The 51,725-nt window shown below is 39.1% G+C and overlaps 3 protein-coding genes across 3 annotated transcripts; 1 reads left to right on the forward strand and 2 right to left on the reverse strand.

The window, feature by feature from the left end:
* Positions 1–7,413: 7,413 nt before the first annotated feature.
* On the forward strand, positions 7,414–10,508 carry emc9 (ER membrane protein complex subunit 9). Its single transcript, XM_079259857.1, has 6 exons — positions 7,414–7,583; positions 7,795–7,997; positions 8,334–8,410; positions 8,551–8,620; positions 8,811–8,905; positions 10,310–10,508. The coding sequence occupies exons 2-6, from the start codon at positions 7,803–7,805 to the stop codon at positions 10,488–10,490; spliced, it is 618 nt and encodes a 205-aa protein (XP_079115983.1). The 5' UTR covers positions 7,414–7,583; positions 7,795–7,802; the 3' UTR covers positions 10,491–10,508.
* Positions 10,509–12,025: 1,517 nt separating this feature from the next.
* irf9 (interferon regulatory factor 9) lies at positions 12,026–24,380 on the reverse strand. Its single transcript, XM_079259856.1, has 10 exons — positions 24,337–24,380; positions 23,845–23,926; positions 21,113–21,235; positions 20,849–21,029; positions 17,893–18,023; positions 17,521–17,602; positions 15,900–15,959; positions 15,410–15,799; positions 14,535–14,650; positions 12,026–12,170 (listed from the first exon to the last, which is right to left on the reverse strand). Exons 2-10 carry the CDS (start codon positions 23,899–23,901, stop codon positions 12,036–12,038), a joined length of 1,275 nt encoding a protein of 424 aa, XP_079115982.1. The 5' UTR covers positions 23,902–23,926; positions 24,337–24,380; the 3' UTR covers positions 12,026–12,035.
* Positions 24,381–25,875: 1,495 nt separating this feature from the next.
* On the reverse strand, positions 25,876–50,202 carry LOC306771083 (E3 ubiquitin-protein ligase RNF31-like). Its single transcript, XM_079260139.1, has 24 exons — positions 50,065–50,202; positions 48,974–49,179; positions 47,697–47,843; positions 47,417–47,572; positions 47,266–47,322; positions 44,974–45,106; positions 43,738–43,875; positions 43,485–43,635; positions 43,213–43,364; positions 42,882–43,024; positions 40,714–40,956; positions 39,428–39,760; positions 35,518–35,703; positions 35,193–35,399; positions 33,901–34,074; positions 33,463–33,561; positions 32,613–32,702; positions 32,392–32,506; positions 31,542–31,654; positions 31,101–31,214; positions 29,752–29,800; positions 29,519–29,615; positions 27,516–27,681; positions 25,876–26,333 (listed from the first exon to the last, which is right to left on the reverse strand). Exons 2-24 carry the CDS (start codon positions 49,175–49,177, stop codon positions 26,286–26,288), a joined length of 3,315 nt encoding a protein of 1,104 aa, XP_079116265.1. The 5' UTR covers positions 49,178–49,179; positions 50,065–50,202; the 3' UTR covers positions 25,876–26,285.
* Positions 50,203–51,725: the final 1,523 nt, after the last annotated feature.

The following is a 51,725-nucleotide window of genomic DNA, read 5'->3' on the forward strand; positions in this document are numbered from 1 at the left end:
ATGTCCAATACGTCACAGGAGGGTCTCTCTGGACTTATCAGCATCAATCATACAATGAAGATACAAATATATTTATATCTGGAAGCAGTAGTGTGTGTGGAATAATAGTTCAGTCTACCCCCCCATCACCCTCCTCGCTTTTCCTCCGTGGGTGTGACGAACCTGCTAACAACATCTGCAGTTGCGAGTTTATCCCCCCCCTCCCGTCTCCCCCCTGCCTTTCCTTCTGACACACAACCTGTACCGGCCTACATGACTCTCAGCGACAAGTTGACATGATAGTAGCTTTTTAACTTGATGTGGAAATGCGCGGTATTAGTCTGGAGAACTGCTGATTTTTTCTTCTTTTTTTTTTTTGTTGGACGCTCGTGCGCCCCTCAAAAGGTTGCGCCCTGGGCGGTTGCCCACATTGCCCATAGCAAAGACTGTCCCTGCCAACAGGCTATCAACTTACCTGCAAGCAGGACAGCAAGAGAGAAATGGGTGAAACGCAGAAGGCGTAGCTGGTGCCAGAGCAAGGTGAAACCAATCAATAGAAACTCTGCTCTCATTCACCAGCGCAAGCCCCACCCATCAAATGCAGTGAAATTTGCAAACAAATTGAAAATGACAACAATTAAAAGATACAAAAAAAAAACAATGACAAATTAAAAAACACAACAATTTTAATTAACACTACACAAAAATTCTAAAAACACAAATTTTAAAAAAAAAAAAACACAAAAAAATGATAAACACAATGACAAAAAACGACAACGAACTCAGAAAAAGCACAACTACAGTAACATACTGGAAGAGGTAGGTACCAGCAGGCAACAAGAGAAATCGCTGATTGGACGATGGTGCCAGACGGCTTTTGACCCGGAAGTTGTACTTTTGTACCTCGTTCAGTTTGGAGTAGAGGAAAGGATGAAGTAGTACTAAATTTGTTGTGTTAAATACTACAGAAGTGTTCGAAGTAGTTTTAGTGTGCTGATTGAGACACATTTTGTGTAAAGTGTGTAATGATTAAAATATTCATGGATAGCAGCAGCTATGTTTGGGCTACGGGTTACGTTCATGTTTTGAAAACTACGCTACATACACAACAACTTCTGGTTCAAAAGCCGTCTGGCACCATTGTCCAATCAGCGATTTCTCTTGTTGCCCGCTGATACCTACCTCTTCCTGGTACTTGTGTTGCGTTTTTTTGATTTTTAATTGTGGTTTGCACTTCAGGGCCACCGTAAAGAGGCAAACAAAACTTTATAACTTGTAACCAACTGTTTTTAACTGTAAAGAGAAAATGACTTATTTTTATGCACAATGGTTGTAGTTTTTGACTAACAGTTTTGATTGAAGACAACAGTAGCTTTGATTAAAAACAGTTTTGATTGAAGTTGGAGAAGTATGCTTTCTCAATTATACATATTTTTTAAATTGGAACCTAATTTGTTTTTTGTTGTTTTTTTGTTTTTTTGCTCTCAAAAAAATCATTTTTGGTTTCAAATCCAACTTATTTGACTGGATAATAAGGAAACAAATTTCTCTCCATACCCCTTACAAACACTAACAAATAACCCTTCTATACAAATAGAAACCCAAACAAAGACTGAAGTGATAAACATTTAAACACTCCATTGTTTCACTACATCGTCTTAAAGTGACTTATTTGGCTGCCAGATGGTGTTGTAATGACATGTTTCCAACATTCCAAAAGATCAATTTTTCTACACATCTACAATTATTTCAGTTTCTGTAAATAAAGCAATACTTGACAGTGCAAAATCAGCTTGATTTATAATTTAAATCATATCGCCATTCTCTGTGGTAAACTGTTAACTGTTAAAGGTGCTATATAAACCACAGTTTATATAGTACCTCAACCTAAAGGCAGTTCTTCAAGCCTTGTTGGGTATTTATGCACACCTGTCTTTAATTTGACACACTTGTGTCTACTTAATTAATGAGGTAACCAACAAAGCTTATAAAAAGCTCTCAAGCTCATTCATTGTGCTCTGACTATTGCAGTTGTCTCATTTGATAGCAGTTAATAAAAGTGATTAAAGTTGCTGATGGCTATGCACAACATTATGGAGACACTCTTAAGGTAAATTTAACTGTACTTTTATTGACTCAATTGTTATGAAAAACATGCTCAAATAAATCCTCATGAGTGTCTTGTCTAGATTGCTGCTGTTGTCTCTTCTAACTGTTGAAAGATGCCAAGTAAATGGTAAGTTTGTTCAAATGTCTTATTTAATTGAATATACATGAACTAAAAACATGCTTATTCACCAGCCTACAGTGTTGCTGAGAATCACGAAGATAAACACCTGATGATTGCAAGTGATCAGCCAGGTTACAGAGGGTATAATTTTAAAGATAATCCTCCTTGGATTACTGAAGGACTTCATGATGATTTAATCTTGGATGCAAAGGAGGTAGGCTACAACCAAATTTCGAGGGGTTTTAAACAAAAACTGGTTTTTATGGTTCTATGGATTTTGATAGTTTTTATCAGTGTACTCTTATTAGCCGCAGGTTGGAGATTCTAATCAACCACAACACACGTGGACATCTCAACATCTTAAACAGCTTCCCCATGTAGCCCACCATTATGATGCACCATCAAAGATGGCCAGCAATCCTACAAAAGAGTTGCAACATCCAAAGTTGTTGGAGCATTCTGGGCCACCTGGCTATCTGCCCCAAGAACAGCATCCGCAGCACCCTGAGATGCCAATTTACCTGCCCCAACAGCCATGGCAGCAACAATACCCAGAAGTGCCTGCATATCCATTTCAACATTCCCAAAAGCCTCAGCACCAAGTACCTGGATATGCACAACATCAAAACCCTGTGATGAATAGCTACCTGCCCCAGCAGGTAAACATACCCCAGCACCCTAAGATGCCTGGCTACCCCCCGCAGCAATGGCCACCCAAGCACCCCAAGGTGCTTGACTATCCCCCACAGCAGCAGCCGCCCCAGAAGCCTAAGGTGTCTAGCTACCCCCTGCAATTGCAGACACAGCCACCCCAGCACCCTAAGCTACCTGGCTACCTCCTAAAACAGCAGGCACAACTGCCCCAGTCCCCCACGGTGCCTGGCTACCCCCCGCAACAGCAGGCACAACTGCCCCAGTCCCCCAGGGTGCCTGGCTACCCCCCGCAACAGCAGGCACAAGTGCCCCAGCACCCCAGGGTGCCTGGCTACCCCCCGCAACAGCAGGCACAAGTGCCCCAGCACCCCAGGGTGCCTGGCTACCCCCCGCAACAGCAGGCACAAGTGCCCCAGCACCCCAGGGTGCCTGGCTACCCCCCGCAACAGCAGGCACAAGTGCCCCAGCACCCCAGGGTGCCTGGCTACCCCTCGCAACAGCAGGCACAAGTGCCCCAGCACCCCAGGGTGCCTGGCTACCCCCCGCAACAGCAGGCACAAGTGCCCCAGCACCCCAGGGTGCCTGGCTACCCCCCGCAACAGCAGGCACAAGTGCCCCAGCACCCCAGGGTGCCTGGCTACCCCCCGCCGCAGCAGGCACAAGTGCCCCAGCACCCCGAGGTGCCTGGCTACCCCCCGCCGCAGCAGGCACAAGTGCCCCAGCACCCCGAGGTGCCTGGCTACCCCCCGCCGCAGCAGGCACAAGTGCCCCAGCACCCCGAGGTGCCTGGCTACCCCCCGCCGCAGCAGGCACAAGTGCCCCAGCACCCCGAGGTGCCTGGCTACCCCCCGCCGCAGCAGGCACAAGTGCCCCAGCACCCCGAGGTGCCTGGCTACCCCCCGCCGCAGCCGGCACAAGTGCCCCAGCACCCCGAGGTGCCTGGCTACCCCCCGCCGCAGCCGGCACAAGTGCCCCAGCACCCCGAGGTGCCTGGCTACCCCCCGCCGCAGCCGGCACAAGTGCCCCAGCACCCCGAGGTGCCTGGCTACCCCCCGCCGCAGCCGGCACAAGTGCCCCAGCACCCCGAGGTGCCTGGCTACCCCCCGCCGCAGCCGGCACAAGTGCCCCAGCACCCCGAGGTGCCTGGCTACCCCCCGCCGCAGCCGGCACAAGTGCCCCAGCACCCCGAGGTGCCTGGCTACCCCCCGCCGCAGCCGGCACAAGTGCCCCAGCACCCCGAGGTGCCTGGCTACCCTCCTCCACAGCATTGGCAGCTACAGAACCCCAAGGTGCCTGGCTATCCTCCACAGCATTGGCAGCTACAGAACCCCAAGGTGCCTGACTACCCTTCACAGCAGCCACAACAAGCCCAGCACACAGAGGTTCCTGGATACCTGCCCCAGCAGCCTAAGCATTCTGAGGTGTCTAGGAAGCCACTTCTGGTAGCCAAGCAGTCCCAGCCCTCACAAGGGCATAGCCAGAGACTCCAAGCACCTCGCCACTCTGCCAAGCTTCCCAGGCGACCTTACTTTGCCCTCCAGCGACCACATTCCCAACCAAAGTGGTTGCAGAAGTCACAGGTGCCAAGGTCATAGATCTACTACAAATGTCTGCAGTTCTTACTCACTACTGTGGTGGTCCTATTTTTCTCAAGTTTTAGATGGGTCAGTTGTCATTGGCACATTCCTTGTAAGTAATTAGTAAGTAAGCATTTTTGCTCCAATTTTCAGGACAAAATTGGTAAACAAATGGTAAAATTGTCACTCACCCCCCCCCATTTTTTTTTCTTTCAGGCACTAGATCGCCAAACCTTATCTGCTGTCACCTGAATAACTGCATTGACTTAAATAAAACATAAATCATTTGTTGACGGAAGTGTGATCACCTGTATATGCACACATGTGGGGCATCCATAGACTATGGCATCAGGGCAGGACAATTGCCACCCAGCAGCTATGACAAGTTATCAGGGTTATGTCAGAAAGGGCATCAGGAGTAACTTGTGCCAACATCCAACTGAGAATGGAGCTTCTGTACCAGCTCTGTAGTTGGAAGCACATAATTTGCTGTGACAACCCTTTCATGTGGAAAAGTCAAAAGAGAAACAAAGATGAAATGTAAACATGTTCCCTCCCGTGGGCTCACCATCTGCAGGAGGAGCCATAGGGGTCGGGTGCAATGTTAGCTGGGCGGTGGCAAGGGGTGGGGACCCTGGCAGTCTGATCCCCGGCTGCAGACGCTGGCTCTAAGGACGTGGACTGTCACCTCTCTGGTGGGGAAGGAACCTGAGCTTGTGCGTGAGGTTGAGCGGTTCTGACTAGATATAGATGGACTCATCTCGACGTATAGCTTGGGCTCTGGAACCAGTACCCTTGAGAGGGGCTGGACTTTCTTCCACTCTGGAGTTGCTCATGGTAAGAGGTGCCGAGCAAGTGTGGGCATTCTCATCAGCCCCCAGCTTGGTGCCTGCACTTTGGGGTTTACCCCAATGGATGAAAGGGTAGTTTCCCTCTGCCTTCGGGTGGGGGGCTGGGTTCTGATGGTTTGTTCTTATGCACCGAACAGCAGTTCAGATTACCCACCCTTTCTGTAGTTGTTGGAGGGTGCTCCTTCTGGGGACTCCCTTGTTCTGCTGGGGGACTTCAATGCTCATGTGGGCAATGACAGTGAGACCTGGAGGGGAGTGATTGGGAGGCATGGTCCCCCACCAACACCCCAGCTGAGCAGCTGGTGGAGGTATTCCAGCAACTCTTCCAGACTTCCACAAACTGCAACACAGTGTCCCAGAAGTGGAAACATTCCACTGTGATTCCCATCTTAGAAAAGAGTCCTAACACATTAAACCACCTAAAACATGCGGTCTCAACCTCCTTCATAATGGTGATGGAGAGGATTGAGATCCTGATGGAACCACTACACTTCACATACAGGGCTGGCAGGGAAGTAGATAATGCAAAGTTATTCATCATGGAGACAATCTCACAGAAAAGCCAGTCAGTGTTACACTTCAGTTAAAGGACCCTTCTGAAGTTTTCCATGCACAGTTGAATCCTTAAAATTTCACCAAAAACAATATCTTCACTGGTAGCCTGACTCCTGAGAAATGATTTCCTTGCCTTTTTGTTTTGTACAAGAGAATTTGCTGATTATTTTTTTGTACACTTATTTGTTTAAATCACTACTGTTTGCTGTAAAATCACCCTGTTAGAACTCTGGTTGCATTTTTTTAACCAGCAAAAAATCTGCACAGCTCACATAATACAGGAACCTACACACATTCTACCCTCAGGGGGCTCCTTTCAGGTAGCAGGCTGTCCACACTACAGAGCACAGAGAAGGTCCACCTTTGTCCCCACTGCAGTCCAGCTCCTGAACACTGACCCCACTTTATTGAGATATTATATATTCTTCCCCCTGACTTTATCTTAAGCACTGAGCACTTTGACATAAACAGCTGCTGGGATGGTTATATTTTGATTTTAGAACTCTTGTGTGTTGTCTGATCTGTATAAATAATGCTACTCCTCTAGACACTGCCTTTTTTAAATGGCCTCTTGGGAATAAATAGTGTTTTCTTAAAATGAAGGATGATATTTTGAATCGGATCCTGCTACACTAAGAACCCATAATCCCCTTTGTGTATTAGAGCCTCTTCGCTCGTTTTGTCCAGATCAGCACCATGGACGGTCTATAGTCAGAACGCACTATAAATGGTGGGTCTGCTCCTTCTCTCACCCGGGCGATGACCCAGGGAGAAGTGATGACGAGTAGATGCCGGTGAAAATTAGGCTTTGTCTAACAAAACAAGCAGGGCCAAACTGGTATTAAAAATAACAAATTTAATTCAGGACAAAGTTGAAATCAAAAACAGTAGAGAGTTCATCAGCAAGTCAGGCAGTGGAGTTTGCATGTTCTGCTCATGTATGCGTAGGTTCTCTCCGGGTACCCCGCCTTCCTCCCACTGTCCAAAGACATGCCTGTTAGGTTAATTGGTTACTCTAGTGTGAGTGTGAGCATGAATGTCTGTTTGTATCTGTGTGTTGTTTGCCCTGTGGTGTCCCAGCCCAAAGACTGCTGAGATAGGCTCCAGTTTCCAAGCGACCCTTAATCGGACCAAGCGGTTTGGTTAATGAGTGAAATTAATACCAAGTTATCAACTGAATATAAATACAAGCCATACAAGAACATTTTCTCAGTTATTTATAAACCGACTGTGATTTCTTTGTTTCCTTTGTGTGATTAAAAAGGGGTGTTGTCTATAGAAGCCGTGTGATCTGGACGGGTCATCCAGCTGATAACCCGGCTGTTTGCGACTGTTAAATGCCGTTAATAGTCCGCCCACCCGGTTTTCTGCCGGGTCGCCCCGACAATAAATGGTGCGGACCCACCCAGAAGCTTCCTCCCCTCCAACAGAGGCCGCACGTTTCTTATTTGTACACACACTACAGTTGAAGAAGTTATTGATTGGCAGCTTCTTCATCCAATCAGATTGCGAACGATGAACATTCAAGCCAATTGGAACATTACATATATTCATTTGGACGGGGGAAACAGGAAAAGCACTGTTTCTGCTTCTTATTGGTACAACTGTCACTTAAAACAAACCTTTTGATTTCCCTAAACCATTCACGAACAGTTAGACTTTTTTTTAAAAATATTGTTGTACATATATTTGGCTCTTTAAAATAAATCTCCGGAATTTAGTTAAATTACTCTGCAGGTAAGCCTGAATTCCGTTATGGTTAGCTGGCATGCTAATGCTAATAGACGCTACCGTAGCTACGCACAGTCACGTTTCACGGTGCAACTCCTGACTACAACTTATACTAATTTGTGAAACTCGTCGGGTTTTGTTTGTTTTTTCTGTTTATATGTTGCTTCACTGACGTTATGCAGCTAATGCTTACTATCTGTGTCCCACTACTGCCCAGTGTTCACCATGGGTGAGGTGGAGCTCTCCTGTCGGGCTTATGTGAAGATGTATCTGCACGCTTGTCTGTATCCGAGGTGCAGCATAAACGGACTTTTGCTGTCATCGAGCTCGAAAGGTGACACAATTTGTGTGACAGACTGTATTCCCCTGCTCCACTCCCACCTACCCCTGGCTCCCATCATGCAGCTTGCCCTTACACAGGTATTTGTGGCAAATTTGATATCCTCTAAGATATCTCTTATTTCTCTCTGTTTGATTAAACATACTCACTGCATAGAAATGTTCTTTTTGAGTGTTTTAGCAAGTCTTAATACTTTTGTCGGACTTAGGGCTATAGCCCTTTCTTCCCCCTTTTGATGAAAAATTATTGTGCTTCCAAGGAGCCAGACTTTCATGCAAGGCAATAGCTCTTCATGCATACATATGTTAAGTAAATAAGCAAACACCACTTGCACAAACACCAATGCAGCATAAAACACACTTTATATAATTAACTTATGGTGATGTTAAAAATGGCAGCCTGTTCTTCTGTCCTAGGTTGATGTTTGGTGTTCACAGACTCAGCAGAGGATAGTGGGATACTATCAAGCCAATGCCTGTGCATCAGACAGTAGGTGAGTCTCCAGAAATAAACCTCCCTATATATCAGATGCTTCCCAAAATGATGCAGTGCTCACGAAGGTTTGTTCTTATATTTATGGAGCTTGTACACTTTTCCAACATTCATGAATTAATTGAATTTGTCACCTGACAGCCCAACTCCATGTGCGCTGAAGATTGCTGATAAAATTGCAGAGCAGTGTGACAATGCCGTTTTGTTAATGGTAAGAAAAACAAACTGTATTGTTTTTCTTTTACCTGTTTCTAGGTATTGATGAGAAATAAGTGCTGACATGAGCCAGCAATATGAACAATTTTTTAGTTTCATAAATGACTATTTGATATATTGTGGATGATAACAAGAATGTTATCAAGGTAAATGCCTTCATTGTCTTTCTTTATTTTGCTTTACAGCTTGATGGCAGTAAAATGTCTCCAGATTATCGGGTTCCCCCCATTGTGATGTACGAGCGCAAAGATTCAAGATGGACGCTCAAGGACAAACACACGTAAGGGCTAATTAGAGGGTAGGGGTGAGTCCTGGAGCTTTAAACAAACTTTTCACCTTAATGGAGACCAAATCAGTGTCCTCTGAATGAATGATTGGATGCTGTCACTTAATGTCAGATTCAGTCTATATTAAATAAACATGATAAAGTCACTGTGTTGGATATCGAATCCAGCAATAAGATCCAATGCAATTATTGGGAGAAGTGAAGGGAAAGAGATAAAGTTAACAAGCAAGAGACAGAGGTAGGATGGACTGCTGGAGTGAGGCTGCAGCGGATGTTAGGGATGTCTTTGTCAGTGTTACTTTGCTTTTCTGGTAAAGGATCCTTGCCAACAAACAAGCAGTATACAACATTTCCACCACAGCATGGTCATCCATGTTACATTTAAATATCAGAGACACATTGGATATGACCAGTGATGGCGTCTATCTCAGTCCCATTTCAGTTTAGAGTACAAAAATCACGTAAAACCTTTTGGTCAATTTCCCTTTGTTTTGGAAGTTTGTAGCCTTTTTAAAAGGGTGTTTGATATTTTGAAATACCTGGCACTGTGATGCATATACAATGCAATGCCTAATGGCAAAATACCAAACTTTCTTGTTTTACTTTAACACACAAAGTGAAACCATTTAATCTTTTGACAAGATTATGATTAACTCTGCCAAGGAAGTTATGTTTTACCTGCCATTTATGTTTAAGATAACTCTATAAGTTATGGACAGATTTTCATGAAATTTTCAGGAGTTGTTGGAAATGTGAAAAGGAAGAACTGATTTAGTTTTGGTGGTGATCCGGATCACCGTTTGGATCCAGGAATTTTTTAAAGGCCTTGGCGGATGTTTGCGCTCTCTGAGTGCTTTTCTAGTTTATTTTGATATTGGTTCGACATTCCTGCCACCTAGTGGTATATTTTAGTCAATAAGTATTAAACTACTAATGCAAGCAACTACACATTTGTAATGTAAGCTTCAACCTTTTATTTATTTATTTATTTATTTTTTAAGAAAGCAAAATATTGCGTTATCACTATTTTTTGTATGTTTGGGGCCTACAGTGAAATAAATTATCTTCCCATGGAAAACATTCAAGACACTTGGCAGTGTTCCTCATCTCAATATGAGACTGCAGTGCTCAGAGAAATACCAAAAAATGTCCAAGATATAAATCTCAGATTTGGTTAGCATAATGATAATAAAATTAACATAATTTTCAGAAAAAGACTGAAAAAGCATGGTGTGGTTTCAAGAGATGCAGGAGAAATCTTTTCAAGAATACAGCTTAGGTTTGCTTGGGGAGTAAAAAAGGCATGATGGTGCAAGTTTTGAATTTAATTTAAAAGCCCTTTAAAAGTTCCCCCTTTTCTCTACACAGCACTAGTTCACTCTCTGTCTTCCTGTGTAGGATAATGCTGAGGCAGTGGGAGGAGACCCGGGCGATCGCCAGCCAGATGCTTGACTCAGGAGATCACATGCTCTTGGTGGATTTTGACAGCCACTTGGATGACATTACAAAAGACTGGACCAATCAGAAACTTAATACCAAAATAGTAGAGCTGTCCTCGCCAGCCAACGGGAACATCTAGTTTGAGAATTGGCATAATTTAGTACTTGAACCCTCACCTTATTTATGTTCATTTTTGTCCTGTTGAAATGTTTTTTGTTTTTTTGTTTTTTTAAATGTAAATACAAAATACACAACCACACACCCAGAGTCCAAGAAAATGTTTATTTTAACTTGTCTTGAGACTTAACAAACATGCATAAATAACAAAATATTTACATCTTGGTATATCTCTGTAGTCTTCCATCCTTCCCAATCCTTGAGTGTGCCTTGCGGTTCAACTCAACACCCTGCTAATTTAAAAGATTAATCCATTATAAATTCACTTTTAACACTACTAAAGTTCACTTGTGTTTATTTCTGGGGCTATTATTGTATTTTTATATTTGCAAATATCACACTGGGTAGAACAAAATAAGATGAATTTATCACAGAATCCCTGCAAAATTTCAACAAGATGACGGGGACTAATGAAAATGACAAATGTTAAACCTAATCAAATCTTAAAGCGTCTACTTTTACATGTTAAAATACATGTAAAATACATGGATTACATAATCCCACAACTACAGTCGCCCATCTCTACTGCGTTATGTTACATTAAAACATTAAGGTTGATGTGTCTGTTTGCATGTATGATGAATACTTTCAAACTTCATAAGCTTTGCATGTAACAAGCTGCACATCTGAGGGTCTCCACAGCATTCAAATATTCCGTTTCAACTATGTACATGATACGTGGCATTAAAACCTTTTGTATTTTTGTTTGCTAGATGCAAAGACTTTTTCAAGTGCTCTAAATGTAATGTTTTTAAGAAGCAAAGATGGATTTGTCCTGTTTAATCAAGTCCAGTCTCATCAATGGTTATAATTGTATTCATTAAAAGATAACGGCCTACATTTATTAGTGTGCAAAATAAGTTACACTTCTAGTAAAACTAAATGACTGATATATTAGAAATATGTACATTCAACTACTACTGATACTAACCTATTTAAAGTTTTGAGGTTATATGTATTCACTAGTTTTCCCCCTCTATTTTTGACAAAAGAAAAAGTAGATACAGAACAAAAATATAAACAAAACTGTGTACAACTGCTACCAACAGCATCAGAAGCCAAGTTCTTTGTAAGCACCACAACAAAAAGATAGGGAAAAAGTTTGGGTTGTTTTTTTTTTTAAGTTTTTTTGTTTGGGAGTTTTTGGCTAGACTCCCAAGTTGACATGACACTTCCATATCCAAGTGTAAAACATCCGTACTGGTTTTCTCATAGTGTTTTCAGTAGGCTGATCCTTAAGGTGCAACTAAAAAAATATATTTCAGAGTAGAATAAGTAAAACATTTAAGCTTGATTTTTTTCTAAAAGTTATAATCCTGACTTTGGTACAAGAAGGATTTTTTTTTGTGATTTAGAGCCAGTGATAAACATGTTTTCAAACATACTTTTAGACACTTTTTTTTTTGCTTGATTTGTGAGAATGAATCTAAAAAAGGGGTTGTCTCTTAGTTTTGGTTTGAAACCTGAAATAAAAGTGCTAATTTCTACTCATGTTGTTGGAGGCAGTCTAAGGAGTCACTGAGACCAGATTCAGGGTGATTTCTCCCAGTGGAGACTGGCTGGCCAGCGACTGGAGGACTGAGATGGATTGAAAGAAGTCCACAGCAGTCTGGACCTGCTGTTCTGCCCACGGTAGAGTAATCTGCAAAGTAAAGTAAAGTAGGGAAAGGTTGTTTTTTTTTTTTCATATTACTCAGTTGAAACCTTGTGTATTGTGGCTGCTAAGTCTTTAAATAACTTTATTTGCAGTTTTTTTTAGCACTATTTATTCGGCTTCCAAATAAACATTACATAACATGTACTTGTCATCCATGAAGACCCAAAAACTCTTGCTGCTAATTGGTAAAAGAAATGTATACATTTAACTTGTCCTCTAATTTACTATCATTTAACAGTTGATAAAAAGTGTAAAACTAAGCAGAAGACATAAAAAGCTAGTTTCATCCATCCTTCCACTCAGTAAGAGGCAGTGTACACCATAGACAGGCACATTATGAGATTTATTCATTCATTCATTTTCCAAACCACTTAATCCAATTCAGGGTCGAGTGGAAGCTGGAGCCTGTCCCAGCTGACTTTGGGCAAAAGGCAGGAGTACACCCTGGACAGCACGCCAGTCCATCGCAGGGCCCATTATGAGGTTTAATGGCTTAAATAGTGCAAGAGCTGGAGTTGAAAACAAGCTTGGAATTAACTACATCCGTACATATTTTTGCTCATGGATTCAAGAAAACAGCCTAATTTTTCTGCTCATCTTCAAAGATAACCAGAATATTGTGGTACTTGTTTTTTCTTTAGTAACTTTACATGAGTGGTAGCCCTTTGTGGACCAGGGGCTGAAATCTAGAAGTTGGACAACATCTTTGTTAGGAGGGCTACATGAAGTCTAATCCTAAATTCCTCCCAGTACACCCACTGTACTATCTTGAGTCATGAGAGAACTACGTGAGACATAAAGTAAAGTTGGGGGAGAAGGGTTTATGCGGAGTTTGGATGTTCTCCCGGTGAATACGTTGGTTCTCTCGGGGTACCCCGGCTTTTTTACTCATCATCCAAAGACATGCTGTTAGGTTCATTGGCCACTAAATTGTCCCTAAGAATGAATGTGAGCGTGAATAGTTGTTTGCACCTCAGTGTTGATCCTGTGATAGACTGGCAGCCTGTCCAGTCTCACCCTGCCTCTCACCTGATGATTGGGATAGGCTCCAGCTTCACTGTGACCCTTTACTGGACTAAGCCGTTTAGATAATGAAATGTTTCCCACAGATTTTTATTTATGACCAACAATGTCTTTGCTTGAAGTGGAAATATAATAATTTATTTTCCATCTGAAATGGCTCGTGGGAGTTTCATACTTTTTCAATACTTTACTTTCCAGCTCCTTAAAGATTTTGATGAAAACACATCTGGAATAAAGACACCAACCGAAGAATCTTCAGTTATCTTTTGTCCAGATGTGCTTTTGGTCACAAGATGTGTGAGGAATAAAACAACAGGCTTGGAAATTAGTTTAAGAGAACATAGTTTAGCATCAATCAGAGATGTGTAAAGTATAAGTAAAACTAAAGTAGAAGTCCTGCCATATTTTTGAATCTACGTGTGCATTTAGAACAGGTGTTTTCAGTAATGCCGGGCGGACACTGTGCGGTTTTAGAAATCTGACTGTCGGGGAAATGCTCCCACTGCACGACCGGGTTTGTCCCTCGTACTCTAATTGACCCTACGACATGTGTACTCATACCGTACGACTCCTGTCAGCCACGATTATTGACAACCACGAATAGTTGTCGGCGTCAGTCAGTGTGTGACGGCACGACGTGCTTGAGTGTGAACAACGAAAAACAAAGGTTTCTAGTTCCTATGACAACCACAGCGTGCCTGACAACAAGATGGCGAGCAGAAAGCAAGTTGTTACAGTTGTGTGCGCTGTCTTGTGCGCTGAAACGAAAAACAAAAGAAAACCTCGTGTTCTCTCCATAGCTCTACTAATCTCTCTTCTAGCAGCTGTGTCCACCGCACACGTCTGAAGTTGGGGTTGCCCGCCATTGTTTAAAGCTCCATCGGTGTCTTCTGCGCAGGTGCGAACGTACAATCGTGACGTAACACCACTCACACTGTACGAGCGACGGCGAAAATTTCTGACATGCCAGCAGTTTGATCGGGAGGTTGCAGCATCATCGTTAGAACGTAGCAGCAATTAATCCTTCCTCGTGAGTGTTCTCACACTGTACGGCTTACGACCTCCCGACCGGACATCCCGACGCTACGATGTTTCCACGATGACGCAGCGTGGTCTCCGACAGTGAAATCGCCTCGAAATCGCACAGTGTCCGCCCAGCATAACACGCGCATCTATCTGCTGTCAAGCTAATTAAATTCATCTGGTTTAGTGACTGCTTGGAAAGAGCTGGCGGACAGGACTTCTACGTTCTACTTCTACTTTATACACCTCTGGTATAAATTATCCATTATTCATGACTGCTGAGTGTTTAAAGTGTTTCTATACCTGAGCAATAATCAGTTTCCTGGATGGGTCATCCATGTTGTTTAGCTCCTCTCCGAAACACAGCGTGAAGCCGCACTGAGGAGGCTCGCCGCCATTTGAATGGAAGTGGTCCAGTTCTGAAAAAACAGCGGGACGAAGTGAAATGAATGTACAATGGTGGGAAATTTAAATCTAGGTTCATTAAATCAGGAAAAACTGTTTTTCCAGTGGTAGGTTGGGTTTTCAATATGAGCAAGTGCTTCTTGAATGTTTTTTGTTTTGTTTTTATTAAAAGGAAAAACAAGTGAAACTGCTCTAAAAAGTCACTTAAAGGTGGAGAATGTAAGATTTTCAATATTTTCAAAATAAATTAACTAAAAAAATAACTAAAATCATAATTAGATAGTTTTTTTTAAACATGTAGGTTCCAGTCTGTCCATATTTGATTTTTTGTTAAATTACAAGTTTAATTAATGACAAAGACCCTTCTTAAATGTTTGCCTACCAGTAAAAAAAAAGTGCTTTATGTCGTTTGTCATTAATTAAACTTGTAATTTAATAATGCATCAAATATGGACAGACTGGAACCTACATGTTCAAAAAACTATCTAATTATGATTGTAGTTATTTTATTAGTTAATTTATTTTGAAAATATTGAAAATCTTACATACTCCACCTTTAAGAGTCCCAAAGTAGCTAAGATGACAACAGATTTAGCCGAGCTCTGACGTGTAGCTCGGTGTAATCGTCGTACCGGGAAATGATGCACACACAGGCGTTCTGCATTGTTTGGAAAACAAACTGCAATGCAGTCATATTTTTTGTAATTAACGCATTAACTTCCCACCGATAACCTCTATATACAACTTTTTTGTCAACATTTTCACTGACTCACGTTGCTTGAAGATATCTTTACTGAAGAGCAGCACCGGTTCAGTGTTCCTCTCCATCCTATGCAGACCTGGTGTGTTTGTGTGCGGACCGGTCCAGAAGATCCGGCCCTGGCAGAACCTCTTGCCGTAAACTCCCTGTGGTGTGGAGGTCAGTACCAGTCCTTTCTCCATGAAAGGCAGTAGGGTAAAGAGGGCCTGCAGCTCTGGGCCGGCAGGCAGCGAAGAGGGCGGCTCTGGCAGTGGAATGCGTGGAAACCTGCTGTTCAGGGCAGCTGGTGTTGGAGGGATTGGAGAGGAAGGTAGGTATGTAATGCGAACATCAGTGCCTTGGATCGTACGCTTTAGGACTTCCTGTCCTAAATAGTTAACCGTCACATTGAAGGAGTCCTGCACTGTAACGACAGAGAAGATTAGTTGAAAATTAGGCTCTTAAAGTATATGAGTCACTGCTATCTGTGCATTACAACCTGCTCAGCTGTAAATGTTTATTACCTGCTGCAGGAGCAGGCACACTCTCCTCGATTCGCACATCCAACCTGATCTCATTCACCGCTACAGTAAACAAGGAGAGGCAGAAAATGGCCCAGATTAGCTTGCTGTTATATAATGCCAAAGGTGCATTTAATTATCTGGAAGGTTGTTTGTTTTGCTGTTATGGAAACAGATGATGAAACAAGGATAAAAGGTTTACTGGGGAACTAGGCTGTCCTGGAACCCAAAGTAACCTGGCTCCTTTCCATTGAAAAATGCTTTTCTACTAATACTTGCACCGACTCTTCCTCTTACGTAAAAAGACAAACAATGTGCATTCAATCAGATTCCTGAGAACATTTACAAAGTTGACTTAACTTTCCTCTCATGATATTTATAGACAATTTAAAAGGTTTAGTGCTTAATGGTGGAGTATGTAAGATTTTCAATATTTTCAAAATAAATTAACTAATAAAATAACTACAATCATAATTAGATAGTTTTTTGAACATGTAGGTTCCAGTCTGTCCATATTTGATGTTTTATTAAATTACAAGTTTATTAAATGACAAAAAGCACTTTGTTTTACTGGTAGGCAAACATTTAAGAAGGGTCTTTGTCATTAATTCTAATTCTAATCTAATTATGATTGTAGTTATTTTTTTAGTTAATTTATTTTGAAAATATTGAAAATCTTACATACTCCACCTTTAAACCTATCTAATGTTTGAAAAGCCGATAATGCCTAAATTTATAATTCATATTAGGTTCGTATTAGGTTCAAATCTGGACATTAGGAAGAGAAAACAGATATGACGAAATGACATAAAATACACGTAACAAAGTTTTGGCTTTGTTTATGTTCAGTTTTTACATGTAAGAAAATGAGGAGCACCAAACTGCAAAGGAGGTAATTTACATGTTCAAATCCCACAATTATTATTAAGCCTGAAGTGACTATTTGCATCTGAGGGATTTAAAATGCATCAATGGAGTATTTTCATCTACACACCTCATTTTAAACAAAAAAAGACGTGTTTATTTGGTGTTACACTGATGCCTGGAGGAGGACAATTCAGCTATGTTTATACTAAACTATTTTGAATTTGCAATTAACAAAATAAGTCAGAATATACATTTAAAAAAATTAAATAATAAAAAATGTTCACTAATGTGTGAAAAACAAACAAATAAAAACAGAGAATCATTTGCTTGAGGTTGTTTTTGCCCGTTTTGAAGAGGTTTTGATCTGCTGCAGGGGGAACATCTGGTAAAGTTTAAAATGACATGACTAACCAGCTGTTTCTGATGTTCCCAGATTTATTACCGAGAAAGTAATTTCTTTCTCCATTTTTCTCTTGTGGATGTCCACCACAGTTAGTTTTCTCTTCAAGAATTGTTTTCCAAATACCTCTTCCACTGGCTTGGTTAATAGCACTGCAGTTTGTACCACCACCATCAAGAGACATTACGCTGTTGTTTACATGCCTCGGACTCATCAGAAATGTATCTGATTGACTTTTTTTTGGTGGAATTTCCAGATTTGCTTAAAATAAATGAAAACCCGGCATTAGACTACAAAGCCAACATATTAAGTCCAAAAGATGTAACTGCTGAGCAAATGAACAGATGAAAAACTCACCGTCGGTCTGTACGATGGTGCATTGAGAGGGTCCATCTGTCTGCACAGTGCTGTCACTCTGCAACAGAACCTCGTCCACTCGCTGTTTATTGGAAAAATAGACGCTATTTTAAAACAATGTTGGTCAGGCTTCCTAATTCTGTAGATAATAATTCAATGCCCATTGCCTAAGCCTTTCTACTGACCAGTGAAATTTAGCTGCAAATTAAGAGCAGCAAAAGGCGGAATAAATAATATTCATGCTCGTAGTGAAAATGCAGTTAGCTTAATGTAGTCAGACCATTAACACTTAGATTAACACACTTAAAGGGAAAAAACCTTCACTTAAACCTACACATTAGAAAGGAAAGAGCTGTCCTTGAATCAACCCACCAACTGAGAAGTGACTTCTTCTGTCTTTATCTGTTTGACCTGGCTAACGTCTTCACTCTCGGACTCGCTGCTCCTCCTTTTCTGCTTCCTGCCACCTTTTTCTCTGCTCTTCTTCTCAGGCATCACCATGCCTAAACAAAAGAGGCGAGTTTTAGGCTTTCGTTGGACAGATTATCAATAACAAACAAATATTTGCAATGCAGGACAAACATTACTACAGCTCTGCTTGACTTGTGCAACTCCCTAAATTGACACTGGCTGCTGGGCAGATTGACATCACTTGATCTGTTATTCTTTTTTTTTGTTTTACATTTGAATTAATCATTTCAATCTTAAATGAGCAACAAATTCTCCATAAAAGACAGTGAAACCCTATTCAACAGTGTTATTATAACAAAGTCAGCTGAACTGAAAACCACTGCTTGAGATCATTTTTATTTGACAAAACATTTAATTAAAATAGGAAAAACGTCAACTTTCTGGCTTCCTCAGAAATATTCTGAGAAATATTCTTTTGACAGCAGCTTAAAAAAAAAAACAAAAAAAAAAAACACACCAAAACCCAGCATGAAGCAGATATTTTGTGAATAATTTTGTGATACGAAACAAGAATATTAAAAGCCCATAAACTTAAAGCACCATCAGCTTTCTAAACTCAATATAATACCTTCTCATAGGTCCACTTTTAAACATGAGAAAGACAAAATAGTATGCAGTTTAGGACGTACTGATGCAATGATGGAAGCTCTAAGGTCGACATGTTGGAGCAACCGAGTCTGTATCGACCAGACTTCTTTTTTTTTTTTAATCAAGCGGTTTTTTGTTTGGCTCACATTGAACTTTTTGGTCTCTGTTGCTGCTGATAAACTTATCATCATATTTCTATGACAGTCTATGAAGTCCCACTGGAAGATAAAGTCCTCAAAGTTTGTCATTCCTGCCTAATACAGTATACAGTAATACAGTATACAATTATGACACTCAGTAGAGTGTCTTTGTCAATTATGATGAACCCTTTTTGCACTGTGATAGGGCGCTTTTCTGGATAAAGAGCCGTGTTGTTCCTATAGTCATCTACAATGTGTAGGTTGATGAAACTTGTTAACTAACTTTCACTTAATAGACAGAACTAAAGGTTGATCAGCAGAACTTGGACATTTCTAGAGTCTGCAGAAGCCCAGTCACATCTGTGAAAGAACATGCAGTGTACTGTCTTCTTTTGGACCCAGCACAAACTTTATGACTTTTATTTCCAGGTGATGCTGTTTATATAATTAATGGCTGCCATTTCACCTCTCAGTGGCCATTTAATCATGACTGATTGGATTATGTGCAATAAATGAGGAAAAATATAATTTTGTTACACTTTTTCCGGGGTTTTTTTTCTTTTAATTTTAGGTTTTTAGATTTGGCATTCCTGGAGCATTTGCTTCAATCTATGATCAACATTTAGTTTAATAACTTTTCCAAAGACAGTCATCAATTAAATATTTTAAATCAGAGAGGTAACCAAAGAGGTTAAATGCAACAAAACTGTTGTATAACTGCAGCACAATGACAGCAGAACTGATGACTTCACTAGATACAGATCTGAATAGATACATGCTAATTGTATAAGAGTTAATCTGTCTGACGTGAGAGCGTCAGGTTATAGGTGGAGTCTGGACTCAGTTTTCTGTCCCTCCCTTTAGTCAAATAAGCAAACAATGCAGCTTGATGCAAACTACAAAGATGGTATAGGGAAGCTATGTGACAAGGTGTGCATCTGTGTGTGCAATTCTTCTCCGAATGACCACTAAGCTGTCAGTTTATCCAGAGATGTGTTGCTTCGTACTTAACTGCATATGTATCTGATCAGCTTCAATTCCTTTACAGATGAGGTTTTTTGCACATGAAACGTTCCAGCAACTTGTTAGTCTTTAATCCTTCAGTTATCAGTTGTTTGGCATGTCAAATATTTGTGCCTCCTTTATTTCAATTACTTAGGTTTATTTAGAGCTTTTGAACAAGAGTGTTGAACAAAGGAGGCTCCACTTATCCAGACGTCATTAGTTTTAGCTGGCTTGACAAAACATAAAGCTCTCCTTAGAGGTAATAGTTCCTATCATAGTAGTTATGTCCTTTTTATTTAACTCTGGTTTCCCTCCTTGAGCTCAGAACCTCAAAAAACATTTCTGCATTATTTGACGCCTCATCCACCAGTCAGCTGGCTCTTATTTTGTACACTATGAATGGAGAGGTGTGAAAATTAAAAATGATAAAAAAAAAAAAAAAAATTATAATAATAAACCTGTTTGTAAATAAGGATGTCATTCGGACATGAATCAATGAAAGACGATGAGTGATGTTACTATTTAGACAATCTACTCTGAAACTTAACATAATTCATCTGTTTTACATCCTGTCTCCTCTCAGAGCTCTCCATAGCCAGTAAAAGTCAGTTTGATGTCTTTAGGCTTTTCTTTTGCTATGTCATTGTCTCTATTCCTCAATTTTTCTGATATTGTTCTCTTGGCTATCATCAGCCATAGTGCACATTAAATGGTCAGTTTGTTGATATACATTTGCTGGGGTGTGAGGCAGCTGGACCATAAAGTTGTGAAGTGAAGTTTTTCAGCCCTGGGATGTTTCACATCAATGACAGCCTCAAGTAGTATGCAAAATTGATGTTAGTGTGGCATCAAAACGAGTCAAAAGAATGATGTTTTGAGGTCACAAACTAATAAGTTTCCAGCTGTTGTTTCCATTCAACAGTCTTAACACATGCTGACTCTGCAACATTTATCATTTGTTGACTGATTACTCAAATGTTGTGGAGAATTTTCACTGCAATGTGGCAATGAAAGCAAAATACAAACTTAATTATGTTTTTAAATTTGAGAATCACAGAAAACCAACATCATGAAATTTAAATGAAGCAGACTTTCTGTTTTGTGACAGTATAAATCATAAATACCTTGCTCACTGATAGGGACGAGGCGGTAGACCTTGTACGGCTCAGAGATGTCAAGCTGGGCCCGGTCCATCACTTCCTTGAACTCTGGACTCTTGTTGAGAGCACAACGAAGACGGGTCTTCCAGGCGGCTGGGCTGTCTTGCCCCCCATCTGTAGGCTTCCCCTTGAACTCTGCCCACGCCTGCAGATCACAATGACAGCACTGAACTCTGACGCTGCTTTGATGTGCCGCATACTCAAGGATGCATTAAAAAATATCTTAACCTTGAAGATGGCGGCATCCTCGTCCTTGCGGAAGTCCTGTTTCCCGGCGTGTTTCCAGGGGATGCGGAACATGGTTTTGGCCTCATCTTCCCAAACCACCCCTGGGTATTTCCCACTGCTGACCTGAGAAAACCAGATACATTACAGGTTGTTAATGGTTATTTATGCACCGTGTTTTGCCTCTTTTTTGTGTTTAGTCCTGCATTTAAGCTAGCAGAATGATGGTCTGGATGCTATTTTCTGGTGAGCAGATTTACTTTGCCAAGGGAAGCTTTACTTGTATAGTGATCCCCTTGATTTTCTGAATTCTTATTTTATTTCTCTATTTATTCTGCATAATTGTTCGCAATACAGAGTTTGTACTGCTGCATCGGACCGGAGAGGATAGAAGAGAGACAGAAAGCGAAAGGGAAAGAAGAGAATACACCTCATAGAAAAAGAGAAAGAGAGAGAGATAAAGAGAAAGAGGAGGAAAAACATACATATGCATATACATACGCATATATACACACACACACATTCACCTATATAAGCACATACACACACCTATACACAAACAAGCCAATCTTAGATTCATATTCCCCCAGTGGAGGACTAAGCTATCATTTGTTTTGCCTCTTAGACTACAGTAAGTGGCTACTACCCCTTCTCAATCAGTTAATGATGCTGGTCTGGTGCCAGTTCAGAGCTGTTTCCACAACCAGAGAACCACCACAGAACCCTGTCATTAGAGCTGGGCGATATGAGATTTTAAATGTTATTGAAATAATTTATGCAAGATTTACGATGAGACCCAAATAGCTTCTCTTGATCAAGTTTATATTGTATTACAATATACTCGGATGGTCTTAGGATTTCCATTTCTCCTTTCCTAGATTATAACATCCTAGACTAATGCACAACTCGCCCACCTGTCCAGGCCCTGTAATTTCTGTGATGTGGAAAATGCAGATAATCACAAAAATTGATGACTAAAATTAAATCAGTTGTAAAATGTACAATATTGTGGAATTTGCTCTTATATCAGTGTAATATGGGTGCAATTTAAGAGTTTCTCAGTGTCTGATTCAAATTCTGTCCAAAGTAGTTGTACAAAAAAATGAAAAAGCTGCCTTTGTTCTTTGTGAAGCATTACAAACAATGAGCAGCGTTGTCAGAAAGCAAGAGCTGCCTCTCTCAAACCTACCCAGATGGTTTGAGCTCCAGCTGGAGGCTATCTGAATGGAGATCTAAGGGAAAATCAGTGATGTAGACTAAATACTTGTGGGAGCGACTGTTGTGTATTATAGCATAATATAATAATTAAAAACAACTATGTTAATGCAGGTAAACTCAACTGGTTAAGCAGCTAGTTCACATACAGACTACTCCATGTATCTGACACAGGATGAATTCCAGCCAGTGCCCTTTGCTGCAGGTCATCCCCTCTGTTCCCCTTTCCAGTCCAAAAAAAGATATTTTCCCATTGAACTGTTCAAACATCCAACACATGGGCATACAGATACTTAAAAAGATCATTTCCAGTGAGCAGAAGTTAGAGCAGACGAGCAGACTGGTTGGAGATGCTAGAATAATAATAAAGGATCAGATTTTTTAAATAACTTTTTAAGGCACCCAAAGCACTGAGGAGTAAATCCATTATTCATTGACACCACATCTGAGCTACATGTGTGTAGCCACTGCTGCACTGATGGAAACTTGGTAGCCAATCCATGACAACCGTGTCTCTGACCTGCTCAAAGTCCGAGGACATAACAACAGGATGGGCTGAAGCAGGATTCTTACTGCCAACCTTCCAATTATTGGACGACCCGCTATACCAGAGCCACTGCTGCCCAAAAGTAACTCCAACCAAGGCATGCTATGTCAACATCATCACTACTGAAACAGATGGGCTCCAGCAGCAGAAAACAGCAATGGGTGCCATTCCTATTGACTAAGAACAAGAAACTTGGGCCAAAGTTCACACAGACTCACCAAAGCTGGATAACAGAGGATTGATCAGATGAAGCAATATTCAAATGGTAGGGTCAGAATTTAGCATAAACATGAAAATATGGATCCATTCTGTCTTGCAGCAACAGTGCAGGCTGCTGCTGGTGTAATAGTGTTATGGGATAATTTCTTGGCACACTTCGTTCCCCTAAGTACCTAAGTACAAAGTACCAAGTGAAACACCACAGCCTGCCTCAGTATAGTTGCTGACCTAGTCCATCCCTTACTGACTACACTGTACTCATCTTCTTGTGGCTTCCAGCAGGATATTGCACCATGTCACAAAAGGTCAAATAATCTCCAACCACTTCCTTTAACATGACAATGAGGTCACTGTACTCTAGTGGCTTCCAGTCACCTTTCACAGACCACCTTTGGGATGCAGTGGTACAGGAGATTCTTGTCATGAATATGCAGCCAAACCATGTGGAACAACTATTGGATGCTATAATATCAATATGGACTAAAAACTCTGATAAATGGTTTAAACACCTGGTTGAATCCAAGCCATGAAGATTTAAGTAATTTCTGAATGCAAAAGTGGGTCTGACCCAGTACTATCAAGGTGGACAAAGTGGCTCTAGTAAGTTTATCTGATCTTTTTTTTTTTTTTTACGCATAAATGAACTTATGAGTCTCTTTTCCTTTCCTTTCTACCCCTTCCCCACTCCCTTCCCTTTCGTTTTCCCTCACACACACATCCACATCCACACACACACACACAGACACACACACACCTGCTCGACAATCCAGGAGCGAAGTCTGCGTGTAGACCGCATTCTCCCTGCTGCCATGGCTCCTTTTAAAGTACAGAAACCACTATGATAGCAAACAGAAACAAACAAATGTAAAAAAACAAAAAAAAACAAAAAAAAAAACCAAACATTAAAATACATGTCACAGCACGTCTTAACCCTGTAATAAAAGTCTGCCCACACGCAATAAAAAAAAAAAGAAAAATCTCAACCGTATTAATTCAGATTTAAATATCTATCATGAAAAGTATTATAAGTCACTATTAAACACTGGCGTGGACAGTTTTCATGAAAGGCAGAACTATTGGAGAACATGAAAAATGCGCGTCTATAAAGTCGGATCATTTTTAAATGGCAACTAGAAAAACAAAAAATATTTTAGACAACTGTCCCCTGCAGTCGGATATATTGATAAATAAATCAAAAATAGGCGCTATGGTGTTAAATTAAGGAAGTAGATTAAGTTTCGTTTACCTTGGTTATGTTTCCTCCGCTGTGTCTGTGGTATGGACAACTGTGAGTGAGATGGTTCCGTGTCGACGCTCCTGTCGGTGGAGTCGAGCCTTTTCCCAGAAACCACGTGACTTTGCAGAAACACCGCCTCATGTGGGCGCCAGGGGGCGACAAAAGACAAATAATATGGATGATGAAAATCAATTCAAAATCCATTTTTTAAAAAGAAAAAAAAGACTCAGGTCCATAAGAAACACACATAGGACAGAGAAGAAAAACCTACATACGAATAAAATAACGAAAGGTTAATCAATATCAAATATTATTTGTAAACAAATATAACTATAGGATTTAGGAGTAGCAGCTAAACAACTAATTTATTACCAGCAATTTCTGTTGGAATTCTGTAATTGTTGCTTTGTCTGCCATCATATCCAACCTTTTGCAAAGTATCTTTTATTCTTTGTTGCCATGAATAGTTATTTAAAAAGTTACATAATATAACATCTCATCAAAGACTTTATAGAGTTTGAATTTGTCTGTGTTCCCATTTTCCTGATAATAATCCCTGCAAGAAATGAGGGATAAAGTAAATCTCTTATTACAAGACAGTTAGATTATTAAAGTATATAATATGTTTTAAGTTATAATTATGTTTTAGATATTTGTAATAGGTTGTAGTTTGATGTTTGAATTTAACAAAAATATTTGAAGTCAATATGATCTGTAAACACTTCTTTACATTTCAGATTTATACACAACTCTGTCACTGAAACAGCTAAAGTGTGCATGCATGAATTGATTTTCTCACAAATTAACTACTGCTTAACAAGCTGGTCAGAAGCCAGTTCCACAACACTCAAACCACTGCAGTCTTTGTACAAACATAATCTCAAAATCTCAGATAAAAAGATAAAACAATTTCACCATTGCATAATTTTAGGCAAATATGGACTTATTTGTGCAAATAGTGACTAGTTAGTAATAAAATCGGTCAACAATGAAAATCCAGCTTTGTCATCTTCTTAATTGCAGTAGTACTTTTTTTGGGGGGGGGGGTATTGTTTTGTGATTTAGGAGTTTTCTCTCAGATGTAAAGCTTTTAATGTTATTATAAACTGTAGGTTTCATTAATTCATTTTCTTAACTGATAAATGTTTTTAGATTTTATTTCTTAAGTTCTTTATTTCTTCGCTCTTACCTTTGTATTCCAGGGAACCTCTGTAAAAACTGACCAGGGACAACATGAAAACTCACTTTTTGGCCAAATCTGCCATATTTATGAGTTTTACTTTAATATGCAGTGTCCCTCTCAAATAAAACAAAATGCAAGTTAAAGGACAGCTCAAACAACATTTCAGAACATGTAAATGAGAAAATTCTAAAAAATGTGCTAATAAAACCTTTTCTTTCTGAAGAAAATGAGTGATGCAACATGTTTAAAAAAATCATTTTATTGAGCTGATTGCAACCCAATTTATACTTCTTCAAATCAAGAGAAGAAGTCCATTAATATTGTCAGCAAGTGCTGCAGGTCAAAACCTGATAAATTTTGCTTTATTGAATATAATCCAGTATAGTAATTACAGACTGAAGACTCGAAAACAAGAGATGAATCATCACATTCCTTCAACATAACTCAGCTTCCCATAATTTGTTCTTTAATACCTTTGGGAACGCCACATCTGATCTGTGTGACTTGGAAGGCACAAACCAGAGGAGAAACTGTGCTGAGTATCATAAATACATTCTTCTTTGGGGAAAAAAAGCAATCATCAAAAACAGAACAAAACTCAGACCAAGAAGTAAATATTTCCAAAACACAAAGTCAGTTTCACAACACACAAATGTGTTTTTCTCTTGTGGCTTGGCACTGCGCTGCAGCAGCATCAGGAATTCCTCAGATCTCGTCAACAGTCACAAGTAAATTTAACTGAAAAGTGATTGATGATTCATCTGGTTTCAGGCGTCTATTTGTTTCGAGGAACTTTTTCTCCAAGAGGAACCTCCATCAGTTTCTGCGAGAGGAGAATATGACAAACATTAATGCAAATCGTACCTCTAGTTTCAGTCCCACCTTCAAAGCTGCAGCAATCCTAACCAGTTTATATTCTATGTATTAGCTGTGGTGTGCAAGTCCATTTCTTTATTTTTTGTTAGGAAAACAGGAAATGTATGCAAAGAATTACTGAAATAAACTGTATTTATGAATGTAAATCCAGAATACTGTGTAAAAACTTAAAGGTATTTGGTCTGAACAATCTCAACTCTCCTTGTTATATTTCTAAGCAGTCTACAGGAGTAGTTAGTAAAGCTCATATGACTCTCCAAAGTTCATCTTTGCGTGTTTTCTGCCATTTGTTTTGTTCTGTGCCAAGAAGATCACAAACTGCCTTAACGCCCAGGCTCTGGGGAAGATTAATCACTTGTAAATTACTTTGCCACCAACTGTCATTCCAGTTCTTGTGTAATTTGGGATAAGTCAGCCTTTTCTCACTGCTTATTGGCGTCTTGACAGCTAACCTTCCATGGAGACCATTTCTGATAAGGCTTCAAGTGAACAGTAGATATATCAGCTGAAGCTCCAGATGCATCTCTCAGGATTTTATTGGATTATTTTTCTATTTCTTATTTAGGAATATCACTTTCAGATTCTGTTCCTTTGCGGGAGATAACTCCTTAGACCTAACATTTTTTTGTCCTCCACTGGTCCGGGTTCCTTAAATGTTTCAAAGGCACCATGCATGGGTACCCCACGTTTTCTAGCTCGATGGGAATCAACGTGTGGATGCAGAAATAGGATTTTATTCCTATCAAATTGCTTAATTTTTACCATTTTTTTGGATGCAACTAAAACATGAGAAATAATGGCTCTTTATGCAGACTGCATGGGCTCATACATGGTCTAAAGATCTTATTTTAAAAGGTTTTATGCTAACTTGTCAGTTTTGTGTATATGTGTAATAACATCAGTTCGACCTCTTGAGCAGGTTTTATTCACATGAATCAGTGTTTAGTACCTTAACAAATTAAACAAAACCATACAAACACTGAAAATGGTCAGCTACGAGGGCTGCACTGATAATGAATGGAAAAGCAGACGAGGACCAAAGTCTGTCTGCTTGGAAAGATTATTTAAAGAATAAGGAGAGACTTGAGACTTTTGAAAAGTGGTGTGTATGACCAGATAAATAACATACCTTGAGAAGTCGAGCATGATAAGCACTGTCATCTTCTGCGTCCCCTCTCTGTGTGTCCACCTGGTATCTCTGACAGGCCCGAGTCAGTTCATCCGCTTCGTAGAGCAGAGCAGGGTCCAGATTGTGAGCGTTGATCAGACTCACCAGGTACTCTCTGTAGTGCTTCCTGCAGGGTAAAAGAAACAAACAAAAACACCAGAGTAGAAGGAGATATGTTGATCAAAACTGACTGGTGTATAGTAAAGATCTTGTCTGGAGCTGCAGTTGGTAAACCAGCTCTCTTCCAGCTCATTGTTTGGTGTCCACCACCGCTACCGGACCCACCATATCTAGCAGTCGGGTTTCTGTCTATCAGACATGCTGAAATTCAGAGCTCAGCAAAATGTAGCAGGACAAACAAGAAACTTGGATAAAGACTTCACTCAATACTGACTTAACTTTAGTCTGCCTCCCACACAAACTGGTTCTTGACTCAGTAAATCACAGCTTTGTCCTTGAACTGAACTTGCATCCTGGACCCCCCCCCCCACCCCAATAAATGAATGAAAAAAAAGTTAGATAAAGAATATACAATATCCAAGACAAACAACTATAAGAATTATTTAGAAAAAAGGAGTCTGAATTTCAGATATACAGTCGTTATAACGGGTTGTTTCTCAATGTTTATGTGCTGTCTGCACTTCAGTGGTGGTAAACAGTGGTCTTTCTGTGTGGAGTCTGCATGTTCTCTCCGGGCACTTCAGCTTCCACTGAGCCACAAGACAAAAGTGTCACATTCATTTCTACAGTTAACTGATCACTTTTCTCATGCAAGTCACTTTGGATAAAAGTAACTACATGGCTGTAGAATATAAATAGAATAGAATAGAATAGAGAGTTAATATCACAAGGTTCCTCTTTCACAACAGCTGTAGGTGGTCATGAGGCCGGAGGATTGTTAGATTATCATCAATAAGAATTCTTGAACCTTGACAGGATTTTTTTACCACTACGGGGTCGACAAATTACATAACGTTATTATTTTGCAACATTATTAATATGCAATACAATCACATTCACATATTCAAATGGTATTGTTTGCAAGTATATTGGTGTTGTTTTTATTACTGTTAAAATAAAAAAAAGAAAAAGAGCAGTAACAGGGTTGCTATATTTTGGAAGTCAAGATATGGGTGGAAATAAGCTGCTTGGTGGAGGTCTGAGCTGTCTAGGTGCCTTTCTAGTTGTTTCTTGTTTCATCACAGATAAAAGTGGTTTAATCAGCTGATCGTACTTGAAGTTTTTTTTTAATTCTGGTTTGTTGATTTCAGTTTTTTTTAGCCCATTATATCAGACAGTAGGTTAAAGTGAAAAAGTTTGTTTCAGATCATGAATGCAGAATCTAACTGTAAAAAACAAACAAACAAAAAAAAACATACCATACACAGAGATGGAAAACCTTTTAGAAATTTAAGGTATATTTTGGGTGCAAAATCAGGAGTATTTGACAGCCAAAATACGCTCAGATCACTGAAGATTAATATGACCATCATGAGATTTAGCTTTTATAAGTTTTATGACACTTATACCTTTTATTGATCAAGCTGTACAAATGATTTAATTACCTGATACCTCAGTTAAATGTACAGATTAATAAGTTATCTGTATTCAATGCAAATGCAGTGCTGTAGTCCTTTCGTAATGGTGCCGCTTTAATCATTCTCAGCTCAAATCTCACCCCGGTGTCCCCTACTTGACCCCTTTGGTTTCAGCAAACACACAAGCAACAGCAAGACTCTTATCTGCAAAGGAAGAAGCAGATTCCCCCCTGACGCCACATGCTGCCAAGAACAGTTGCCTTCGAACTAAACATTTTTTCTCTTCTTTATTACATACATCAGAAACTAAGCAGCAGACTATCACTGCAGAACTGACTGCATGGGAGAGTTTTACACATTATTCTCTGGAATTTTTCCGTCTTTTCTCTCCTTTATCACATTTTTCTGTCAGTGTGATTTACTCACTCGCAGAGTCCAGCCTGTCCCGGGTGAGTTTGGACGCCGCACGGAGAATCAACCGGCAGGCCGCCTTCATCTTTCTGCTCCATCACGCCACAAGTGTCTTTACCAAAAAGCAGAGTCGACAATAAACTGATCAAATATATCGATACCAATAAAACATGGACTATCAAAGCGTCTTCACATTGGATATGTTTTGTTTATTTTATTCCTGAACACAGCAGATTAAAAACCATTACCAGTCTGAGTCCCGTTTGAAGGATCTGTGTTGAAGTTCACGCCACATCTCTGAAAGGACACAAACACAGATCAGGAGGTAAACTTGTACTTTAGATGTTTTTACTTCTTTTAGGATCAAACTGAAGGGAATTAAAAAGCTAATGAAATAATATTCAACTGGGTGAAATATGTTTAACGCTACATTAAACATGGTTCCCTCCTGCTTATTATGTGATTCAGTTGTAAACTTATCAGCTACTGTTCCAATCAGACTCAGCTTTGCTCCATCATCATGCATCCTCACCTCTGTCACCATATTCAGAGATTTTAAAATCACAAGTTCATTTGATTTTAATGTTCTCTTAACTCCCTGTATGGAGGCTTTTGTTCAACCTTCAGTTACACAGATGTCAACTCTACATCATATATGGAGAAGAATGAGTGCAATCAGACTAAAATCAAACAAAGGCATGCAATAAGTATATATAAATTTCTATTTGGGTTCTGTAAAGCAATAAACAAAAGTTGCAAACACTGATATCGGATTGCTTTTTAATAGAATAGCACCGAATATCTGATTTGCTTCATATAAAGATGATTTCAAATAGCTTAAAATAATGAGACTTATGGAAAATATTTCAAACTTTTATGAAGGGGAAAAACCATCATGAAAAATCTGAAATACGGATCTGCTGGCAGAATAAAATATCAGTAAAACACCAACATCATCTAGTTGTTGCTGGAATGTCTCAGGTGAAATGTTTATAAAGTCTTATCTATAAGTTTTCTCCTTATTCTGATCATTATCATTGCAGAACATATATTTATCATATCATATTTCAGGTGTTTCTTTTTTTTATTCTTCTTATAGTTTATGTAATTTAAGACTTTATAGTTAGAAGAGCTGAGGTTTTCTGCAGTGGTACAATGAAAAAGAAAAAGAAAACTGGATGTGTGTGTAACAATCATCCTGGAAATACTTCCGTTTTTTCATTTTAATTAATTTAATAGGAATTTTCTTACTTTTTTTTCTAATGCCATTAGTCTTGTTTTTTATCTCGTTGCTGTTTTGAAACATTTGGAAAATGTTAATTTTATGTGAATAAAAACCCTAAAAATATTTAAAAAAAAAAAAAAAAAAAAAAAAAAAAAGACTACGTCCTATTAATTTACAAATGAATTTATACATTTCCTTGAGATGTGCCTTATTCTGTGACACAGCACGGTGCAGCTTAATTAATTTTTAAACAAATTGTGTTTATTTATAATATTTTGTGGATTATTGAAGTTTGCATCAAATTTCCTCTTGAATAAAAGCCATTAATATAAAGGAATGCACAGAAAATAGCTTTTTCTAATTTCTTTTTACCTGCAGCAGAGCCTGAAGCCGGGGCGGCTCCCAGTCTCTGAGATAGAAAAGACAGTCTCGGGGGTGATGAGCATGCAGGCCAGGGTAGATGCACTGAGCTGATTTACATGCAGTCTGCAACAGGAAACAAACTGAATAAGCCTGACATTTAACACAATGTTTGCTCAACAACTACTTCAGCACTATAACATAACTTAAATAACTAACTCCAACAGTGCATAAAAATGAGCAACTTCGGACGGTTTGACGAGTTAAAGCAAACTGAAGTTACACTGATGTTTGGAAATATCATTGACAGAATCAAACAGACTAATAAAATAACTGAGATGTGTTGTGGGACTGTTTAACATTAAACAGAGCAAATAAGAAGTTTGCATCACTATTTGTGACAGACAGCTGTGACATGATCACATACAGAAAAACATTTTCTGACCAGCTCACCTTGTGGTAGGGGTTGTTGCAGCCGCTACAGAACTGGTATCTGCACTGGGAGCAATTAAAGTGCATGCAGCCGCCTTTAGTCAGAGCATACTGGAACCCGCACTGAGGGCAGGCTGCAAGAAGACACCAGATACTAGTAAACAAGTAAATTACAAATGCTGTTGTTTCCATAAACATGAGTTTTAGAGGATTTAAGATATAAGGAGCTTCATTCGATTAATAAAATCCAGAAGTCAAATAAATACTTTTTAAATGTCAAAACTATTATGACTTGGTCATAAATGGCCTTTACTGTACATGCACAGTTAGACCCACATTAAAGATAATTTTCCCACCAAAGTATTATCATCAGACTGAGATGTTTCACGCATCTCTTATTTGTGTACTGATGCAAGATTTTAATGCTTTCTGTCCAAATCAAAGTTAACTGCAGCCACATTACTCCACTTTTACAAACCTCATACTTTTTTCCCCTGGGTAAAAACAGTGAAACTATCCTTTGTCCCCACACATTTTTTTTCTTCTGTTGTGCAAGTTAATTTGATCAACAAATAGAGTTATGAAGCTATTTTTTATCTGCAAGCTGTCAGAAATTATTATTAAAATACTGTCAATTCAGTACAAGTAATTGAATAAAATAAGTAAAAAATTATAAATTATTGTTCTTAGGAGGGCAGAAATCCAACAGGAAGCTGTGGTTTTAGGGTAAAGTCTGCATAACTCTGGCTCAGTGATGAATGCACAACAGTGTGTAAACAATGTGAGTGGGGTGAAGAGTGACCGAAAGCACAAAAATACTGAAATCAGATTTGTGGTTGTGGTTTCAGGTGAAGTTTGTGGCAAGCCTCACTGATGCCGTTGTCTCTCAGATACCCAGCCAGGCCCTGCCTCTGGTACTCCGGATCATTGTCCCTCTTCCACTGTTGGAAATCCTCACAGGATACGTCCTGGTGCTGAGGCTCCCACTGAAACCAGACACAGTTAATAAGCTCTCTTTCATGTCCACTCTATCATAAGATAAGCTGAGAAAGTGCCTCATATGATGGAAATGGTTATAAAGATTATACCCACAGGCTTTTTGCACTGAGCACAAAAACTTTTGTTGCATGAGTCGCAGGTGACCTTGAGCTGATTTCCATCGTTAATAAATCCGGATGTGCACTGAGGGAGGATGAAAAGGGAGGCACATGTCAACCTAGACATGGTATGTTACGTTATCTGTTCCTGAATTCCCCGAAATCCCACCAAAAAGAAGGCTTTATGGGAGGAAAAAAAACAGAGACAGGTCCTTGGATAGCAACTGAACTGTAAAGTCAAATGTAGACAAGATGAGGGACATCTTTCAACAAATACAAGAAGAGGCTTTAAGTGTTTTCAGCCAGATAAATCATGATTGGTACTTGGCTGAGTTAAGATTAAGAAACTATTTCATTCACATTAGAATTTCAAAATTCAATTCAGAAATCAAATCACTTTATCAGTTTTTATGTATGACTGATTGCTCGGCTTTTGATTTTAAAAACAAGATGTGTGCAAAACTTTATCAGGCAGTTTCTTGTCAAACAGCTGATGAACTGTATGAGTGGCATAAAATTAATCATGCTATCCGTCAAAACATGGATGATTTAAATGCTTAAGAAAAAAGTCCACATAAGAAATTTCTTTGAGAACTCAGACTGAAACGTTTTATTAATATCAGTCAGAAATTTTTTAATATCTTTTAAGTCTGAGCGAGTCCTTAAATGATCAAATTAATGTTTCCCATGCAGAATAAAACACACTAAGCGAAGACATCCAAAACAAAGTGAAGTATGAAAACCGATAGCATGAAAATTGTGGGTTGAGGAGGAAATAAAGTGATGAGAGCTGATAGACACAGAGAAGAATCAGTGACCAAAGTTTCCATGAATGAAAAACTCACGTGACAACACCACAGAAACTTCGGGTCTTTCATCAGCGTGTGTTCGGTCAGCTTTTTGTGAAACAAGTTGTATACTTCAGGTTCCAGGCAGTTCCGCAGCTACAAAACAAAAAGACATTCACCTCACTGTTGCATCTAAACACGCAGCAGAATGCTGATGCTGATTAAAACAAGTTCATTTTGTACAGATTTGTACAAAACATTTTACAAAAGCTATTCATTGGCATTTAAACCTACTTATTATAAGCAGAGCTTCAGTAGCTTACTGGTTAAAAAAAAAAAGAAAAAAAAAAAGTGGACACAACATGGGAACAAATAAATTTAAACAACCCACTTAAGAAAATAAATAAATAATAAAATGAAACTTTTTATTTATGCTTTTCTTCAATATTCCACAAAAATGTTTGTGTGGAAAGTGTTTTCTGTTTCTCAGTTCACCTGAATGTCCAGCGTAGAGAAGTAGCTGTCCAGTTGTTCAGGGTCATTGATGTCAGGGTCGCTGCAGACGGGACACACCATGTCTCTGATGTGTTTGTCTCTGACAGCGATAGTGAAGTGCTGCCTGAAACAGTCATGGCACACCGAGCACTGACATGATGTCAGAGACTGCATCTGTGGCACAGACAGAAACAAGTTTTTATGCCATTCATATGTTTTTTTTGTTTTTTTTTTACAATAACTACTATGCTATTTAAAACCATGATCAGGCCCAAACCTATTTTTAATGAGGAAGTATTTGCACATTCGAACAAAAACACCGATGACTCCCATTGAAGAGCTAGTTCAGATCATTTTTGAGGCTTGAGTTTGGTGTCACGGCTGCATCAGTCTTATTTCCTGCAGAGCCTAAATTTAAAACTCAAAAAACTTGAGCCCAAATCTCCTTTACTGTGATTCAATGCAGCTCATCCACTTTAAGTTTTGACAATTAAGAGTAAACTGTGATAACTGTCAATCGATGTAATCAATGTTTTTGCTTAACTTTAACTCTTACATCTGTTTACAATTTACAGTAACTATCTTATTTTTTATGCTTCTACTTTTTGCAGTATTACTGAAACTCCATTAAGTTCTTTGAAATTTTACCCAAACAAAAACATTAAATAATACATATCTATTATATCATATATATTATATCATACATCTATATTATATCATACATTACATAATATATCTAGTAATTCAAATACAAATAATTGCCAAAACACTGGAGCTTTTCATTCTACATCAAACTATAAATCTTAGTAAATACTAGTTGTGCCCTCATCAGATTTTCTTATGATTAATGATAAAGGGTCTATCCATTCATCCTCAACTTGGTCTTTTTGGAGGCACTTGAAAAGTGTTTCATGTCCTCTGTGATCACAATTTGTTTTAAACCAGGTATCTGGATTTTTTTAGGTTTAATTTTTTTCCTTTTCTTTTGGTTCTCCAGAAATTTCTTCCATCTTTTGCCCAATCAAAAAGTTTAATTGAAGCAACGCTCAAATTAAACCTTTTGATTGGTTTAATAAACCGAGGACAAATCGTAATTTTAGATTAAACAAATAAGTAAAGCTGATTCCATATTTATTTGTCCAGGTTTTTCCACACTTCTTCCCTTTCTTTAAAACATAAGCCAAGACTCCCTAAAAGAAGATAGCGAGTGTCACCGGGACTTGCTCCTAACACATAAAAGGAAATAAAATAAACCATTTAAGCCTGTGGTGCTACTCTCCTTGCCGACCAACCTTGCTGCGTGGAAAGATGCAGAAGCAACATGGGCACTCGTTGTTGAGGAGACGCCTGATAAAATCTTTGTCATGAGACTCCTTCACAGCTTGCACCACATCCTCCAGTGAGTAGGTGACGCCTGGCTCTTGGAGCAACGACAGGACAAGCTCGCAACGCCCCCAGCTGGGCAGGTCATATAACGCCAGTAGACGCCTGCATATCCTCTGAAAAACAGAAACCAAAACATTGAAAAGGTTGCAGAGAGTAAAAGTAATACAAACATCTCGGATATCATCAGCCCTTAAAAAAGAAAAAAAAACATCAGAGAATTTGCACTCTGACCTGTTTGTCTGGGTGTTGAGGATCAATCGCTGGCTCTGCCTGGTCGATCCAGATGCGCTGGTGGAAGGGTTCCAGTAGAGGGCGCTGAAGCAGAGACAAAGCTCCTTTTAACTCCCCTCCGCTCTGCCGCAGTGCCTCCTCGCACTGAGCCACATCCCGGAAACCCAGAGAGTGCAGTTCCCTCATCTGACCACAGCAAAGACAGAAATCAGACAACTGTGTTGATAGTAGGAGTGACCAGTTTTTTCAATATTTTGATATTGATCTCTCAGATATTATGTGGCTAAAGAAAGACATCAATAAGTTTCAGCATCTGTGTACATCAACATAAATCCATGATGTTTTAGTGTGATTTGTTATTTTAAGTCTGGTTTGATTTTTAATGAATATCAAAACATGAACAATTTTAGAATTTTTTACATATTTGTTTACAAAACATTAAAGAATAAAAAAAATGCTTCAACTCTAACTGGTCTGAGGGAAGGCGTTATGCTGAAATACTGGCATCAAGCTTTGATTTTGGCACATCAGGCCTCCTGCTGCTTTGGAATGAGGGAGGGACAAACGGCGGCGATGCTTCTTGTTTAGAGTTAGAACAACGCGTTTCCATGTCAGCATCCACAAGTCTTAAAAAAAAGAAAGAAAATACTGCACCAGAAGCATGCAAGACAAAATAATAGAATACAGTAAGGTAAAACTATTTTCTTTTTTGTCTGAATCACCTTTTAGTTATTAGTTCCATCGTATTTCACCTCCACTGCACAGTTTAAGGTGCAGTCAAATGATGTCACACAAAAAATGTGGTTTATTATCTCATTTTCTGCCATTCCCAGACAATCTATAGGTGTCATTGTAAAAGATATGATATGCCACGCCCCTAAATGCGAAAAGGAATTGCACTTATATAGCGCTTTCCTAGTCATGCCGACCACTCAAAGGACTTTACACTATAGTCACTTGAACCCATTCACACACACACACACACACACACACACACACACACACACACACACACACACACACACACACACACACACACACACACACACACACACACACACACACACACACACTGACATCGGGGGGCAACGCAGGGTTCAGGGTCTTGCCCAAGGACACTTAGGCATGTAGTCAGGTGAAGCCTGGAATCAAACCCCCAACCTTCTGGCTCCCCTTGAGCCCCAGTGGTTATTTTTTAAGTTTTATCAGAAGACTGCAATGAGATACAAAGTAAAAACATTTCTAAAAACATTTAGATCAGCCATATAAACATCTTGTAAAATTTTAAAAACTGAATAGTAACTAAACTCAGCCCTGCATATGTCTGTAGGTACATGAAGTGTTAAATTACAGCTTCTTTTTTTTTTTTTGGTATTTGGTACAAAGAACAGTTATGGGTGTGAAACAGTCATGCAGTGCTGTGAAAAACAAAAGCAGTTCGACTGCTGAAGTAATGAGTAAAACTGTGTGTGAAACCAGAGAATGTGGAAAAATTCAAGTGCAGACGTTACACCCACCTCCCCAACAGTTTCATGGTTTTAAAAGGTCACATGAGATGTGGAAATTATTTTGTTTAATCATATAAAGAGTCACTAGTTCTGTTCCAGTCATCAGACAAATGTAACACAAAAATACAGAAAACAGCGTGAGAATTACTAAAGTTTCCTAAGGATGGAAACTTATTAAAACCACTAAAAACTGTCAACAATAGTTCATTTTAACTTTATTATGACTAAATATTTTCTGATTAAACATCACTTGATCCAGCCATCATTTCGATGTTTTTCTTCCAAGCAGCCAGATGTTTTTGTAACTTTCTTGTAAATCTCTTAACACCGACTTATCAATTATCCAACCATAAAAAGTTAAATTAAACGGAAACAAATAAAGATTAAGACTAAAGCCCAACAAGCTAGCAGCTGTAAACCTGGTATCTCAGTCCTGCATGTCCTTAAAAGAAAACTGGGTAGGTGGAGAAATATAAAATAATCTACAGCAGATCTTGAGTTTTTGAAAATTACAGTTGCAAGAAAAAGTATGTGAACCTGTTGGGTTTACTTGAGTTTCTGCATAAACTGGACATAAAATGTTTTCTTATCTACACAACAGACCAACACAGTCTGCTTTACTTAATACTGCACAAAAAAATTACATTTTTTTATACAGTTGCAACAAAATGTATGTGCTCAATGAAAACATACCCTTTCTTGCAGCTGTATATCCTTAAGAGTGAAAAAGACCAACTACAGCTATGGAAGAAATTATTTAGACTGCCCTCGCTTTTCAAAGAAATGTACCTTTAGATGTGGTGGGCATAAAAATGAACATGAAATGACGAAAACAAGGGAGGTTGAATAATTTTGCACATGACTGTGTAACCAGGCACACATCATGAGCTCCTCAAAACAAATAAACACTCCTGAATGTTTAAGAAAATGACCTGAAACCAGACTTTTCAATAAAGTTCGGCTCTGACTGTTAACAAGATTTTTGCAATGATTTGCAGAGGAAATCTGGACGTTGCTACAGCGCTGCGCAAAACCCCAAGATTACTCAGCTGTTTCTGTCCTGGTTTGTGCATTTGAGTCACGGAGATCCAAGTTTACACTGCCAAAGGTAATAATTTAAACGGAGTTATGTTGAAGCAATGTGATTATTCACCTCTTGTTTTGAAAGAAAGAAAATTAAGTGTTCAGTGTGTAAGTCCCACACTGGATTACAGGCTGTCGAATTGACTTTAACATGTTGCAGCACTTGTTCCAAGTTGAACGGACTTTGTCCTCTTTTGGTGTTTCTGTGACGTGTCAGTGAGATCAAAAAGCTAATTAATATGATTATTTTTTTAACATGTGGATTCACTGATGGGAAAAAAAAGTTTAAATCTGTTATTCTGACAGACTGACAGGTTTTTATTCTGAATAAAGTCCTTGGGAAACAAACATTAACACTAAATGGGAGCATTAAACTCACATTTATTCAAACCACAATATTTAACAAGAGAATTGACCAAAAAAACGTGACATTTAAATAAACAAATTAAAGCACAATTATGTGGCAAGTTCAGATTTTTCATTATCCGTCATTTGTTTTACCCAAAAAAAACCCCCCAAAAAAACATGTATCTGAGGATCAGAGTTTAATCTTTAAAACCCGCTTGTACACATCAACAATATACTGAGGTGATTCATTTGATTAATGCTTGGTTAAAAATGAATAGATCGATAAATACGTTTAATAATTAGACCTTTTAAAATGGCTAATGGAGTCTTTCAGTGATTTTCAAGCATATGCAATGAAGATTTTGATTGATTTTATCCAAAAAGAAAGAAAAATTAAGACTAAATCAGTGCACATTAAGTCTCTACCATGCCTGATGATTTACATCAGGGGTGTCAAACTCCAGTCTTCATGGGCCGGTATCCGGCAGGCTTTTCTTTCTTCCCTTTACCAACACAGCTGATTCAAGTCAAATGGATCCAACAGCTTCTTTTTAACCTATTTATTAATTTCAATCAGGTGTGTTGAAGCATGGAGACAAAAAAACCTGCAGGATGCCGGCCCTTGAGGACTGGAGTTTTCAGCCTGTGATTTACATCCTCTACACTGTCTTGTTCCTACAACAGGAGATGAGTTACAACTCCTTCACCAGAGTCAGAGGTTTGTGCGTGACTTGTACTCCCAGCAACACACAGACATTGTTTGTTCAAAGTGACCTCAAAATGTCAGAAAACTATGATGAAAAAAAAAAAAGTGTCTATAAATGCAAGCTCAGCTACCATGAAATAAAGTTTTAGTTTTAAGGATGAATGTGGTTTCCTGACAGGCTGAACATGAATAATATGACTTATTACTCCCCTGACTCAGCCCTGCAGATGCCCCAGCAGTGTCTGTGTAGTCTTTGTTTTCCTACCTTGACTTGTCGGTCTCTCAGCAGCTGTCTCACTGCTCTCTCCGTGTCTCCTCCTGCTGCCAACCAGGCCACCTTAGCCTCAGCTCTAGAAAGCTTCACACCTTCACCCGCAGCACTCTGCTCCCCGTCCTTTTCATCTTTCTCCAGCACAGGCTGCATCCCAGTGTTCCCCGTTTTGTAGTTCAGCTGGACAGAGGCGGCCATGGCGCAGATTTCATCCAGCAGGTGAGGCAGCTCTGATGACAGCCAGTCACATGGATTAACATTGCTGCCGCCGCACAAGCACAGGGCTGCATACACTTCCTCCGGGCTGACGCCTCGCTTCTCTGCCTCCTGGAACCAAGAAACAGGATGTTTCAGTATTAAGTTAGTAGATATAAAATGAATTCTCTAAGGGGAAGGCAATTAATGAAAAAGCTTCCATTATTATTAATCAATTGTTTAATGGAAAATCATTTAAAGGGAAAAAAGTAAAAAAACATTTCTCTGTTTCGGATGAATCATTTTAAACAAATCCAAAAAAAACTGAAAATGTTGAGGCTCTGATCTGCTAGTTGAACACACGAGCAGGGGTTAAAATAAAACGTTACCCTGAGCCTGAACGGTTTTTCAGACAGTCTATGTGCAAACGATAAATAAATAAGTAAATAGAACAAAAGGTTTCTCATATTACAAAAAAAAAAAAAAAAAGTGTTTCAATGAATCTTCCTGCTCTTTAGAATAATTTAGTCCTGAAATGAACATCCCAAGTCCTGCAATTTTTTTCAGCAGGACCTGGAATGATGCAGCAAAGGTTACAAAAAGTCATTTTTAATCACACACCAAAGGCAAACTTTGGTAACATCAAGCTGCACTTCTGAACATTGCACACCAGCGTTGAACATTTCTTCAACAATGTTCAACGCTGGTGTGAAATAAAACGCTGCAACCAGCAGACAAGCAGAGAGTGAGCTGGAAAATATGCAACAACATATAATAACCAGATAATACCGAACTTACCTACCATCCTGCCAATAAAACCAATGCGCCATAGTTTCATGGCCATTTTGTTTTACAGCTTTTAAATCAATGTTTCTGCTCTACTGTAAGGTCTATTGTAGATACAAACTGCAGCTGGATATCTCAGCCGCACGTTTTCCAAGGTCCAGCTCAACTTTGAATTAGTTATTAATGTGTTAATAATGTGAGACCAAAGCCATATTATTCTCACAACATTTGTTGTGAACTTTATCTGTAAATGACTCATGCATCATTGCCAGGTGCAGCCGTGTGAATTCTTTCCCTACTCTTATCTGGTGGATGAGCCCCAATCCATCATCCCTCATTGTCTTCTGCCTTTTCAGCTCCATGTTGAGCCTGGGCTTCGGCTGCGGCTTCACGTTCAGCTGAGGCTGATCCTTAGACACAGACGGCATCTGCTGGAGGGACTGTGGCAGAGAAACTCCAGTAGAGTCTTTACATGACAGGCTGCACATCTCGCACACTACAGAGGGCTTGGTGTTGGTGAAAGTGCAGAATTGGCAAGTCCACTGTGAGATTGAGAAAGGGAAAATGAAAGTTAAAACAGATGCTTATTATTCCTGGAACACACTAGCAGCTGCACTTATGACCTCTTAGTATCACATGAGATCAACAGGAAATATATTTGTCTGTTCAAAGCCGCCCAGCTGAGAATAAAGGACAACAAAGAGCTTGCAGTTTGTGCCTGCAGGCTGTGGAAGCCTTAAAAATGCTCCATAAAAAAGATAAAATGAGACATGTTAGATTTAATGTAAACTGGTGTTAACCTCAGCGTCAAATTTGCAGCTACAGGAGGTCTCCAAAACCACAAAGCTCAGTCTAGATAAGTAGAATACACACAAATCTTAAATCTGTTTTCCTCCCCACTGAGACCTGAGACCAGCCTGTTGATTTACAGAGCAAAAGTTAACAAAATCCAATGAAGTGATTTCCTCTCTAAGGAGTTCCCTGGCACATTTCCTCATTTTGTTCTGCAAAAGTGGCTTGATCTTCTTCCCAATTTTTTAACGGCTTTCCATCTTTACAGTAAGTCTTTAAATGTTTGCTTGTTCTGACGAAACAGTCAAAATAATGTGTTGTTAATTTGTAAATGTAGGCTATTTTTTAACCTCAATGCCCAGAAGACTAAACAAACAATGCAAAAGTGGAATAATACATGATCTTACCATCGCAATTTCAAATGTATTTTAGTGTCTAAACACAGAAATGAATGTAAATGAATGTTAATAAAAGCAGCTTGATTGGAAACTTGACTAGATCAACAAATGACATAAATCAGGAGGGAAGCAATCAAATGTTAGTAAATGGTAGTTAGATAGTAGTTGTTGGATGGTTGGCAACACTTCAGATACTACCTTCAAAATTATTTAAAGGGGTGCTATTTTGGTATTTCCAGTTTTCTGAGCTTTCTACAGTGTTACAGTGTTGAATCCTCATCAAACATGTGAACGGCACAGTTTTTTATCACCTAAACGCATGTTTGAGTTTGAGTTTCAGTTCCAGCACTCTCTCCGTTCGGTTTCCATGGCGACAAAAAACGCGTCGTTTTAGAGAGTTTTTTCTACTTGGAAATCCTTGTGACGTCCCGGGGGATAAGGTTCGGTGATTGGTTACCTTCTACTGGTTAACAAGGGCATGTACAAATACATCAGGCGGGTGGAAAACGTCGGATAAAGTTATTTCCAACGATGGCGGGTGAGTTTACCAAAGAGAGACATCCTGCTGCATTCGTTGCTGTGGGTTGCTGTTTTCCACTTCGTTTTCAGGGTCTGATTCAGGTTCCAACATGCTATGTGTTGACATTGTATTTTGTTTTTTTATTGAGTTTATATTAGCCTCATCCTTCTGTTTGAGATGTTACAATGAGGGCGAAAGCAGTTGCGGTGCGCGCTCTCGATGTAGCGCGGTGGCGGGAGGCGGGGCTTAATGCGGAAGAGTCGCAGGCTGATCCGACAGCCTGCGGAGAGGGTTGGTCTGACGTAAATAAAGCGATTTGTGACAATAACTCGATCAATCCCGCCCTTCTGGGCTCAGAAATAAAAAATAAATTAGCCTGAAATGCACATAATAGTTCCACTTTAAGAAGAAAAAAAAAAAAATCTTTCCCTGCTATCAGGGTCACTGTGTGACCCTGATCGCAGGGTCACACAGTCTCTGCTATCAAATGACCTGAATCATTATATAGCCTTAAAATATCAACATCAAGATTTTCATGCCGATTAACTGAACAATCAATCAGGGCTTCGTTTTCTCATATCGTTTCATTTTTTGGCCGTTTGATGATCATGCCCAATCTAAAGAAATTGCAGGCAAGACCAAACAGGTGCATTCGGTGTACAAGGTTTTTTAGATCAGTTTTTCCTTCAGCAGGACATCTCAGTCACAGTAAAGACTGAGAAGATGAGAAGGTTGTATTGTCAGCAGTGTGACCAACCTCGGCTCCAGAGTCGGGCATCGATCTGGAGCTCGACAGCACCGGGGCAACGGGTGGACGCGTGGCCAGACGAGGGCGCTCGCACACCTCACAGAGGATACTGCTGCCTTGGTTCACAACTGTGCAGCTCTTACACTGCCAATCTGAGAAGGTCAAACACAAACAATAACTTTGTTTCAATACAAAAAAATGCTAACATAGATTTACTGTAAGATTTTTTTTTTTTTTTTAATCATTGATTATTGCAGTTATTCCTAAATCTCTTTCCCCATTTTAAAACATTTTAACATATTGTATTGAAGCGTGCAGCATCAATATGTTTGAGTCTCACCTGTGTTTGGCAGTATGGGGACTGACACGGGGCCATCTACAACTGTGGATGCAGCGGTGGCAAGTCTGGGACGTTCACATGTAGCACAGAGAACTGCTTGCATCTGGTTTACTGTAGTGCAGTGAGCGCACTCCCAAGGTGACAGAGAAGGACTGGAAAAATAGGGTTTTTTGTTATCTGGGGTTAAATTTCAGTCTCAGAAGGACGGACAAAAAAAAAAAACAACTCATCCTACAATCTTCCTCACTGTCGCCTAAGCTTGTTATCCTGACCTGGATGTTTTTGCTGGGGCGATATTAGTCCTGGCATGTCCTTTGCGGTCAGGGTGAGAATGGAAAAGCCTGTCACAGTTCACGCACAGTCTCTGGATGCAGGTGGAACACTGAGCATATACAGCAGAAATGCCACAGATGGTGCAGGTTGCTGCAAAAACATATTAAAAAAGACAAAGAACAAACACAATTATGATAAAGAATGAATGATTGCATCTTATTTGTGACACATTCATGCTGTCATTGGGTGTACCCTTTATTTTGTCCCTCTTATGACTGATTCTGCAGGGGTGGCGGTGATAGAGGTCATCACATGCGTCACAGAAATGTTGATTGTCACATGAGGGGCAAAGAAGAGTTGAAGCACCGCCACACAAATTACACTCACTCACTGCAGGAGAGCCAGAAGACAAAGAAGAAAAACATACTTTGAGTGTTTAGATGTCTCATTACAACAGTCAATGTAACACAATTAAACACAATTTAATACTCCAGGTTCACAACCGACAAATCGGATATTTAATAAAAGGAAAACTTTTTGACCATCTATGATGCCAAATATTGTCCAGAAAATTGCAGTTCTAGGTATTACAGAGAATATAGTCAAACCTGTCAAAGTAGAAAAAAAAAAAACACATGAAAAGTGCAACACTACAAACCGTAAATAACAAGGAAGAGACACATTTTTGCACAACTTAGTGAAAAAAAAAAAATTAACACATTATTTTACACAGGATCCAGACATATAAACTGAATTACTTACCTTTGGATGTAAAGCCTTTCTTTACACTGAGTTCATTGAGCCAATAAACTGAGAAAGAAACTAAATTGCTGAACCTACTTGGCAATGGTGGAGTATTGGCACGACAAGACTTTTTTTTTTTTTTTTAACAGATAAAACACTGAAAATAATCTGAAACTTCATCTTGGAAAAGACTTTGCTCTCCTTCTGTGAGTTCAGTCAGTGATATTCTAATGAACCACCTTTCACTTTGGGGAATATATTCACCATGGCAGTACATCAACATGCTTATGCAATGCCACAACAACATTTAATACCAGACTTGCGTTAATTTTTTTCACCATTTTGCTTGATGGCGTGTCAGAGTTCTCACATAAACCCTTACTCCAAACTTGGTCATTCAATATATTTTTTTTAACACAAATTATGACAAAGTTAAAATTTTGATATTGTGACAAACGATAATCTCAGATAAATTTGTGAGAACTTCTGGATGACCAATGTCTGGCATCACCGCTGCAATTTACTAGCCAACCATTGAGGATGCAGCTGATGAAGCTCAAAGGCACTTCAAATAGCTGTAAATAGCTTAAATTGCTACTAAGTAGAGTTAATATTGAATTTTCTGCTTTCTTCTACAATTTGTTGTAAATTTGTGGTATGATAGAAGGAAATTGATGTTAGAAACAGTTTTCATTTTTCTCAACAGGAAGGACTGTGCTGTTATTTGTTATGACAACCGCTCACCTGTTGCTGGTTTTGGTGGAGATGCAAGCTCAGGCTTTGGGTCTGATGTAGTAGAAGTAGGCGGCGTCGGGGGAGCATCTCCCTGCTGCTCATCTCCAGGCGGGATGACCTTAGAGTCATTTACTGGCTTATTCTGAAAAAAACAGCAATACAGTCAAAACTCAAACACCAGTTGGTGGAAAGAAAACACACAAATGTTTCCCATCTTACACCTTTGTTTAAACCTGAACAAGTTTTGGATGAAGTCTTTAACTTCTTTCTTCCATTTTGGGTAGTAAAAATGGAGTGTCATAGCTCATGCACAAACACTTTAGCTGAAATCAATCAGTCATTAGTTCAATTAAGGAGCTCAGGGAAGCTGGAGCCTATCCCAACAATCATTGGGTGAGAGGTAGGGTACACACTGGACAGGTTGCCAGTCCATCACAGACTTTAGCTGAAATGAGAACCTAAACTAGCTCAATTCTATCACAGTATTTGTGAGCATGTTGCCTAGTTGTTGAGACGTCTAGTCTTTCTAAAAATTGTTTACGTCCTAACGCCATTTCACCTGGATTCAGGAACACAGTGTTTGTATCTTAAAAGTTGGCATTTTCTCAGGGCATATTTATTTCTACAACCTAAACTCCAGACAATTTTATATATATATATATATATATATATATATATATACACTGCCCATAACATATGCATATATGCGACAGACAGTGGTTTCTGTAAGTATTAATGGAACTATTTAGTAATGTCAGTGTGACAAATCATGCCAATGAGTGATGCGATTTTGTGTGAAGGCCCTCATGATCGCGGGTATCCAATAAAGCTCTTCTGGCTGTCCCTTACACACAACCACATCTCTAGTTTCTGAATCTTTTGACCATGTTACTGGAGATTATCACAGTTTCAAAGCATTTGCGATTTCATGTTGAGGAACATTGTTTTTTAAGAACTCAAGCTTTTTATGTATTCTTTCACAGATTGGAGAGCCTCTGCCCATCTATAATTTTAGAAGGCTCTGCCTCATTAGAACATCCTTTTTTTTTTTTATAGCTAATCATGTTACAAACCTGATATCAATGAACTTAATTGTTTGTTATGGTCTTCCAGCTTAATCTTTTTTAACTTTATTGCCTCTTGAGCCATTTGTTCCCCTCCCCTGCCAACTATTTTGAGACCTGCAGCAAGCATTTGCAATGAGCGCATTTTGTGCATTAAATTGTAAAGTATTGCTGTGATGTTCTGTTGTAAACGAAATATTGGCTCGTGGGACTTGAAGGTTTTGTAGATTTCATTTTATTCAGATTAAAAAAAAAAAAAAAAAACTGAAAATTTGGTAATATTAAAATGTGTCTTCATGTACAAAAAAAGTAATTAAGAGCTTACAATGGTCACTCTAGGGTTGTCTTTTGTTTGTCAAAAAAAAAAAAAAGAAGACAAAGAATTAAAGCCAAAAGCAGCATCCATTGGATCCAAGCCTCGTGCCTCCCCTCCACCCACAATGCAAGGTGTAATGTGTTAAGGAACTAACAAATATGAAGGCTGTCAATATTGCTGCAAATCCAATGTATTTCTATGGAGAAATGAGTAAACCATGTTTCATGGCAATTCTCCATGGGTTGCCATGGTAACACAGTTTGTCCTATTAGGAAGATCAACAGAGTTTGGTCCCTGACTTGTCAAAAAGCTTCCTGCCAAATTTGGAGTCAATGGCATGAACGCCTTCAGACTAGTTCATTCAAATACAATGCGAACAAAGTAAAAAAATAAAATAAAAATGGAAGCATGGTGGACACCCCGTTGCCATGGCAACAGGTTGTTGATTGACTTTTTTGCTTATCTTGAGGTGTTACACAAGTGTGCCTTATTTTATTCTCCTATATCAAAGTAGACGTTTGAGACGAGATTCATTTGGGGATTTTTTTCCATGTCTAGATGGCACTGTAAAGACATGTTTGCATTGGAGTCTATGCAGACTATATATTATCAAAGTTTTTGCCTGGTATGCTGTGTATGCTATATTTCACAACTTTTCACGAGTGTTTAGGGGTCAAATTTGAGCACGATGTGCTTAAAATAATAAGCATTTGAAAAACAATGGGGCCTGATCTCTAAACGGTTTTGCTCGGATCTGAAAATCCAACCTGGTCCGCTACTTTACACCATATAAACTGCTTTTATTTGCAGCCATCAACATTCGGATGCGTGACTTGTAAGAAGTCATATTTTTCATTTGGTGAAGATCAATGGTGCTCTTTAATGACACTGACAATGGAACAACTGGAAATGTGTACAGACCTGCTGGATGGTAAATGGGATGATGTCTTTGAAGTGCTCGGGGTGAGGATGGCTGCCCTAAACAAACAAATAGCAGATATGGGACTGTGGTGGTGAAGTGTCTTAACAGAAACTAAGCAACAATCAGACTTCCTTAGAAACAAATACAAACCTTGACAAGCATCTCCACTTCTGAGCGGAGAATCATCACCTCCAGCGTCACCGCGGCAACATGTTCAGTATCTGGTTTGCTGACTTCATCAGGGAAACTGAGGCCATCAAATTGTGGGCTGGTGTAACCGTAGAGGAACAGAACTTTCCGACCTCCCTGTGGAAGAAAAAAGGCACTGAATATTTGTTCTTAACTTTCTATCTTCGTTGTATGAAGGTAGTTTGTTGTAAATCGCAGTTACTTTATACCTAAAGATAAAATCTAACTGGCTTTTCCTCACCTTGATGGCATCCACTGTAGTTCTGAAGACGGGGTTGTTGTGCTTGACGCTTCTCCAGTATCTGGGTCTGGTTGGGGTGGTCAGGTTGCATCCGTACTTCTCCAGGATGCTCAAAGCTTTAGCCAGTTTCTTTAAAGCTTCTAGAGCCTGATAAAGAGTTAATGTTGCAATATTAACGCAGAATCAGGCTAATGAGATCTTGTAAAACACTTACAGTGAGACTTAATAACTAAAAGGATTGATTGTGAATAAAATGTGAGGGGTTGCGAAGGCAAACAGGGAAAGAATGACTGGGACATTCAGATCCAGCAAATGGTTTTTGTTTGTAAACTAACAACAACAAAAGCTGGAGAAACAATAATATTATAGACAACATAATCTTGGACTGCTCCAAATATAAAGAGATATTATATGTGCAAATTCTTGTATTGTGAGGGCTTTGATTTTTTTTATGTTGACATAATAGTTTTACTCAAATGATGATGATTGCATCATATATTATAAAATCAGAATATATCAGTTGTTTATCAGCTGGAAAATCCATAAAGATTGTAAAAGAGATGGTGGCCTTCAACTAAAAACAAAATTTAAAAAAAAAAAGGATTTTAAAGGACACAACGGCTGGCTTACTAATTCAATCATCAGAGTGTTAACTTTAGATTAGAATCAAGGGAATAGAAAAAAAAAAGACTGATTGTAAAACAGAAGGTGTTGAAGGGTGTAGTCCAAAGAGTTTCAACTATTTGTTTTACATGTTTTTAGAAAATCCCAACCACCTAGTGGCCAAACAAAAAAAGATTCAGATTTTAAAACAGAAAATGAAAGTTAATCACAACTCATATTTCCTTTGAATATCTATTGAATTAATGTGGAGGGTGTCCTCTTCATTCAACCCCAACCCTCTCCCTTTTCCTTTAAATAGCATCCCTTACTTCTTTTAATTTTGGTTTCAGTTTGACAGCAAAATTAGGAAAACAGGAGTTAAACTCGCATATTTAAAGAAACTGTGTACTTTCATTGAATCCGTCTCTCCCAAGCAGAATGTCTCCAGGTCCCAAATCAACCCACAGTTGTAGACAGAATATTTTTCATCAACATGGTATCAAAAATATTTTATAACTTCAGATGAAGAGTATTAATTAAATGGTTCTCCAGAATTCCATTAAATAGCGTGGTCGAAGTAGGCTCATACATGACTGGTGCAAACTGGCATAAGAATTACTGTATCAAGCAGCATAACCAGCAGGACAGCAGGATTCCTTCAAGAAGAAAATTACCTCATATTTGCTGCCACTTGTCACATTCTCTCGAAGCATGACTTCTGCTGGCAAGTGACAGTACTTCTCTGACAAGGGCAGAGGGATGGTGGCCATAGTGTGGACTTCAGCCTTCACATCTTGAGCCGAACCCGAGGAGGACAGGAGCGACTGGGCTCTGCTTCTAACCTCGTCCATCTGGACAGAAGTAGGGCTGCTACTCATCTCTGACAAAAAAGGAAAATTATAACAATTGTTACACCATGTCAATGAACAACTCTAAATCTCAAGGAGTTGTGGAAACAGTGATCAGGTGTACTGAGGGAGGAAAATGTTAAAAAAAAAAAAAAAAAAAAAAAAAGCAGGTGCAGCTCATGCTATTTTTTTCTTTTTTTTATGAAAGCAAAATGTCTTCATAAGAGGAATCTAAAGAATATCCCACACCGCCATTCACATGTATTCAAGTGTTAAGCAATTCTCATCAGGTAATGTACATATCTTCTCATTTATAGACTAAACTGGCATTAAAGACATGATCAAAAACTTATTGTTTATAAAAGTTTGCAGGTTATAAATAGACATAAAGACGCTCTTCTTTTAACAAATGAGATAAATTAAAAAAGCAAAGCCAGTCTGTACTTTTATCAGCTTTAAATTTCAATCAGATTTAAATTTCTTCTCAGGAAATAATTAATTTAGCTGCAGGGACGTCTTCGGTGGATTATTACTTGTAAATAAAGTAATGGAGGGCATATCTTCAAGAAAAATATGACTGGTGTGTATTAAAATGATCTTTTAAACGAGCAACATGACTCAAGTAAAACAGGCTTCATGTAGACTAACTGGGTCGACCTGAATAACATCACGTTCAAGTAATCTTACAACGACATGATTGGAAAGTCCGGGCTAATCATAGTTCACTGGGGAATCAGCAGCATCAAAGTAGCTCACAGTTACCCCTAAACTCCCTACAATAACACCCAGTTATCTGAATGACTTGTTAAGTTAGTTTGAGTTTATTAAGTCAGATATGTCAACAAGTAACAAGAGTTAAACCCGAAACTTTGAAACAGATTTACAACCTGCTACATTTGCTGAGTTACGTTACTTACCGTCTTTGCTACTTTTGCTGCTTTTAACGATACTTTCCTCCAGGAAGACAGTTTATACTTCGGCATAAAGTTTAATAAACAGTTTTACATTGACACCTGCGGTCCAATCTTCACCTGAGCGGAGCTGGTACCATTTACAGCTAGCTTTAAAGGCGGAACCGCAGTTTGACATCTACTTCCGGTCCATTTTAAAGTTGCCAAAATAAAAGCTGGATTTTTAAACAGTTTGTCTGTCTGTCTGTCTGTCTGTCTGTATGTATGTCTGTCTGTATGTATGTATGTATGTATGTATGTATGTATGTATGTATGTATGTATTTATTTAATACTTTGTGTTTATTATTTTTATTAATATTATTGTTGTTATTATTATTATTATTATTATTATTATTACTATTATTATTATTAGATAAATAAATAAATAAAGCAAGCAATTCTGTATTTAGGAGATTGTGTCCTCTACTTGAGTGCATTAACAGACAGGCTTCTACACCAGACACGCTTTTGTTTCCTCCACAGAAACTTAAATCAAATCAAATCAAATCAAACTTTATTTGTATCGCACTTTCATACAAAAGCATATCAAAGTGCTTAACATTAAAAAATGAAACAGTTTCACATTTAAACACACACACACACACACACACACACACACACACATTACCCACACGCGCACACAACCCAACCCTTCCCTGACCATTAATGCCAAAATAAATACTAATAACTTTAAGATTCTGTCATCTGTATCTATATTTCTCACTTGTTTAATTTGAATTGAACATTTTTTTTAAATAATTTTTTTTGGATTTGAAACATTGAGACATACTTTTATCTTTGTTTTTCTTGTTCTTTGTATCAAATAACCTTATTGTTGTCTGTTACAGCGTCAAATAAACAACACAGCAGAATCAGGGATGTCACAGAATGCTATAGGTATCTATCCTGCAAACTCCAACTCTGGCAATGCTGAAGAACAGAGGAAAAGATGTCAAAAACATACAAAACAGCAAAAAAAAAACAAACAAAACAAGTAACAAAAATATAACCTACATAAAAAATTAAAAAAAAATTAGTAAAAAAAAAAAACAACCAACTTTTGGGTGAAGTATTTCCATGCAATTTTGTCAAGTTTCATGGATCTTGGTTGCTTGTGCAAGCACCTAGGACTTCAGGCTTGTTCAGACCTGAAGCTTCAAGACCCCCATGTTGGCAAAGAAGTTATGTACAAAACACCATACATCCACCCATCCATCTTCTGCCACTTATCCGGGGTCGGGTCGCAGGGGCAGCAGCCTAAGCAGGGAAACCTAGACTTTCCTCTCCCTAGCCACATTTGCCAACTCTGCGGGGGGATCATGAGGCGTTCCCAGGCCATCCCTGCAGCGTGTCCTGGGTCTTCCCCAGAATCTCCTCCCAGAGATCTTGTATACAGGAAATGAGTTTCCTTCTCCTCTAACCCTAACCCTCCCTTAGAGATAAGGGTGAGCAGACCGGTCATCTGGGAGGGGCTCAGAGTAGAGCCGCTGCTCCTCCGCAAAGAGAAGAACCAGTTGAGGTTGCTCGGGCATCTGGTTTGGATGCCTCCAGGACACCTACCTGGGGAGGTGTTCCAGGTTTGCTAAAGTATTGTATAAAGTACATTTTGGTTAATTATTTTGTTTAA

Source organism: Telmatherina bonti, assembly GCF_933228915.1.
Source record: "Telmatherina bonti genome assembly, chromosome: 20".
NCBI classification, from domain to species: domain Eukaryota; kingdom Metazoa; phylum Chordata; class Actinopteri; order Atheriniformes; family Telmatherinidae; genus Telmatherina; species Telmatherina bonti.

What these genes read in the sequence shown, in the direction of transcription:
- emc9 (XM_079259857.1), top strand. Translation starts at nt 7,803, where the DNA reads ATGGGTGAGGTGGAGCTCTCCTGTCGGGCTTATGTGAAGATGTATCTG. An exon ending in GCCTGTGCATCAGACAGTAG is followed by an intron (nt 8,411 to 8,550) that starts GTGAGTCTCCAG and finishes GTCACCTGACAG; the next exon opens with CCCAACTCCATGTGCGCTGA. An exon ending in ACAATGCCGTTTTGTTAATG is followed by an intron (nt 8,621 to 8,810) that starts GTAAGAAAAACA and finishes TTTGCTTTACAG; the next exon opens with CTTGATGGCAGTAAAATGTC.
- irf9 (XM_079259856.1), bottom strand. Translation starts at nt 23,901, where the DNA reads ATGGCAGCAGGGAGAATGCGGTCTACACGCAGACTTCGCTCCTGGATT. An exon ending in GCTCCTGGATTGTCGAGCAG is followed by an intron (nt 21,236 to 23,844) that starts GTGTGTGTGTGT and finishes TGGTTTTCTCAG; the next exon opens with GTCAGCAGTGGGAAATACCC. An exon ending in CGTCCCTATCAGTGAGCAAG is followed by an intron (nt 18,024 to 20,848) that starts GTATTTATGATT and finishes TCTTTTGTTTAG; the next exon opens with GCATGGTGATGCCTGAGAAG.
- LOC306771083 (XM_079260139.1), bottom strand. Translation starts at nt 49,177, where the DNA reads ATGAGTAGCAGCCCTACTTCTGTCCAGATGGACGAGGTTAGAAGCAGA. An exon ending in AAGTGGAGATGCTTGTCAAG is followed by an intron (nt 47,323 to 47,416) that starts GTTTGTATTTGT and finishes TTGTTTGTTTAG; the next exon opens with GGCAGCCATCCTCACCCCGA. An exon ending in TCCACCAAAACCAGCAACAG is followed by an intron (nt 43,876 to 44,973) that starts GTGAGCGGTTGT and finishes GCTCTCCTGCAG; the next exon opens with TGAGTGAGTGTAATTTGTGT.